Source organism: Prionailurus viverrinus, chromosome B2 (genome assembly GCF_022837055.1).
Source record: "Prionailurus viverrinus isolate Anna chromosome B2, UM_Priviv_1.0, whole genome shotgun sequence".
NCBI classification, from domain to species: domain Eukaryota; kingdom Metazoa; phylum Chordata; class Mammalia; order Carnivora; family Felidae; genus Prionailurus; species Prionailurus viverrinus.
Genome location: NC_062565.1, coordinates 54,585,559 through 54,657,647, shown reverse-complemented (window position 1 = coordinate 54,657,647; position 72,089 = coordinate 54,585,559). Strand labels below are relative to the sequence as shown.

The window sequence follows — 72,089 nt, the reverse complement described above, 5'->3', positions numbered from 1 at the left end:
GGTTTCCAAGCTGTATAGAGAAGGGTGAGAAGCCAAGCAGGGAGTAAAAGATGAATTAAATAGAGGGATCAAGGGGATCAAGCTCTCCTTGTGCTCAAATAGTCAGTGGAGTTGCAGAGAGATGCAAGAATTAAGAGTAGATGTTAGGGGTACAGAGAAAAAAAGTAAAATTCACATTGTATGTGGTAGAGAAGCTCAGAGTGATGATAAACTTCAGCTGTAACTCTCCAAGTGGGTAATGGAAATGAGATTTAAGAGTTGGGGAAGGGGCACCTGGGTGGTTCAGTCAGTTAAGAGTCCGACTCTTGATTTTGGGCCAGGTCATGATCTCACAGTTTGTGAGATCAAGCTCCAGTAGGGGCTCCAAGCTGACAGAGCAAAGCCTGCTTGGGATTCTTTCTCCCTCCCTCTCTGCCCCTCTCCTGCACACGCACAGTCTCGCGCTCTCTCACTCTCTCTCTCAAAATAAATAAACTTAAAAAAAGGAGTTGAGGGGAAAATTGGGGTGCCTGGGTGGCTCAGTTACTTAAGTGTCTGACTCTTAAGCTCAAGTCTTGATCTCAGGGTCATGAGTTCAAGTCCCGTATTGGGCTCTGCCCTGGGTATGGAGCCTACTTTAAAAAAAAAAAAAAAAAAAAGAGTTGAAGGGAAAATCTATGGACCTGAGGAGGTAAATACATTCTGAAAGCTAGGATGCTAAAAGGTCCCCTGGATGCTGAAACTCCTCAGAAAACCTCGGGAGCTGGAGTAGCAGGGAAGACAGTGAACTGGGCATCTATAACAGGAAAACTCGTTTTCCTCCTTCTGTGGGGAAAATCCAGTTCTTCCCTGTATGTTTCTTTCCTAGGAGTCTCCTTTACTTTTACCCAGAACACTTCACTTCTGGTCACTTCTGGTTACCAGATATGTGAAGGCTTTTCCCCATGCCAAGCGATTCTCTGGGATACAGTCTGGGTATCTTACAATTTAACTCAGTTCTGATACTATCTACCCAGATATAGTGTCAGATCCCACAGGTTAAGGCCTCAGTCTCACAAGACTGCCCCCCCTCCCCTGATGCAAAACACACATCAAATGCAAGTTGTAAATCCAAGTTATCACCTGGACTTCTGACCAGCTGGCTATACATTGGAGGTTCCAAAGACCCCCAACTTGGGTTTGATTCATTTGCTAGAGCAGCTTACATAACTCAGGGAAACATTTAGGTTTGTCAGTTTCTTAAAGGATATGATAAAGGATACAGATGAATAGTCAGATGAAGAGAAACATAGGGTGAAGTGTGGTAGCATTTCTGGTGCAGAAGCCTCTGTCCCCATGGAGTTGAGGTATGTCATCCTCCTGGTATTGATGGGTTCCCCACCTAGAAGCTCCCTGAACCCAAACACTACTGGAATGTTATGGATGCTTCCTCATGTATGCATGATCAATTATTTACTCTGTTTCCAACCCTTCTTCCCTCTCTGGAGAGTGTGGAGTAGGCCTGAAAATTCCAAGATTTTAATCTTGGATTGGTTGTTCTGGGGACCAGTGCCTATCTTGGAGCCATCCAGGAACTCACCCAGAGTCACCTCAATAGAACAAAAAATGTTCTCAGTGCTCTTATTCTTTAGGAATTTACAAGGGTTTTAGGAGACCTGTGCCAGGGATGGAGGTCAAAGACAAATATTAGAGCAAGAGGTGCTCCTTGTGTTCTTATCATTTAGGAAATCACAAGGGTTGTAGGAGCCCTGTGCCAGGAACCAGGGGCAGAGACCAATATATTTTTTTTTCCATTTTTTAAAAGTTTTTAAATTTATTTTGAAAGAAAGAGAGAGAGCAGGAGAGAGGCAGAGAGAGAGAGAGAGAGAGAGAGAGAGAGAGAGAGAAAGAAAGAAAATCCCAAGCAGGCTCCTTGCTGTCAGCACAGAGTCTGACTCGGGGCTCAATCTCACAAACCATGAGATCATGACCTGAGCCAAAATCAAGTGTCAGACACTTAACCGATTGAGACACCCAAGCACCCCTACTTTTTCTATTATTTCATAGTGCCATAAGATCTTCTGAGAGTGTGTGTATGGGGTGACTGGAATGTCAGTAGACAGCAACTACAAGTTGGAGAGTGCATGGCATAATGTCAAAGGTATCAAAGGAAGAGGAACATTTTCACCAGCATAAAGGAGTAATGATTTCCAATGGTGATTCTCAGAGTCTAGTTCCTAGATAAGTTACACCAGCTCCACCTAGGAACTTGTTAGAAATGCAAACTCTAGCCTCCACTCCAGATCTACTGAATCAGAAGCTGGCAGTGGGCTCAGAAATCTGTGTTTGTTTTTTTTTTTTAAATTTTTTTTTTTTTTTAACGTTTATTTATTTTTGAGACAGAGAGAGACAGAGCATGAACAGGGGAGGGTCAGAGAGAGAGGGAGACACAGAATCCGAAGCAGGCTCCAGGCTCCGAGCTGTCAGCACAGAGCCCGACGCGGGGCTCGAACTCACAGACCGTGAGATCATGACCTGAGCTGAAGTCGGCCGCACAACCGACTGAGCCACCCAGGTGCCCCAGAAATCTGTGTTTTAAGAAGCCCTCCAAGTGGTGCAGAGGCTTGCTAAGGTTTGACCACTGTCGGTTTAGAAGTGGCTACAAACAAAGCTGAACAACAGGTCAGCATCCACCCATTTACCATCACAGCCTTTTCTTTTTTTTTTTTTTTTAACATTATTTATTTTTGAGACAGAGAGAGAGAGAGAGAGCATGAAGAGGGGAGGGTCAGAGAAAGAGGGAGACACAGAATCCGAAACAGGCTCCAGGCTCTGAGCTGTCAGCACAGAGCCCGACGCGGGGCTCGAACTCACGGACTGTGAGATCATGACCTGAGCCGAAGTCGGGCGCCCAACTGACTGAGCCACCCAGGCGTCCCCACAGCCTTTTCTTTAGTCATCTGTGGGATTCAGATTTCAGCTAAAGCCATAAAATGGAGGGAGCATTATGAAGAAAAGCTGGGGCAATAGAGGGGTTTGTTTGCAATGGAAGAAGGGTTCCAGAGGCAGCCCTGAATGTTGACTCTCTTCCTTCCTATCCCAAGCCCTTGCATGGGCTCAGCCATCCTGACAGAAACTGGGGACAGGAGTACACAAGGGGGCAAGCTGAATTAATAACTGTAACAGCAATATTTTATAATAACCATAATTATACTATTAATAATTACATATAATTGGTAGCTATTAATCCCGTTTCATTCATAAAAACCAGCAACAAGATAAGTGTCATGGTCTCCCAGGGCTGAACGTGGAGAAAATGTTCACTCCCACACTTACAGTTTTCAGATGAAACAGACACGGCCACATGGACTAATGTTTTTCAGTTTATCCTTAAACTAACCAAATAGGTCCAGTAGCATATTAACAAGCCCACAGTACCTAAAAAGCACTTTAAGTTCACAGAGTTAGTATAAACTTATACTCATGGTCTCTTCCTTTGCTGTGATACATACCCCTCCCAAATCACCACTGAGATGGTTCTCCAAATGAAGCTAACCATACCACGTGTTGCTTCAGCCTTAATTACACAGGTTATGTCACACCTAATTACCATTTACTTCATTTGCATGTTGTTGTTGTTTTAGGAGATTGAGGAGGGGATCCTGAAATTTCAAAAACTGGGAACAGCACCTGCAGAGTTCAATTACAGTTGGACCTTCTCCTCCTGGCTAAACTTCAGCTTTGTTCTTGGCTCTCTGCACTGGAGTCACAGGAATGTAAACATTAGAGAACTTCATCCTCTTTATCTTGTCTGTTATTTCCAATGTCCCTCCTGAATTTACTGATCTAACATATTCTGTTTCTAATAACTACTAAAGTGAATACATTTCTTCCCTTCAATAAAACAGATCTCCTTTCTGATCAAAATAACTCAGAGTGAAGGGTGCCTGCATGGTTCAATCGGTTAAGTGTCTGACTCTGATTTTAACTCAGGTCATGATCTTGCAGTTCATGAGTTCCAGCCCCATGTTGGGCTCCATACTGTCAGTGCAGAACCTGTTGGGATTCTCTCTCTCTCTCTCTCTCTCTCTCTCTCTCTCTCTCTCTCCCTCTCTCTCTGCCCCTTCCCTGCTCTCTCTCTCTCACACAAACACAAAATTGAGAGGTAGGTATAGAGATTTCCAATATACTTCCTGTCTCTACATCTGCATAACCTCGCCCATTACCAATATCACTCACTAGAATGGTACATTTTTTACCAAGGGGGAAATTACATTGGTGTATCATAATTACTCAACATCTATAGTTTACTTTACACTTCACTCTTGGTGTTTTACATCCTGTGGATTGAGACACAAGTATAATGACCTATCATTATATCATACAGAGTTTTTACACTGTCCTAAAAATTTTCTGTGCTCTGCCTATTCATGTTTCCCTACTCCTACCCCTGGAAACAACTCATCTTTTTGTTTATTTTTTTTTAATTTTTTTTTCAACGTTTATTTATTTTTGGACAGAGAGAGACAGAGCATGAACGGGGGAGGGGCAGAGAGAGGGAGACACAGAATCGGAAACAGGCTCCAGGCTCTGAGCCATCAGCCCAGAGCCTGACGCGGGGCTCGAACTCACGGACCGCGAGATCGTGACCTGGCTGAAGTCAGACGCTCAACCGACTGCGCCACCCAGGCGCCCCTAACTCATCTTTTTATTGTCTCCATATTTTGCCTTTTTCGGAATTTCTTACAGTTGGAACTATACAGTATGTAGCCTTTTCACAGTGGCTTCTTGCACTTAGTAATATGCATTTAAGTTTTCTTCGCGTTTTTTTTCATGGCTTCATAGTTCATTTCTTCTTAGCACTAAACATTTCCCTTGTGTGGATGTACCATAGTTTATTTACCCATTCACATACTTAAGGACATCTTGGTTGCTTCCAAGTTTTGGCAATTATAAACAAAGCTTCTATAAACATCCATGTGCAGGTTTTTGTGCAGACGTAAGTCTTCAACTCCTCTGGGTAAATACCAAGGAACACAATTGCTGTATTATATGATAAGAGTATGTTTAGTTTTGCAAGACATTCACCAAAATGTGTTGGCTATACCATTTTGCATTCCCATCAGCAACGTATGAGATTTCCTGTTGCTCCCCACATCTTTGCCAGTATTTGGAGTTATCAGTGTTCTGGATTTTGGGCCTTGTCATACGTGTGTAGTGATATCTCATTGTTGTTTTAATTTGCATTTCCCTAATGACATATGATGTGGAGCATCTTTCCATATGCTTATTTGCCATCTGTACATCTTCTGTGGTGAGGGGTATATTAAAACCACTGACCCATGTTTTTAATTGGGTTGTTTGCTTTTTCACTGCTGAGTATTGAGTTCTTTGTATACTTTGGACAACAGTCTTGTGTCAGATGTGTCTTTTGCAAATATTTTCTCCAAGGCTGTGGCTTGTCTTCTAATTCTCTTGATATTGTCTTTCACAGAGGAGAAATTTTTAATTTTAATTCAACCCACTTTCTCAATTGTTTACTTCATGGTTTATGCCTTTGGTGTTGTATTTTTAAAAACATCATTATACCTAAAGTCAGCTTGGTATTCTCCTATGTTATCTTCTAGGAGTTTTATAATTTTGCATTTTATATTTTGTTTTATTTGTTTTTGTCATTAAGTGAGCTCTAAGTTAGGCATGGCTTGAACTCACGACCCTGAGATCAAGACCTGAGCTAAGATCACATGTTGGATGCTTAACCAAATGAGCCACCCAGGAGCTCTTGCATTTTACATTTAGACCTATTATTCATTTTGAGTTATTTTTTGTGAAGGGTGCAAGGCACGACATAGAATTTTAAGAGCTAAAGGTTAACACTATGCGAAAGTACAAGCAAGGTTAAAGGTCACTTGATTGGGTGGATCAAGTCATGTAGGAATTGAGCACGAGGGAATAATTATTAAATGTTTACTTTGAGAAAGAGCTAGAGAGACCATGCATGCATGCATGCATGCACATGCACCCAAGGGAGGAGCAGAGAGAGAAGGAGAGAGAATCCCAAGCAGGTTCCATGCTGTCAGCATGGAGCCCCACCTGGGGCTGGATCCCATGACCATGAGATCACAATCTGAGCTAAAATCAAAGTCAGACACTTAACCAACTGAACCACCCAGGCGTCCCAGAGAACTAAAGAATAATTATTAAGGACTGGAGTTAATTAAGGACGCCTTCTTGGAGGAAATTTGAAGGAAGTTCACAATTGAAATGTGAGGAGGGAAGTTGATGAGCTAGTTTAAATAACCTGAATTGCACAAGCTGCAGAAAACAGACAATGTTTACCGTGAAAAGAAAAGAATGAAGCTCATGAGAAAGAAGATGACTGGCTATTTTCTTCAAATATGTGAAGATCTGTCATATGAAGTAAAAATGGCTGCATGAATAATACCTGGTTGGATGGTATCTGCCCGGCTCATTTCCCCTTCTGTGTAAATGGTCCAATTCAAAAAATGACCACTGCAGCCACATTTTTTAAAATATTTGTTTACTTTTGAGAGAGAGAGAGAGACAGAGTGTGAGCAGGTGAGGGCCAGAGAGGAAGACACGGAATCTGAAGCAGGCTCCAAGCTCTAAGCTGGGGCTCGAACTCATGAACCACAAGATCATGACCTGACCAAAGTCACACGCTTAACTGAGCCACCCAGGTACCCCTGTACCCATGTTTAAAGTACTTCACCAGCCCCTCTTCATGGCTCAGTTGTTTGGACCCAAGAAAGCATCTCATCCAAGTTAGATATTCGAATTCTCCCTTTTGGAAATTTGGGATGGTTCCAGTGGAGGAGGTGAAAACCTAGGGGGTAACTGACCCACTAAATGGAAGTGACCTGAACTACTAAATGACTACATAGAGACACTCCCCTGCCAAACTGCATTACACTGTGAGCCTGCAAGAAACAAGCCTTTATTGTATTAGGCCACTAAAATTTAGGGGTTGTAATAGTGATTCATCCACCTTGACTAATAACAGCAATTTATACTACATCACCTCTAAATATCCCTTCAAACTCTTAGATGCCTTAATTAAAGTAAGATTTAAAAAAAAGTCTAAATAGATGATCTGCAAGATGGAGCAAAGGCAAAAGAAAATGGAAGCAAGAGATTAGTTATAAATCTAACACAGAAATTTAGAATCTAAATCATGTCACTTTTGGGGCGCCTGGGTGGCTCAGTCCGTTAAGCATCCAACCTAGGCTCAGGTCATGATCTCACAGTTCGTGAGTTCGAGCCCCGCGTCATGCTCTGGGCTGACAGCTCAGGGCCTGGAGCCCCCTTCGGATTCTGTGTCTCCCTCTGTCTGCCCCTCTGCTGCTTGCACTCTGTCTCTCACGTTGTCTCAAAAATAAATAAACATTTTAAATAAATAAATAAATAAATAAATAAATAAATAAATAAATAATGTCACCTTCATGAGAGGCTTTCCTTCACTACTCAATCTAAATTAATTAATAAATAAATGAATAATTAAAAAATAAATAAACAATAAATTATGTCCCTCTCACTATTATTGCCTTTCATACTCCCCTAAACTTTTTCTGTAATAGTATTTACTATAAATTACTATTTAATTTGTAATTATATATATCTGTAGGGGTTTATTTATTTAAAGTTAATCTGTCTCCCTGGATTGTAAGTGTCATGAAGAAAGTGACCATCTCTTTCAGTTCACTTTTTTATACCCAATGCCCAACACAGTAGATAGCCAAAAAAATATTTGCTGAGCTAATTAAGTAATTCTCAGATTTCTAATCTGAAACACTGAAGAAATGTTACACATTGTCTGAGTCAGTATTCACATATTGAAGAAACGGCAATATTTCTACAATCAAAAAATTAACGACTTAGGGAATATCAACTGTCTGCTGCAGTGTGCAGCACTCCAGAGTAGGTCAGTCAACAAATATGAGTTCCATTCCTCCAACTCTCAGGACATATGCCCCAAACCACCAGATGAACTGTCTGCAACAAAGGAACGTGCAACGAAGCAAGAAAGATGGACGTTTAGATACTGGTCTTCTGAATACCAGGAAGGCCAAGAACTAGTCCAGGCAGGATGTCATTACTTGAGGAGCATCAAGGCCATATTAGAGCAACAGTGCCCCTCGGCAGTAACCAATATTCCAAGGAAAGCCCCTGGACTAGGGGTGCCTGGGTGGTGCAGTTGGTTAAGCTTCCAACTCTTGATCTTGGCACAGGTCATGATCTCACAGTTCATGAGTTCGGGCCTCGCATCAGGCTCTGTGCCGATGGTACAGAGCCTGCTCAGGATTCTCTTTCCCTCTTCCTCTGTCCCTCCCCCACTTGTGCGCTCGCTCTCTCTCTCTCTCTCTCTCTCTCAAAATAAATAAATAAAACTTAAAAAAAAATTTATAAAGCCCCCAGGCCTATGTTCTCAAACTTAGTGTGCCAGGTCCTGTCTTGGCCCAATCTTTTCGTTCTAAGCCTTTGGCCAGCACATTAACCTGGGTAGTCCTTATCTCTCATTAGATAACCTATCTCCTGTCTTGGCAAACATGACCCTACTCTGTACTGGACACACTTGTACTATTCTTTTTTTTTCTTTTTTTTTTTTTTTTTTTAACGTTTATTTATTATTGAGAGAGAGAGAGAAAGACAGAGCATGAGCATGGGAAGGACAGAGAGAAGGGGAGACACAGAATCCGAAGCAGGCTCCAGGCTGGGAGCTGTCAGCACAGAGCCTGACGCGGGTCTTGAAGTCATAGACCACGAGATCATGACCCCAGCCCAAGTCAGACGCTGAACCAACTGAGACACCCAGGTGCCGCACACTTGTGCTATTCTTGCTCTCAATTAAGAGTAAGATATTCTTACTTCAATTTCTAAACAAGTTGTCCAACTAGAAAAGGACTTCTTTCTTCCACAAGTGACCCATTTTTTCGTAATCGAGAATTGCTCAGCAAATAATATGAGGAAAATATTCTCTTTGGAAAAGCAGAAGAGGAAAGGAAAAGGTAGTTTAGATTTTCCAAGAATATTTCTTATAAAATACTCCTATAAAATATTTCCTGAAACAGGCATGTCACACCCAAGCTCTAAGTGTTTTGGGAGGACAATTTTTTTTTTAATTTGTGGCATCATATTACAGCCTTTCATATTTACATTTCATAATTGTCCTTTGATAACTGTTCAAACGGAGTCTGTTTCCCCAGTATATTAACGGTGGCTTCAAAAAAGTAGGGGAGGGGGAGTGGAAGCCATCAGTTCTACAAAGAACAATGTGCTGAGCAAATTGACATAAATGGTATTAAGGGAATTCTGGTATTTTCTAAGTAATAACTTAAGGATATTGAACAGAAGTCACTAGCCCACTGCAAGGCATCTTGTGAAATACTGTCTTCTGTCTCAAATGGTTATGAAATGAAAGTTAAAGGAGTACAAGACTGAACCTCACATTGCAAGCCAAGGACAATTAGGTAAGTTAATAGGTGTGATTTATCTCTCTCTATGGATAGCAAAATGAATTTGAAAAGTGCTTTGTAACCCAAAGAGCTTGGCTCAAGTTCAAACTGCTCCTACCATCTGTTTCCAATGTTGATTTGCAGAGTCCTTGGGTACTACTCTTTCCTGACCAACTCTCTGAAGTTACAATGCAAAGTCCTGTGTAACTACACTAGGATACATTTGCTTATGCCATGTATGATACATGATTTGGATATGGCGCTTCACATGTATTATTTATATAGTCCAAGATTTTTAAGTACATTCCTTAATTCTCCACTTGGTCTCGTTCTGACCATTGGCACCTGTGATGGATCCAATTATTTTTTGGTTAAATTCAAAATCTCCAAGCATGACTTGAATTACATACTATGTTGACTTGTGTTATTACACCCAGTATCTTGATTTTTCTTTAATCTCCCTGTTCTATAAAAATTTCAGAAATAATCTCATGCTCACTCACTGGCTAGGGCTACAAATACATCCAGAGTAACAAGAGTTTATTTTAAAAAGCTAAAATAGATGTTTCCACTGCTAGGAAAAATCCTTTGAGTCATACAGAAATTAGTTCGCCAAAGGTTTGTAGGCTATGTCCAAACAAAGCCCCAAGATTATTTAAATCACAACTTAAAATCCACAACTTTGGATTTTAGTATCCAAAATGACATCCTAAGATATAATTTTGATAGTCCTGTGAAACACTTTCTCACATAGACCAATCACGTAGAGAACATTTTCATTTTATCTGCAGTAGCTAAAAATGTGAATTTATGCTATTTCAGCAGTTCTTGCTATTTCTCATTAGTTTCATTGATATTTATATGCTCAAAAAATACCAAAAATAATTTTGTTCTGAATAAGCTTCAATTCTAATATTGTCATTTATTTGATAATACTTTTCTACCTTCCTTCAAAGCCCACTCACTAATGGATAATTAAGCACTTTTCAAATTCCTAACAATATGTGTGGTATGAAACAGAGACTTAAAACTCATTATAATCTATCCAAGCCATAGACGTGATGGATACTCTTACACAATTCAATCAATGTCACCCTTGGATGTTAGGGCAGTGAAAGAAGGCTGGCCTGAAGGGGCTAGAGCTACTTTTCCAGCAAAATGGGAGAGATGATGAATACCCTAGGTCTAGGTGGTCAAGAAATCATGTCCAGAGATGTCAACCAGACAGGAAGCAGCACATGAGGATTATAAAGGCAGGTACAGAAACTAGCAGGTGAAGGAATCAACAGGAACGGTTACCTTGGTACACGTCTGCCGAGCATTCCTTGCACCGGTGAGTTGCCCCTCCCTGTGCCAGCCTAATGGTTCTGGCCAGGGCTTCCTCTGTTCTCACCATTCTCCACCCACCTGGGCACAGGTATGGATTTCTGAAACAGACTGAATAAATCATAGTGCTAGTGCATTAGGGTTAACTGTGCTCCTAGTTTCTGAGCTGGTATGACACCATCTTATCTTTAACTCCTACTTTTACCCCATTGCCAGAACAAAGTATTGATGGGTGAGTGGAGACTGGCAAGGGGGGAGCTGTAGGTAAGAGTTGGGCCAGAAAAGGACTGAGCCAGTTCCTTTTTCTTCACATCTGAGGAAACCTAGAAACTGGCAAATGTAGAATAGCACCATCTCCAGTATTGCAGCCATTTTCTATTGGCCTCCTGGAGACAGGAAATCAAGTGATTTCCTATAGTTTTTCGCTTGAAGATGTGAGAAGTTATAGGAACAAAAAGAGTTAATGCCTTTGAAACACAGACCAAGAAAACTTGTACTGAAATAAATTTCTAGGTCCAACATGGATCTACTCCTGCCCAGGGTGCCTAGTCAGTAAAAGAAAACTTAATTTTCATGTCTCTGTAAATGGTCCTCTTGACCAGAAACACAGTATATCCAGTCAGCCAGTCCCCAAACCAAAACCACTCTGGGGCCTTCTCACCCCCAACAAAGATGACTATTGGCTCCAACCAATCAGATATTTTTATTTGTCTCTCTCTAGTTCTCTATTCTTTATTCTATAAAAGCTTCTTGCTGTCTACCCCATTTGGCAATTCTCCAAATGGAGACTGTCCACCTCATGAAGTGTTAAGTAAAGTTGGTCTGTATCACATAATTTGTCTTCTTTAGGCATTTTTTTTTATCACTTGTAACACCCTTTCACTCATAAATGGTCTGTAGAACAGATAACACAGGTTTCTGTAACACAATTTAACATTTAAATGAGTTTACTGGCGGAGGGAGGGAATCTTAGAAGATAAAAGTTTATTTCTAAAGAAATTAAAAGTTTTTATAGTATTGGGGCGCCTGGGTGGCTCAGTCAGTTAAGCATCTGTCTTCGGCTCAGGCCATGATCTCACGGTTCACGAGTTCAAGCCCTGCGTCAGGATCTGTGCTGACAGCTCACAGCCTGGAGCCTGCTTCAGATTCTGTGTCTCCCTCTCTCTCTGCCTCTCCCCCACTCATTCCCTCCCTCTCTCTCTCTCAAAATAACGAACATTTTTTTAAGCTTTTAAATTTTTTACAGCATCGAGATACATGATATATAGATATGATACTGTAAGTGAGCAACCACTAAAATAATAGAACTCTTCTGACACAAAACCAGGACTAGATTTATTATGTTTTCAATGACTGGCATGGCACTAGAAATAATTGTCTAGTCTTTCTCAACAATTTGAAAATTATAATTATGGATGAAAAATTCAATCATCTATTCCACCACATTCTATAAAACAGGAATACTCGTGTCCTACCATTTATAACCTAGTACTTCAGGCACGCTGTCCTCTGCCTGTGCCCCCATTCCCTCCACCTCCACTCCAGGGCACTCAGGACTCAGGACCCCATAATTATTCTCTTGCTGAGCTACTCTTTGACCCTCTGAGCTCTGAGATCCCAGCAGTTGTGCTAAACCAAAACCTGGCATCAGTCAGTTCTCTGTGAGCTAGTCAATAACCTAGACCAAAATCTGCAAAACTGAAACCTCAGAGGGGGAAGAGAGTAAGACAAAGAAGGTGAAAAATGGAGCCTTGATGCAATTCTTTGAGCAACCTTGGTTATTTGGTTACCAGGCCCAAGGCAAAGTCAACCCTGTGAGTTTACTGGTACATACTTCCAAAGATGACAGATATAATTCATCTTTAAAGCCTAAGAGGTAGGCAAACTGGGGTTCATGCGTGTGTGACCTGGGTTCTGCTATCAGAAAGACAATGTCTTGAAATTATTAATAATTTAATCTTTACGCTTGTGCTTTGAATGTTTACTTATTTATTTGGGGAGAGAGAGAGGGAGGGGTATATATATAGAGAGAGATAATCACAGAGCCTACGTGGGCCTCAATCTCACGAACCACTAGATCATGACCTGAGCCAAAATCAAGGGTTGGAGGCTTAACTGACTGAGCCACGCAGGTGCCCCGCACTTGTACTTTGTCAATGAGGCGTGATGGGGTAATGGAGCATGCATGTGAGCAGAGCAGATACGGGCTGTAGGCAACAGTAAACTCGGGCCCATGAACATGGTCTGCGGCACAAAAGTCAAGCCAAGAGACCAGGTGTCCTGGGGATCTGGTGAGCACCTGCATGCCTCAGGGCTCCAAGGTGATTAGAGATGGGTGGTGGCAAAGGCAGTAGCAGAAGCAGCAGAGGACTGGCCGCACCAGGGAACGGTGCTGGCACCTGTGGTGGGAGGGCAGCAGCCAGTCCATCCCCTGAGCCAGTTCTTCCTGGGGAGTCTGCACAAGTATTAACTCTCCCACCTGAGCTCTGGAACAGGCGCTGCTGGTGCTCAGGTAGCAAATCCTGTCTGTAATTATTACAGAGTAAAAGCATATACACAGAATTTTTGGGTCCTGGACACAATTCCAATGTTGTGCGGGGTGGGAGGTAGTACTTGCCACATACCACCAAGCAATTTCTGGAGAGCAGCAGGCGCCTGAGAATTCAACCCAATTCTGACACTATGCATTTGGAGATGGCATCAGCCTCCATAGGTTCAGGGTATGATCTCACAAGATTGCCTCCCTGCACACACACATATACACTTCAGATGTCTAGAGTGAGCCCAGGTTGTTACCTGTATATCTGACCAATTTGCTATAAATCAGAGGTTCCCACAACGCCCACCTTGGATTTGATTAATTTGCTAGAGTGGCTCACAGAACCCAGAGAAACATTTTACTTACTAGGTCACTGGCTTATTAAAAAGGATATAAACCGAGGAACCGCCATATGGAAGAGATACATAGGATGACATACCAGGGCACAGAGTTTCCATGCCCTCTCCAGGCGTACCACTCTCCCAGCACCTTCATGTGTTCACCGACCTGGAAGCTCTTGGAACCCACCGTTTTGGTTTTTCACACAGGCATAGCAGATTAAATTATTCACCATTGTTGACTGATTGAACCGCCAGTCTCCTCCCCTGCCCAGAGGTCAGGAGGTGGAACTAAAAGTTCTAACTCTCTATTCACAGTTTGGTGTCCCCCGCAACTCAGCCCCCACCCTTTAGTGGGGTTTAAAATTCACCTCATTAATATAATAAGGAACAACTTTGTTACTCTCATCAGTTAGGAAATGCCAAAGGTTTTAGTAGCTCTGTGCCTGGAATGAGGAAGACCAAATTTGTTTCTTATTATAAATCACAGTATTATACACAGACATTGCAATAAGGCATCATAGGGAGTTACGGCAATTCTTTTGTTTAGAGTCTTTGTTTTTGAAAACCGTGCAATGTAGCAGAACAAATATCCACAGACTTAGAAATTAAGTTTCAAGATTGTCATATTCAATGGAAAAAAATGGAAAGAGATGCTCTCTCTTTCTCTGCCCTTCTCCCATACTCGAGCTCTCTCGCGCTCTCTCTCAAATTAAAAAAAAAAAAGTTTTTCCTTGTAATTAAAGATAAAGTGCAATCCTTATCAAAATAACACCAGTATTCTTCGCAGAGCTAGAACAAACAATCCTAAAACTGTAAAATTGTTTGATAGCCAAAGCAATCTTGAAAAAGAAAACCAAAGCTGGAGACATCACAATCCCAGACTTCAAGATGTATTACAAAGCTGTAATCATCAAGACAGTATGGTACTGGCACAACAACAGACACTCAGATCAATGGAACAGAAGAGAGAACCCAGAAATGGACCCACAAATGTATGGTCAACTAATCATTGATAAAGCAGGAAAGACTATCCAATGGAAGAAAGACAGTCTCTTCAGCAAATGGTGCTGGGAAAACTGGACAACAACATGCATAAAAATGAACCTGGACCATTTTCTTACACCATACACAAAAATAAACTCAAAATGGATGAACGACCTAAACGTAAGACAGGAAGCCATCAAAATCCTAGAGGAGAAAGCAGGCAAAAACCTCTTTGACCTCGTTCACAACAACTTCTTACTCAACACATCTCCAGAGGCAAGGGAAACAAAAGCAAAAATGAACTATTGGGACCTCATCAAGATAAAAATCTTCTGCACCTCAAGGGAAACAATCAGCAAAACTAAAAGGTAACAGACAGAATGAGAGAAGATATTTGCAAATGAAATATCAGTTAAAGGGTTAGTATCCAAAATCTATAAAGAACTTGTCAAACTCAACACCCAAAAAACAAATAATCCAGTGAAGAAATGGGCAAAAGATATGAATAGACACTTCTCCAAAGAAGACATCCAGATGGCCAAGGGACACATGAAAAAATGCTCAACATCGCTCATTATCAGGGAAATACAAATTAAAACCACAATGAGATACCACCTCACATTGGCCAGAATGGCAAACATTAACAACTCAGGCAACAACAGATGTTGGCAAGGATGCAGGGAAAGAGGATCTCTTTTGCACTGCTGGTGGGAATACAAACTGTTGCAGCCACTCTGGAGAACAGTATTGAGGTTCCCAAAAAAATTAAAAATAGAAATACCCCATGACCCAGCAATTACACTACTAGGTATTAATCCAAGGGATACAGGTGTGCTGTTTTGAAGGGGTATATACACCCCAATGTTTATAGCAGTGCTATCAACAATAGCCAAAGTATGGAAAGAGCCCAGATGTCCTTCGAAGGTTCAATGGATACAGAAGATGTGGTATGTATGTGTGTGTGTGTATATATATATATATATATATATATACACACACACACACATATATATGCATATATATATATTACTTGGCAATCAAAAAGAATGGAGTATTACTTGGCAATCAAAAAGAATAAATGGAGTATTACTTGGCAATCAAAAAGAATAAAATCTTGCCATTTGCAACTACATGGATGGAACTGGAGGTTATTATGCTAAGCGAAATTGGTCAGTCAGAGGAAGACAAATATCATATGACTTCACTCATATGAGGAATTTAAGATAAAAACAGATGAACATAAGAGAAGGGAAGCAAAAATAACTTAAAAACAAGGAGGGTGACAGGGGCGCCTGGGTGGTTCAGTTGGTTAAGCGTCTGACTTTGGCTCAGGTCATGATCTCACGGTTTGTGAGTTTGATCCCCGCATCAGGCTCTGTGCTGACAGCTCGGAGCCTGGAGCCTGTTTCAGATTCTGTGTCTCCTTCTCTCTCTGCCCCTCCCCAACTTGTGCTCTGTCTCTCTATGTCTCTCAAAAAATAAATAAATGTAAAAAAATTTTTCAAAAAAAAAACAAAACAAGGAGGGGGACAAAACATAAGAGACTCTTAAATATAGAGAACAGAGGGCTGCTGGAGGGGTTGTAGGGGGGGATGGGCTAAATGGGTAAGGGGCATTAAGGAATCTACTCCTGAAATCATTGTTGCACTATATGCTAACTTGGATGTAAATTTAAAAATTAATTAATTAATTTATTTTTTAAAAAGATAAAGCATTATAATGCATAAATGGGCCTACTGAATTACATACAAATTATATACAAATGATGAAGGCAGTGGCAGGCTGTTGTACACAAGTTACAGGAAATGTCAGAACAAACATTAAAATGCCAATGTATAAGTTTTCATGGAAAGTTAAATTCACACTCAGACATACACATATGGATTTTTATGAAGGGTTAAATCTTTCTAGAGCAGTTGTGCCATGAGAATCATCAAGTCTAGATGTACTAAAATTTACATTTCAAAATAATTGATCAGAAATTTATCCTAATGTAGGGGCACCTGGCTGGCTCAGGCAGAAGGCATGTGACACTTGATCACATGGTTGTGAGTTCAAGCCCCAAGTTGGGTGCAGAGATTACTTAAATAAAAATAAAACTTAAAAAGCATTTTTTTGAATGTTTCCCAAAGTAGTCACAGCCTATCAAATACTCTTAAGAGCTCAGGAACAGTTGTATCAGTCGATCCCAAAATTTTAAATTATAAAAATATGTGTGTGGGGTGCCTGGGCAGCTCGGTCCATTGAACATCTTGCCTTCAGCTCAGGTCATGACCCCAGGGTCAAGGCCCTGGGATCAAGCCCCGCAGCAGACTCCAATTATATCAAATGAAAATAAAGCTAAAAGTGTACATTTTGATCACATAATAAATAAATTTGCAGCAATATGAGCCAGAAAAGTCTTATGATCAATCAAGATATCACATTAATCAAGTATTACTATTTATTGCATTCACAAAATTATATCAGAAATATTATTTTAAAATTTGTAAGTTATGTTGTTACTCAGTTATCAATATTTTCCCAATTACCTTTCATAAATAATATAGGGATTTTTGGGGTGCCTGGGTGACTCAGTCAGTTGAGCATCCGACTTCAGCTCAAGTCATGATCTCACACTCCATGAGTTCGAGCCCCGCGTCAGGCTCTGTGCTGACAGCTCAGAGCCCAGAGCCTGTTTCAGATTCTGTGTCTCCTTCTCTCTCTGACCCTCTCCCATTCATGCTCTCTCTGTCTCAAAAATAAAATAAAACGTTAAAAAAATAATAATAACATAGGGATTTTTTAAAAGAAAAACCTTTAAATTTTAGTTCCTTTTTTAAAAATTGATTTATTTAAGTAATTTCTAGTACCTAATGTGGGCCTCAAACTCAGGACCCCTAGATCAAGAGTGGCATGCTATTCAGGCTGAGCCAGCCAGGGGCCTCTGTTTTAGTTCCTTTAATGGCACGTTTTTCCCGCTCTTTGAACAAGGGGCTCCACAGCTTTTTTTTTTAGTGTTTATTTATTTATTTTGAGAGAGAGTGCATGCACACAAGGGGAAGGGGCAGAGAGAGAGGAGACAGAGAATCCCAAGCAAGGTCTGTGCTGTCAGCACAGAGCCTGATGCAGGGCTCGATTCATGAACTGTGAGATCATGACCTGAACCAAAATCAAGAGTTGGATGTTTAACCAACTGAGCCATCCAGGTGCCCCTTTAATAACATTTTCTTTTCTCCAGCTTACTTTATTATAAGAATGCGGTATATAACACATACAGCATACAAAATATGTGTTAACTATTTGTTATTGGTAAGTCTTCTGGTCAACAGTAGGCTATTAGTAGTTAAGTTTTGGGGGAGTCAAAACGTGGATTTTTAACAGCATGGAGGCTTGGTGCCCCAACCTCCATGCTTTCAAGGGTCAACTATATTCTTGGAGAATCTACTATGTGCTGGACCCATTGCCATACTGGGATACAATGGTGAACCTCAAAAGACAAAGTGCTTCTCCTTAGGGCATTTACAGTCTAGTGGGTGAGAATAATAAAATAAAAGAATCACACAAATACATGTAAAATACAACCGCAAAAAATACTTAGAAGAAAGGAATATAATTGGGGAGATCAGGGAAGTCAGGAAAGGTTTTCTCAGGCAATTGAAGTATCTGTGTTTCCCCATTATATTAGCTAGATTCAAATGATATAGAAGGAACAGTAAGCCAAACGCTGTGTGTCTCATTCTGAACACTCAGTTTTAATATAGAATTTCACTGGGGCACCTGGGTGGCTCAATGGGTTGAGTATCTGACTCTTGATTTCAGTTCAGGTTGGGATGTCAAGGTTCATGGGTTCATGAGTGCGAGCCCCACATCAGGCTCTGTAAGTGCAGAGCCTGTCTGGGATTCTCTCCCTCCCTCTCTCTCTGCCCCTCCCCTACTCAGTCTCTCTCTCTCTCTCAAAATAAATAAATTTTTTAAACTTTAAAAAATAAGGTAAAATAGAATTTAACCTCTTCATCTGTGCTAATAGTCTTTTCTTTAAATATTTATTTATTTTGAGAGAAAGCTTGAGTCAAAATCAACAGTCGGACACTTAACTGTATGAGCCACCCAGGCATCCCTATCTGTGCTAATATTCTATTGACATCCCCTCTTAATCTTTATTTTAGGGGACCAGCACCATTCCTTTCTGCATCCTTTGTCCCTTGGTCCCCACGTGCACACAGCAGCCTATTCTACACTCAGGCTCTCCACAGCCACCACCATCACCTTCACACACCCACACCTTGTCCTCATTGTCTCCCCACTACAGCTTCCTTTCCCTCTTCTCAGGCAATTAATCAGGGTGAAATATTCAGTAGTGAATGACCATTACCATTTGCATTTCTTTCACCGTTTGCATTTTCAGAGTATATGTAATAATGACATCTGGAAAGTGTAAAAAGGTGAAACAATGAATTACAGACTGCAGAGGAGAGCTGACTGAACACTAGGAACCTTCTGAGAACTTATATTTTATAGGTGGCTGGCCTTGGTAGATGGTATTTGGTTGGTACCAAACTGGGAAACATGGTCTTTGGAACAAATAATACTATGTTGTTTGAGAATATCCACAAAATTCATAAAAGGTATTTAAAACAATTTGTAGAGGGCTGCCTGGCTGGCTCAGTTGGTAGAGTGTATAACTCTTGATCTCAGGGTCATGAATTCAAGTCCCACATTGGGTGTAAAGCCTACTTGATTAAAAAAAAAAGGGGGGGGGGATTTCTATAAAATTCCTCTTTTCCGTAAGAAATCATTCCTAAAAAAACACTCAAGGCAAACATCACTGTGAGATTGCCTGTAATCAGTTCAGATACAAATACAGATCAGGTTACATCATTGCTTAATTATAATGTAAGGAGCCTGGGCTTTTCAGGGCTCTAAATAAAGTCTGGGCAGCAATTTGGTTACACACACACACACACACACACACACACACACACAAACCAAAAACCAAGCACATGATATGTTACTAATCTTCCTCTGAGAGTTAGGAAAATACACACCCTAAGATGTCATACAGTAAGAACTTTACAATTGTTTATACCATATTAGGAAAAAAGCTTATGCTATGATTAACTAGCATGTTTTTCTTTTTGATTTGGTAACCATCATATTGGTTTAGGAAAACATGAAACAATTTAAGTCAGTTGTAAGTTACTTGATTTCCATGTTGTAGCTATACGACTATAATTCTTTTCAGTATTAAGTTGTGATTACAAGTAATCTAATTTATATCATAATAATTCCCTTAAGGAATATTTATTGGTAGACAAAAAAAAATCAAAACATTTCACTTTTTCTATCTGTTAACACAATATCATATTACATTTTATTGGCAGGGAATTTTTAACGCTTTATTAGAGGCTTTTACTATATTTTGACATGAAGGAAGTTAGAGGTACTTTCATTTAGAGGTACTAGAAGAAAGAAATCATTCTTTATTGAGCATTTATGATATGCCAACCAGTGTTTTGGACATTAACATGTCAGATCTCATTTAATTAGCTGAACATTGTACCAAACCAAGTAAAGAACCAATTACTGTTAATATCATTATTAATAATAGTGATAGTCTTGATCTGTCACTTAACAGTTTACAAAGAAATTTTAATATAATTTTATCTTTATCAGTTTACATATTCATAGTTTAAAAAATTAAATAGTTCCACAAAATTTATTATGGAAAACAGTAATCCAATAGCTTCGTATGCCTCTGGTTTTTGTTTCCAAAGGACGAATTTTCAATCCTTTTCTGTTTCTTTTAGTATTTATAGCCATATTTCTATACTTAGTTTTGTTACTTTAAACATGTCTTAATCTTCTATATCCATCAACTTTCTATTATGGAAGACGAGAAAATGATTCTCTTACATACTAACTGCCCCCACACTCACATCCACACATCCACACTTACGAATCTTCTCCTTCCTCCTAATACATAATTGTCTCATGTTTTGATTAGATCAAACAGTATTTACTTTGTTATGGCCATAAAATAATTTGCATTGTTGAGCTAAGTAGCACAATGTGATTATATTTCCTCTCTTGTACTTTTCCTTAGTGCTTGTTTTGCATTTGCTTAGCTTTCCATGTAACTTATATTAATTTACCACAAACTCTTTCCTAGAAATGTAAATCTTCTCTCAAAACATTTTTAAACCCTTATATATTCTTTCAATTTTATCCCCCCTGGAGATAGCCATTCTGGAGCCTCTCCCTTTTCTACCATCCAGGACTTGCTGCTCCCCTACCTCTCACAGCTGCTGGCCCCCGCTCTCCCCTACTCCTCACCTGTGGTGGACCTCCCATTTCCTGGATCAGGTGTATTTCTCCTTGTTAACTCTTTTGTTTTAATAACATATCTTGTCAAGTAACTTCCTGAAACATATATATAGAACATAAGTTTTTTTAAAACCTTTCACGTTTAAAAATGCTTTGATTATACCCTCATATTTGTTAGTTTGGGTAGGCGAAGAATTCTGGGTCAGGAATTATTCACTCTCAGAACTTTGAAACCCTGTTCCACTGTCATCAGCCTTTCTGTGTTTCTGCTGAGAAGTCTGATCCCTGGTCTCACTCCTGATCCTTTGTATGTGACTGTTTTTCTTTCTAGAAGCCTTTAACATCTCTGTCCCAAGAGTTTGGAAATTTCATAAGGATGTACTTGGATTTAGGTCTTTTCTCCTCCACTGTGCTGGGAACACGGTGGACCTTTTCAATCTATAGAATCAGGTCCTTCCATTCTGAAAATTTTTCTTGAGTTATTTCTTTGATTTTTTTTCACTTCTAGTCTCTTTCTATAGCCTTCCTGGAATTCTTGTTTTATAGATGTTGGATTGAACTTTGATCAGTCCTTTAATTTTTTTATCTGTTCTCTCCCATTTTATCTCTTTCCATTTTTATTCTACTTTATGGGAGATTTCCTCAGCTTTATCTTTCAATCCTTCCATTGAAATTTTAATTTTCCACAAAAAAAATTGCTTTTAATTTTCCACTATCATATTTTAAGTTTCCAATAATTTTTTTACTCTTACAATTTTCCTTTTAGTTATCTATTGTTTCATGGATATGTTATTTTTGTATTATGTCTCTGTAGATTTTAATGAGCTGTGGTGTTGGGATTTGTTTTAGCTTTTTTTCCTCCCTCTTAGTTTCTATTTTCTCTAAGCTTTAGCTTACCCTTGGATTTTGTCTCTGTCTTTGAGGTTGGAGGCTTTGCTCAAATGTATGGGGATCCTTGACAATTCATTCACATTTAAGAGTGGAACGTGCAAACCTGAATTGAAGCTGTGTGTGCATGGGCAGGGCTTTGTCAACTAGTGAGCTGGTTGAGGTGATTCCTGGGGAGATTCCCAATTATCAGTATCTTTAGGCCTTTTCTTAGATTTCCAAAGAAAGGCCTTTTCTTAGATGTCCAATGTTCTTTTAAAAAAATTTTTTTTAATGTTATTTTATTTTTTAAAGTTTTTTTTTAAATGTATTTTGAAAGAGAGAAAGCACAAGCAGGAGAGGGGCAGACAGGGGAGAGAGAATCCCAAGCAGGCTCTGCACTGTCAGCATGGAGCCCAACATGGGGCTTGAACCCACAAACCGTGAGATCATGACCTGAGCCAAAATCAAGAGTCAGATGCTTAGCTGCTCTGGAAAACAGTGTGGAGATTCCTCAAAAAAAATTAAAAATAGAACTACCCTATGACCCAGCAATAGCACTGCTAGGGATTCATCCAAGGGATACAGGAGTGCTGATGTATAGGGGCATATGTACCCCAATGTTTATAGCAGCACTCTCAACAATAGCCAAATTATGGAAAGAGCCTAAATTTCCATCAACTGATAAATGGATAAAGAAGAATTGGTATATATATACAGTGGAATACTACTTGGCAATGAGAAAGAAGGAAATCCTGCCATTTGCAGCAACATGGATGGAGCTGGAGGGTATTATGCTAAGTGAAATAAGTCAGCCAGAGAAAGACAGATATCATATATTTTCACTCATATGTAGAACTTGAGAAACTTAACAGAAGACTATGGGGGAAGGGAAGGGGAAAAAATAGTTACAGAGAGGGAGGGAGGCAAACCAGAAGAGACTCTCAAATACAGAGAACAAACTGAGGGTTGATGGGGGGTGGGAGAGAGGGGAAAGTGGGTGATAGGCATTGAGGAGGGCACTTGGGATGAGCACTTGGTGTTGTATGGAAGACAATTTGACAAAAAATTATATTAAAAAAAAAAAGAGTCAAATGCTTAACTGACTTGAGCCACCCAGGTGCCCCAAATGTCCAGTGTTCTATGTGGAGGCTCTAAGCCTGCTTGCTACTGATCTGGAGCTGAGTGGATTTAGAGTTTCTCCCTTCAACATGTGGACTTGCACTTACCACTCTTGTTTTCAGTGTGGTACTCTCCTCTCAGCTGGGCCCGGTACTCCCTCTGGTTCACTTTTATTCAGAAAGCAAACAAAATCTGCTATAGTGAGAGAGAGGCAACTGACAAGCTATACATGGTGGTAGAAAAGGCGAGTAGCAGGGAGAGAGCAAAGGAGATCTGGAGTATCTAACTGCTTCTTATAAAAGCTTTCAGGGGCTCCTGGGTGGCTCAGTCGGTTAAGCATCCAACTTTGGCTCAGCTCATGATCTCATGGTTTATGAGTTCAAGCCACATCTTGGGCTCTGTGCTGACAGCTTAGAACCTGGAGCCTATTTTGGATTCTGTATCTCCCTGTCTCTCTGCCCCTCCCCTATTCGTGCTCTGTCTCTCTCTTTCTCTCTCAAAAATAAATAAACATAAAAATGTTTTTAAAAAAAATCAATCAATCTTATTTTACCCTTCTTTTTCAGAGATTCCTGGTTTTTAACATTTAGGTTTTATTAGTACTGAGGTCAGGAGATACTTGCCATTGAAGAAAATCTTTTGTTATTCACCATTCCCGGAAGGAAGCATGCCAACCCACAAAGAGCCACAGGGGAAGCCCCAGGGTTGGTTCAATAACAGGGAGTGAGGGAGAAACAGGCTTTACTGCAATTTCCTGAGAGGACTGGGAAAGGCAGGGTAAGCAGGCCAAGGACTGGCTAGTTTAAATAATCTCAGCAGGCTCTGGGACACAGGGGTTGTCCTTAGGTGTTGACTCCCAACCTAGGATGATTAGGGCAGCAGAATATTAGCCCAGAATGGAAGAACCTCATAGGAGAGGTGGGGAGAGAAGCCCTGGGAGGTTCAGTCTCCCCACCATCAGAGGTCAAAACATCAGAATAAAAAGGTGTATTTAACACACTTAGTCCTGCCAATTTGAGCCTCTGGGAGGACTGTGGTGCAAGATGGCTCACTTCTGGGGCTCCTCCACCGCTGTTTATGGTTCTGCTTTCCTGGATATAATATGATTATGACAGGTAAGGACTTCTCCCCAATCCATCCACTCTCCAGCTTTCAAAATTGTATGCTGTTGCTCTCCCTTGTTGTCTTAGAATATGAGATATTTATAGCTTTTTAAACATCTTTAAGGTCATTTTAATGGGATTTGGAGAGGTGGCAAAGATGAATGCTCGTGTTCAGTCTACCATCTTTAACAGGTGGTGACAAATAAGTACAAATACTTTTTCCTCTTACTTTGAAAGAAGGGAATATTTAACCATTGTACTCCACCCTACCCTACTCCTGCTCCAAATAAGGCCATATAACCATTTTAAAATATTCGAAGGGCTACTATATAGAAGAAAGAGTAAACTTACCCTGAGCTCCTCCAGAATCCATAACTAAGAACAATAAGTAGAACTTTGAGAGAGAGAGTTGGTTAAGCATCTGACTCTTGATTTCAGCTCAAGTCATGATCTTACAGTTCTGAGTTTGAGTCTCACAACAGGTTCTGCACTGATGAACCTGCTTGGGATTCTGTCTCTCCTTCTCTCTCTGACTCTCCCCAGCTTGTTCTCTCTCTCTCTCTCTCTCTCTCTCTCTCTCTCTCAAAAGAAATAAACTTAATTATATACATGTACTACATCTTTATTCATTGATCAGTCAATGGACATTTGGGGTCTTTCCATACTTCGGCTATTGTTGATAGTGCTCCTATAAACATTTGGGTGCATGTGCCCTTTCGAAACAGCACTCCTATATCCTTTGAATAAATACCTAGTAATTCAATTGCTGAGTGGTAGGGTAGTTCTATTTTTAATTTTTTGAGGAAGCTCCATATTGTTTTCCAGAGCAGCTGCACCAGTTTGTATTCTTACCAATAGTGCAAAAGGGTTCCCCTTTCTCTGCATCTTCACCAACATCTGTTGTTGCCTCAGTTGTTCATTTTAGCCATTCTGACAGTGCAAGGTGGTATTTCATTGTGGTTTTGATTTGTATTTCCCTGATGATGAGTGACGTGGAGCATGTTTTCATATGTCTGTTAGCCATTTGGATGTCTTCTTTGGAAAAGGGTCTACTCATGTCTTTTGCCCATTCCTTCACTGGATTTTTTGGGGGGTGTTGAGTTTGATAAATTCTTTATAGATTTTGGATACTAACCCCTTATCTGATACTTCATTTGCAAATATCTTCTCCCATTCTGTCTGTTGCCTTTCAGTTTTGCTGATTGTTTCCCTTGTGGTGCAGAAGATTTTTATCTTGATGAGGTCCCAATAGTTCATTTTTGCTTTTGTTGCCCTTGCTTCTGGAGACATGTCAAGTAAGAAGTTCCCCTTGCCTAGGTCAAAGAGGTTGTTGTCTGTTTTCTCCTTTAGGATTTTGATGGCTTCCTGTCTTACATTTAGGTCTTTGATCCATTTTGAGTTTATTTTTGTGTATGTTGTAAGAAAGTGGTCCAGGTCAAAAAGAATGAAATCTTGTCATTTGCAACTATGTGGATGGAACTGGAAGGTACTATGCTAAGCGAAATAAGTCAGTCAGAGAAAGACAAATATCATATGACTTCACTCATATGAGGAATTTATGATACAAAACAGATGAACATAAAGGAAGGGGAGCAAAAATAATATAAAAACAGGGAGAGGGATAAACTAGAAGAGACTCTTAAACAGAGAACAAACTGAGGGTTACTGGAGGGGTTTTGGGTGGGGGGGTGGACTAAATGGGCAAAGGGCATTAAGGAGGACACTTAATGGAGATGAGCACTGGGTGTTATATGTAAGTGATGAATCACTAAATTCTATTCCTGAAATCATTATTACACTATATGTTAACTAAATTGAATGTAAATTTTAAAATGAATAAATAAATAAACTTAGAAGTTTTTAAAGAAAAAATATTAGAGGAGTCTAAAAATTTAATCTACTGCCTCATGAAATAAAGAGCTTTCCATCATGGAACATAGGTATTCACTCATGAACAGCTATCAAGTGCCCATTAAGACCAACATAATTTCTCACCGATCTCAAGTTGCTCATGGTCTAATGGAGGGATAGAAATGTCTCAGCCTAAAGATTCCTGATCCCTGAGGTCTCTCTGTTATCCTTACCATAGAATTTATATTTCTTTTGGAGCATTTACAATTCCTTGCTTAATTTCTGACTTCTTTTTAGTCTCTGAACTCCCTAAGAGCAAGAACTGTGTCTTTGTTGATCATTACTTTACCTCTTAGATTTAGTATGGTGCCTGATACATTGTAGGTGCTCTGAAGCAGACCAAAATTTAAATAGCAGATTAAGAAGTAGTATGGTATAAATATAATCATAGAGGGAAATCATAGAGGGGAATTCCAGAAGAAGTAGAATTAAGTGAAGACACTTAATTTAGCACGCGATGATAAGGGAGGACTTCCTGAGGGATGAAGGTACTGACATGAATTCTTAAAGAACATTCAGGAGTTAGGAAGGCAAGGAAGGAGAAGGGGAAAATTCTAGGAGAAGAAACAGACTGATCAACATCACAGAAATTTTAAATAACAGATGCAATCTGTGAACTACAATGTATTCACTATAGCAGATTAGAGTGAAGACTAGAGAGCAATATAAGAGCAAGGTCCTACTAAAGAATTTGACAATATGGCAATGAATATGATTCAAGGCTCTGAAGCAGAATATCTTACAATTTATTATTATTATTATTATTAATTATTTTTTTTTAAGTAGGCTTCATTCCCAGTGCAGAGCCCAACATGGGGCCTGACCTCACAACCCTGAGATGAAGACCTGAGCTGAGTCAAGAATTAGACCCTTAACCAACTGAGCCACCCAGGTGCCCCAAAGATTTTACAAATTAATTTTGCTTAAGATCATTCTGGCAGCAATGTGTAGGATGCATGAGAAGTAGCAAGTAGAAGCAAGACCAACTGGGAATGTGGAAGGTAGAACAAAACACTAAAACATGAACACAATTCAGCCAAGTTCTTTGCCACTTTATAACAGATTGCCTTTCCTCCAGTTTCCCTAACAGGCTCTTCATTTCTGTCTGAGACCTCACCAGAATGGTCTTCACCATTCATGTTCCTTCCAACATCCTGCTCCGAATTACTTCAGTATTCTCTAATAGGACTGAAGCTTCCTCCACAACTCTCCTCTTTCCTTTCTGAGCTCTCACAAGAATCACACTTAATAGTCCATTCACGGGCATATGGGGTTTTTCTAGCATGTACCTCAAAACTTTACCAGTCTCTGCCCATTACTTAGTTCCAAAGCTACTTCCACATTTTTAGGTATTTATTATAGCAGCACCCCACTTCTCAGTACCCATTTTCTGTCTTAGTTCCTTTGGGCTGCTTTAAGAAAACACCATAGGGGCGCCTGGGTGGCTCAGTTGGTTGGGCATCCAACTTCGGCTAAGGTCATGATCTCACAGTGTGTGAGTTCAAGCCCCGCATCAGGCTGTGTACTGACAGCTCAGAGCCTGGAGCCTGCTTCGGATTCTGTGTCTCATTCTCTCTCTGCCCCTCCCCTACTTGTGCTCTCTCTCTGTCTCTCAAAAATAAATAAACGTAAAAAAAAAAAAAAAAAAATTTTTTTTTTAAAGAAAAAGAAAAAAACATAGCATCCAGGGGCAGCTGGGTGGCTCAGCTGGTTGAGTGTCTGACTTTGGCTCAGGTCATGATCTCACGATTCATGAGTTCAAGCCCCACATTGGGTTCACTGCTGTCAGCACAGAGCCTGGTTCAGATCCTCTGTCCCCTTCTCTCTGTCCCTCCCTGCTCTCTCTCTCAAAAATAAAATTAATACACACACACACACACACACACACACACACACACACATATGTGTGTGTGTGTGTGTATATGTATATACAGCATCCATAGAATGAATGGCTTATAAACAACAGAAATTTAATTCTTACAGTTCTGGAGGCTGGGAAGTTCAAAACCAAGGCACCAGCAGATTTGGTGTCCAGTTAGAACCTACTTCCTGGTTCTTGGGTAGACATCTTTTGTAGTGTCTTCACATGGCAGAAAGGGCAAATGAGCCCCCTGGGGTCCCATTTATAAGAGCACTAATCTCATTCATGAAGGCCCTGCTCTCAAAGGCCTTACCTCCTGATACCATCACACTTGAGATGAGGATTTCAACATATGAATTTGAGGGTTGGGGGGAGGGGACATAATCAGTCATAGCACCTGGCATCTATAATTAAAGATAGAATCCAGCATATCTTTTGCCATGCTGTCTGTTCTGTTATTATTTATGGAATTATTCTTCACCACAAACCTACAGACTCCTTCAGCGTAATCCCCCTCTTAATTTACCATTAGCTGACACTGCTCATGGCTTCACATCCTACTGCATCATGATCTGGTTCAGGATGACAGTTTAACTCACTTCCTTACATGTGAACCACTGGCATTAACACAACTCACGTGTCAATAGATAGGCTCTGTATATTGTCACAGTTTAAACTTCGATATTTTTAAACATTTAGACACACAAAATATAGTTTTGATCAAAGAAAACATTTTCTTCCAAAGTTTAAGCATGATTGGTTTAAAAAAAAATTACTACTTAAAGTGTTTGGTATATGAGGCAGTCCACAACTATGTGATAAATGAGTGGACATTTGGGGTCAGGAAATAAAATAAAAGACCCAAGATGGCAAACTCAGGGTATGTTCTAAAAGCAGTAATGGTCAAAGTATCAGATACATAAAAGCAAAGTAAGAAGGTGAGCTGGAGTAAAACTTGGGGGAGTCCTGAATGCTAAGATTTTTGGATTTTAGAGAGAACCATTAAAATTTGGTTATAATCAGCTATCTGCTTAAGAAAGGTATTCTGGGGAGCAGCTGGGTGGCTCAGTCCGTTAAGCGTCCAACTCTTGATTTCGGCTCAGGTCATGATCTCCTAATTTGAGTTGTAAATTTGAGCCTCACATCAGACTCTGTGTGGGTAGCGTGGAGCCTGCTTGGGATTCTCTCTCTCCCTCTCTCTCTACCCCTCCCTCATTCATGCTCTCTCTCAAAATAAATAAATAAAACTTAAAAATTTTTTGAAAAAATATAAGAAAAAAAAAGAAAGATAATTCTGAAACTTCCCATTTTAGGGATGTTTTCAAAAATGGCCAGTATAATATAAATACAGGAACAATTCTGTTTCAGGGATGGAAAAAGAGATGGTATAGGCCAGAGCAATTTCTATAAGACAAAGTACAAACAAAACCAGAGGGGGTGGAGGTGGGGGCGAGGAGGAAATGAGCAACCTGCAAGTCAATAAATGAAAAAGGAAAAGCCTGCTTGCGTAATTAGTGATGATGTCCATGACTGAACCCACACCCCCATACTAGAGAGAGGGCAGTAGAGCTTCAGGCTGTCAGCAGGAGGCCCTGCCAGAACCGCAGCTCCTTAAGCCTGCCCTTGTGAAGTGGAGCACAGAGGGGCCTGTGAACCTCTAAAACGTGGATCAGTGCCTGTTGCCAGGGTGAGTGTGGGAAGGGGGGGCAGTGCCAAGGAACAAACCTTGAGAGGCAACGGATTAGCACATCAGTGAAAAAAAATTTTTAGAGAAATTGTTTGAGATAGCTTCTTCCTACTTCAAACAAGCTGTTTATACTGTAAATCTTGCAAAATCACTGAAGAAAATACAAACTTTTACCCCTTCTTTTAAAAATTTTTTAAAAATTTATTTTTGTGAGAGAGAGAGAGAGAGAGAGAGAGAGAGAGAAAACAAGTGGGGGAGGGGTACACAGAATCTGAAGCAGGCTCCAGGCTCTGAGCTGTCAGCACAGAGCCCGACGTGGGGCTCAAACCCATGAACCATGAGATCATGTCCTGAGCCGAAGTCGGACACCCAACCAACTGAGCCACCCAGGCACCCCAACTTTTACCCCTTCTTGAAACCAGAAGATTTGCCCAAGGACCCAGATAATCTCCAACACAATTTATTTGAAATCCTAATACTGGACCAATATAGATACTTTGTTAGGATGAACAACCAGAAAAGTTAACAAATTTCAAAGTTTACTGGCAAATACACACATACACATAGACTTGAGTAAATAAATGTTGTAAAATGAGTAAATAAATATGATGTTCCTGAAGACTCAACACGACGAAGATGACAATTCACCCCAAATTAATCTATAATATGTATACAACCCCAACCAGAATCCTAAAAGGTTTGTGTTAAGCATTTCATCAGAATTTCCTCTACATACTCTCTGAAGTCCAGCACTCCTTCCTCAGGAAAGGAATTATGAGCAAGCCCTACATGTCCTACTTTGATCTGGTTCCATATATACCACTTGGGAAAAACTCCTTGAAATTTGTGCCAGGTAGTTGGTATTTTCCATATCCTCATATTAATGCAAGTTGTTTTCATTACCAATTGTTATGTAACACACAACTCCAAAATTTAGTAACTTAAAGCAATAACCAATTTCTTTGCTTGTGATTTTGTAATTTGGGCAGGGCTCAAAGGGGCACTCATCTCTGCTCTGTATGGCACTAGTAAGGTTGGTTTGACTCAGGCTAGGGGATCCATTTCCAAGATGGCTCCAGGTTGGTGCTGGCAATCATATGTGAGCTCAGCTAGTACTACTAGGTGAAGCCCTTTATCCTTTTCCCCTTGACTCGAGTTTTCTCATAGCATGGCTACTGGGTTTCAGAGGAAGGAAGCAGAAGGCTTATTAATGCCTGGTTTCAGAGATCCCAGAATGTTTCTTCTCTGCATTCAACTAGGTAATGCAGTTACAAGCCCACATCAGATTCAAGAGGAGACATAAATTCTCCCTCCTGATGGAAGTAGCTGCAGGTATGTACAAGAAGGGGCAGAATTATCTGGGGGACATCTTTGGAGACTATCTACTACTCAGGTTGTTCCTCTATTTTATATTCCATTGGTCACTTGGTCAGTTTCCATAAAGGATATCCAAATGGCTAGTGCTTAAGCCACCACCTTTCTTAGAAGTAGTCCCAAATAATTATTAATCTAAATATAACTCATCATGAAGGTAGTATTTCCCAGAAAAGAAGCACATTATTTTTCTAATTTTTTATTGAGGTGTAATTTAGTGAAATATACAGGTCATAGTGTAGAATTCAATGTGTTTTGATACACGCATATAGCTGTGTATGCATACATACATACGCATGTGCATAGCTGTGTAACACATACCCATATCAAGATATCTCCCTCACCCAAAAATATTCTGTGCCTTTTTCTTGTCAATGCATGTTTCCAGAGGCAACCACTGTTATTTTTTTAATCTTAAATTTGCCTACTCTAGAACTTCATATAAATGAAATTATATGCACATACTCTTGTTTCAGACTTCATTCGGCATAGTTTTTGAGATTCATGTTGTTTTGTATATTAATAATTTGTTCTCTTTAATTATGAGTAGCATTTCATTTAATTAATATACTACAATTTGTACAACTTCATGTGTTGGTGGATATTTAGGTTGTTTCCAGTTTGGGGCTATTTTAAAACTGCCATGAACATTCATTTTCATATACCTAAAATTTTATTTCTCTTGGGTAAATACCTAGAAATGAAATTTCTGGGTCATACAGATGACATATCTTTAATTTTAGTAGAAACTGCCAAGGCTTCTGAAGTGATTGAGCCAGAACTCCAGTTTCTCCACATCTATGCAAATATTTTGTCAGTCATTAATTTCAGCTATTTTAGAGGTGTCTGATATAATCGTATTGTTGTATTAACTTGCATTTATCTGATGACTAATGATGTTGAGCGTTTTTCCATGTACTTAATGCCCATTCATATACTTTTCCTTGTAATGTGTCTGTTAAAGTATTTTGCTCATTTTTACTTTTATAAATGAATTGTAAGATTTTTTAAAAATATATTATGCTTTTTATTATTTTTTTAAATATTTATTTTTGAGAGGGAGAGAGAGGGCAGGGGAGGGGCAGAGAGAGAGGGAGACACAGAATCCGAAGCAGGCTCCAGGCTCTGAGCTGTCAGCACAGAGCCTGAAATGGGGCTCAAACCCATGAACCGTGAGATCATGACCTGAGCCGAAGTCAGACACTTAACCGACTGAGCCACCCAGGCTCCCCAAAAATACATTATGGATATAAATCCCTAATGACATGATCATTACGAATATACTTGTCTATTCATTTTCTTAACCAAGTCTTTTGATGAGAAATTTTTTGTTTTGTTTTTAAAGTTTACTTATTTTGAGAGAGACAGAAATAGAGAGAATCCCAAGTAGGCTCCAGACTGTCAGCATGGAGCCCAACATGGGGCTAGATCCTGAGAACCCTGAGATCATGACCTGAGTAGAAACCAAAGTCAGACACTCAACCGACTGAGCCACCCAGGTGCCCCTTGATGAGGAGAAATTTAAAATTTTTATTATGTACAACTTATCAATTTTCTTTTATAGTGTTTTCTGGGTTCAAAGAAATACTTGCTTACCCCAAGGTCATGAAGGTATTTCCTGTTCTCTTTTAAAAGCCTTAGTTTTTGCTTTTATTTACATTTAGGTTAATAGTACACTACAAATTACTTTTCAAGGGTAGTATGAGATAAGGCCTGAGATTCAAAATATTGTTATTCCAGCACATTTTCCCTTTCCCCATGGAATTATTGTGGAGTATTTTTAAAAAATCACTTGATAGGGGCACCTGGGTGGCTCAGTTGGTTGAGCATCTGACTTCAACTCAGGTCATGATCTCATGGTTTGTAGGTTCGAGCCCTATGTCAGGCTCTGCACTGACAAAAGCAGAGCCTGCTTCAGATTCTCTCTCCCTCCCTCTTTGCCCCTCCCCCACTCATGCTCACAAACTCTCTCTCAAGAATAACCAAACATAAAAAAAAAAATCATTTGATCATATTTGTGTGGGTGTATTTCTGGACTGTATTTGTATTTCAATGATCTATGTGTCTTGTTTACAGTACCCATCCATACCCAAGGTCTTAAAAATCATAGAGACTCAGTCCCTCAACTTTGTTCTTTTCCAAAACTGTTTTAGCTATTGTAGGTTCATCACATAGCTTTTACATAAGCTTGAAATTTTTAGTGAAAAGCCTACTGGGATTTTGACTGCACTGAATCTACAGATCAATTTAGAAAGAGCTGACAACAAAACAATATTGAGTATTCCAATCGTGTATATAATATATCCATTTATTTAAATCTCCTTTAATTTCTCTCAGCAATAAGTATCACACATTTAAATCTTAGGTGTTTGTTTATAATCTGCTGATTAGTGTAACTTATAAATCTGTGTAAAGCCATATGAGGAAATTTCAAGATTGGTATGACATGGTGTTTTTTCTTATACTCTAATAGGAGAGCAAACTATCCTCATTACAGTTTTAAAAATAGAAAAATTTGAATAACATTAAATGTACACATTTAATGACAGCACAAAGATAGAATATAAGAGATATAAAGGAATCACACATGCTACAATACAACAACCAAGGAGAAAGCAAATCTAGCCTTTGATTTCTCTTAAACAATTAAAAATAATAGAAATATGTTGAAGTGAATCTGTCACTTAATGTATGAAAAACTGAATTCTAAGAGATATAAGCAATTGGGAAAATAAAAATCTTTTTATGACAACTTCTGCATCCAAACTGGCATTCAGCATGGATAAAATATATTTTTTAAAGATTTTATTTTTAAGTAATCTCTACACAATGTGGGGCTCAAATTTATAACCCCAAGATCAAGAGTCACTGACTCTGCTCTACTGACTGAGTCAGGCAGGTGCCTCTATTTTTTTTATTTAGTATTTTCATTTATGAAGATTACTTAACTTCATTAAATGATTTCAGCATTTAATAATCAATATAACCAAGCTTAATCCTTCACCTATGATCTTCTACTTTAATTAAAAATGGCTGGTCAGAATTCCCTTTATATAAACCTTTTATAATGTACTTGAAAATGGTTAACTTATTTCTTTTTGCTTACTAAGTACATAATCCCAATTCAAAAGCTTTTCATCATGTTTTAATTCTTTAATTTTTTTAGACAAAACTATCAAATAAATATACACTAAAATATGATTAAATCAGTCTTTTAAGATACTTCCCTCCCCGTAATTTCAGATGAGAAATTAGACTTCTGATTGAAAAATAAAGTTATTCTTTATTATTTTAGTTTTCGTTTTAAAATAAATGCATCAAATAAATCAGTATGTTAGAACATTTATAATCTGAAAATGTTCTTAGCAGTAATTCCTCCATAAAATATAACTGCATATATAAAGCAGTATCAAATCCACATATATACATATATATATTAGATAGTAAAGTATAATAAGAAGATAGCACATCTTTTTATGTCTGGACTATATGAAAATTAATAGTTATAAAATGGGATAGAAAATGGCTTTGCTGCTAACTAGTATGCGACTGACAAACTTCTCTCACATCTTCGTTCTCCTTTTTCTCAAAAACAGGGAGGGAAAAATAATACCTCCATAGAGTTGCAAAAATTAAATTATTGTTTGCAAGGTACTTTGTATAGTTCCTACCTGATAGTAAGTACTAAATTAATGGCAGCTAATATCATCTTATGGCACTAATAACAACAGAAATACAGTTGATCCTTGAACAACACAGGGACTGGGGCACTGACCCCTGCACAGTGGAAAATACAAGTATAATGACTCCCCAAAAGTTAATAGCCTACAATTGACTGAAAGCCCTACGAATAAAATAGACTATTAACAAATATTTTGTATGTTGTATGTATTGTATATTGTATTCTTACAATAAGCAAGCCAGAGAAAAGAAAAGGTTATTAAGAAAACCGTAAGGAAGAAAAATACAGTGTTGTATTTTACAGTATTGTAAAAAATCATGTAAGTGGACCCACACAGCTCAAACTGGTGTTGTTCAAAGTTCAATGGTATATTGCCTCACATGAGCTATTCTGTATGCTATTTAATTCAGTAGACTGACTGAAAGAGAAAAGGAAACTTGAGGAACTCTGCAATATGGCAATTATCCCACAGCTATGTGTCTGTATACTAAAAACTAGCCATAATGTAAAAATGCACAAACAACATCCTGGAGTCTTACACAGTTTTTTCTTTAGCATCCATAGCTCATTAGAAATTAATGGTTATTTAAGAGAATTAAGGGTCTCAAGAAAAAAATTAATGTCAACTTTGAAGGCTTTAGAATTAAACTGAGGAAGTATTTAACATATCATTTGTGACTGATTTTCAGACGTACTTAGTTATTTAAAATGACCAATTATGGTTAGGTTTAAAATACACAAGTGCAAATAAAAATTCAAATGTGTAACAAAGATCTCTCTTCGGTTCTTATGAAAAGAAAAAAGGACAAAACTAAGTATGTAAAATTATATTACAAATATCAGGAAACTTCAACAATCATCAGAGATTATATAGAAAACTAGCAAACTCTTTCCCACACACATTTAATTAATCTGAAATAGAACACATGTGAACATATTACATACATGATTTTCTTTGGCTACTAAAGACCACAAAACAATTCGCCACAAAATATATTTTGTGCAAAATAAAGAGACCGTATTTTAAGAGAGAAAAAAAGGAAAGATGAATCATTAACAGGGTACCCATTGTTAGGCACTGAGTTTGTTTCCCCCAACACCTATCCCACTGCCAGCAATGGGTGTGGAGACAACTGGTGACATAAAAATTAACTTGTTATATTACTTTAAAATAGATAATGCCAGATTGTTTCAGTATTATGAAAAGGCAAACATTCACTCTTGACCACTTACTAAGGACTTGCCCCAGAAATTTCTATTATCTTCTTAATAGTAATCTGGACAGAGGGAGGAGGACGGTGCGGATGGAAAACTTTGAGACAGAGAGAGAGAGAGAGAGAGAGAGAGAGAGAGAGAGAGAAAACATACAAAAGAAATACATATAACATTATGCATATAGTACAAATAATGAAAAACGACTTTGACACATTTTCCAAAAAAAGTTATTTTTACATATCTTGAAATCCTGTAAAAACCAGGTAGATAGCAAGGGTTAAAAACAAAGTCACTGATGAATGATAATCACTTTTTAACAGAGTTCATGCAGTTATCTTAGTTGGAAAGCTCCTGTCCCAAGTCACAAAATTTATGCTGTCACATGATTACGTATGAAAATCGTTTCTTAAAAGAAATTATTTTGTATTTGGTGTTAACAGAGCTCTTGAGAAAGTGCTATACAAACCGAAGTTTATAGAAATTTTTAAGTGATAATCTTAAAATACCATACAAAATGTGTAAACGAAAAGATGCTTTAGAGTTGCAGGGCATTATAAAATCCATAATGCAGATTAAGACCAAAGATCATTTCTTCTGCATTTAAAAACATTATTAGCACAATCTTAAAAGTTCAAAGTTGCGTTTCAGTCAGCAGCGAAAGGTACTGGAAGTACCACCGCACTTCACAGGACCTAAGGGATAACTGCAGGTGCGCTGTGACCTGGCCAGCACAAGCTCACCGCACTTATGGATGGACGCAGGAGAGAGATTTTGCAACAGGTCTCACCTGGGAGATATTCTAGCATTAAAACATTTATACTCGACTTGTATCTACTCTGTCAGAGAGGGAAACTGCTTTTAAAAGACATTATAAACAATATAAATTCTGATAGTAAAGCACTGTAAAAATTAGGTATGATATATTTGGCACAAAGCACTTTTAAAATCTGAGCTCATTTTGCAAAATATATGTCTGGAATTTCTTATTTGAAAATAAAAACTTTTAACATACACACAATGTGTAAATGATTTTATGAATGAATTAGATTCTATGTTTCCTTAAATACTGAGCATACCGTCAGTATATTTCAGTACCAGATGTCTGCATGCATACCTCCACATTCTAAATTATACAGATATTGCACAAGTAACATTGCCAAAATACACCCCAATGCAGTCTGGCAAGATTTAGAGCTTACCTTTCAATATTATTTTTTTGTAAGTATTCAGATTCAGTACTACTTTCCAAAAAGCTATATGACCAACTTCAGAAAAAGAATGCTTGCTATCTTTCCTTGACCCATAATATTAAAATCTGTACCAACATATTTAGGCATTTCAGTTATGTTTTCCAGCGTTTCAAATTCAGCAAAACCTGTTTTTTGACACTTCTTATGGACCATTCCTTCAAAAACAGGAGAAGCTTCGTCTGATGCAAAAAAATTAAAACAAGTCCACAAGGCAGGAATTTTTCCACCAAAGATGTCACTCCATCTGAAAAGCACTGCAGAAGAGTATTTAAGTCTGTCAACTTTCAGAGAGCCATTAGGTGCAAAGTCTGCTAAAAAAAAAAACTTGTAACATACCACGACAGCTGGATGTGTTTCTTACGGAATTGCACAATACAATTCAACTTTTTTGCTCCCTAAAACATTTTAGGGTATGCTACAGCTGCTAAAAGGATTTCTGTTTTTCTTGGTCCTCTGTTTGTTGGGTCTAAGATTGATGACATCTCCACCATTAAGGGTACTTGAATTTTGACCTGAGTGACTTCCACCAGATGTATTAAAGACACCTGTATAAATTGAGAGAAAGCACAGAGAATGGCACTGATGCAGCTCAGGGTTACCAAATGTAAACTGTGCATCCAGTTTCTTAGTAAGTCCATAATATGTTCAGTATTTATAATTTTAAGCTTTTGTTTTCATTTCATTTATTATTTTTTTAAACTCTGATCTTTTTTTTTTAAGTAAACATGGGGCTTGAACTCACAATCCTGAGATCAAGAGTCACCTGCTCTACCAACTAAGCCATCCAATTCATTTTTAATAGCCAATATACATCATTCAAAGTTCAAAGGATACAAAAAAAGGATTACAATGAAGTCTCCCTTTCACATCTCCAGATTACCTTCCCTAATGCATGCATGTTTTATCACTTTTCCTATGTATCCTTCCAAAAATATTTTATGCATATGTAAGCAAAAATGCACATATATATACTTCTTTCCTTCCTTGACTACCAAAATAGTGATGAACTATATACACTGCTCTGCATTTTTTCACTAACAATCCATTTCTGAAATTTGGGACCAGTAAATATGATAATTTTAATAAATTCACTTATTATCTTTTACATTGTATAATTTCCTCAAGAATACCAGATCTGTAGGTGACAACAGTATTTGTGAGATTTTATGTTAATAAAAACACTGCATATATAAAAGCAGGTTGTAATGTAAAATTTTCCTATTTGGCTAAAACAACAACAAAATGGTCTATAGATAATTAAAGTGATGAGTAGATAAAAGGATGAAATAAAAGAAAATGTTTAACTATTAGAGTTTCCATTTTGAACTGTGCTGGTCTTAAAATGTAATCTCCAATTTCTAAACTACTTAGTGGGGGGCAGGGGGAGTTGGATAGAATACAGATATGAAGTCCTTAAGAGACTACACAGAAACTTAAGAAACAAGGGCGCCTGGGGTACCTAGATGGCTCAGTCAGCAGAGCATCCGACTTCAGGTCAGGTCATGATCTTGCAGTTCATGAGTTCGAGCCCCTCATCAGGCTTGCTGCTCTCAGTGCATAGCCTGCTTCAGATCTTCTGTCCCCTGCGCTCTCTGTCCCTCTACAACTTGTGATCTCTCTCTCAAAAATAAATAAAACATTTAAAACAAAACAAAACAGGGCACCTGGGTGGCTCAGTCGGTTAAGCATCCGACTTTGGCTCAGGTCATGATCTCACAGTTCGTGGGTTCAAGCCCCAGGTCAGGCTCTGTGCTGACAGCTCAGAGCCTGGAACCTATTTCAGATTCTGTGTCTCCCTCTCTCTCTGCCCCTTCCCTGTTCATGCTCTGTCTCTGTCTCAAGAATAAATAAACATTAAAAAAAATTTTAAACAAAACAAAACAAAACAGGGGCGCCTGGGTGACTCATTCAGTTAAGCGTCCAACTCTTGATTTGGGCTCAGGTCATGGTCTCGCAGTTTTTGAGATCAAGCCCCAAGTTGGGCTCTGTGCTGAGAGCCCCTCCCCTGCTCACACTCACATGCATGTGCACTCTCTCAAATTAAATAAACATTAAAAAAAAAAAAGGCCTTAGAAACAGAAAATTTGGTTCTCAACTTCTTGGAAGCCAAAGCAACAAGCAAGAAGACATGGTTAGTCAGTTATTGTTACAGAGCAGACAATACACTTGTTCTTCAGGAAATGCTAAACTTTGCAGGCATTTAGCATTAAAAATAAAATCAGTAAAGTGTATGGAGACAGTACAAGTACAGAACACGTGTTAAGAGTTTCTTTATTTATAGAACAGACCATTTTAAAAAGTCTTTATCTCTGTTCTCCTAAAATATAAAATGAATTTAGAAAATTCAATAGTTAAAAAAAAATCTTTTAACTCAATATACCTTTTAATATGAGACCTGATACTAAGTTTAAAAATTGCACCTGAGGGGTGCACCTGAGTGGCTCAGCTGGTTAAGTGTCTGACTTCGGCTCAGGTCATGATCTGGCAGTTTGTGAGTTCGAGCCCCGCATTGGGCTCTGTGCTGACAGCTTGGAGCCTGGAGCCTGCTTCAGATTCTGTCTCCTTCTCTCTCTGCCCCTCCCCCACTTGCAGTCTGTATCTCTCTCTCTCAAAAATAAACATTAAAAAAATTTTTTTTTAATTGCTTACCTAATACTTCCTAATCACATTTTTTTAAGAAAGGAATATATTGTATTAAAAAATAGTAAATATGGGGCACCTGGGTGGCTCAATCAGTTAGGAGTCTGACTGGGGCTGTGCTCATGTCATGATCTCTCAGCTCATGAATTCAAACCCAGTATCCAGCTCTGTGCTGACAGCTCAGAGACCCTGGAGCCTACTTTGGATTCTGTCTTCCCCTCTCTCTGCCCCTCCCCCACTCATGCTCTGTCTCTCTCTCTCTCAAAAATAAACACTAAAAAAATTTTTTTTAATTAAAAAAATAGTAAATATGATAATAATGAATGAAAATAAATTTACCAGGTAAACATGGGACTAAAACTTTCTGAGTACTTACCAATTTTGTTACTACTTGAATGCATTAATTCTGGATCCTCAGCTATTTGCTGTTTGAGTTTCTGAAGATATTTTTCAGCCAAATATTTAAATACTAAAATAAAAACAAAAACAATAATCTTACCAGGTCAATATAATTTCTGCATGTAAAATCTATTATTTTATATCACTCACTATAATACTTTATACTACATTTACTTTATTTTTGAAATATTTATATTCTTTTATTAATCCTTACTAAACACATTTAAAATTAAAGTATACAATCTAGGGGGAGGCACAGGTGGCTCAGTTGGTTAAGTGACCAACTCTTGCTTTACTTATTTTGAGAGAGAAAGGGGGATAGAAAACGAGTGAGGGAGGGGCATTGAGAGAGGGAGAGAGAGAGAATCCCAAACAGGCTCCACGCTGTCAGCACAGAGCCCAATGCAGGGCCCAAATTCACCAACTGCAAGATCATGACCCAAGTCGAAATCAAGGATCAGACGCTTAACCCACTCAGCCACCCGGGTGCCCCAAGCGTCCAACTCTTGATTTCAGCTCAGTTCATGATTTCATGGTCATGAGATGAATGAAGCCTCATGTTGGGATTCTCTCTCTCCTCTCTCTTTGCCCCTCCCCTGCTTGCAGGTACGCTATCTCTCTCTCAAAATAAATAAATAAACATTAAAAAAAGTATACAATCTAGTTCAAAAATTTCAACTTTTAAAAATTATTTGAACAATACCTAAGAAAATGGTAATACTAATATATATATGGCATTTTATTGGTAAAGAAATGAAATACTTGTAGTCATTAGTTTTGGTACTCGAATAGGGATCAGCTTCAGCAGCACTACACTAACTCAGTCTTGAAAAGATGTCCCCTTTCTTTAGATGAAAAAAACAATAATCAACGATGCAACAATCAAATTGCAATCTAATAAAGTAAGTAGCAATTCTGGAATGAGAAAAATAACAGTCATCTTTCTCTAATCTCACTTTCTTAAACTGGGAAATAGTATTAAACAAATTAAGGTCAGAGGTGCCTGGCTGGCTCTGTCGGTAGAGCACAAGACTCTTGATCTTAGAGTCATGAGTTCGAGCCCCACATTGGGTGTAGAGGTTACTTAAAAAACAAAACATCACATCAAATTAAGGCCATTACAACTACCTAATGGAATATGCACTATTGTGGAGTTCTCAATTCAATAACTTTAAGAGGTATGCATGAAAAACGCATACATGTATACATACATATACACAGTTACATATTTATTTTTTTAATTTTTTTAGAGTTTATTTATTTTGAGAGAGACAGAGACAGCATGAGCAGGGGAGAGAGAGGGAGAGAGAGGGAGAGAGAGGGAGAGAGAGGGAGAGAGAGGGAGGGAGAGAGAGGGAGAGAGAGGGAGGGAGAGGGAGGGAGACAGAGAGAGAGGGAGGGAGAGGGAGAGAGAGGGAGGGAGAGGGAGAGGGAGAGAGAGGGGGGGAGAGAGAGAGAGAGAGAGAGAGAGAGAGAGAGAGAGAGAGAGAGAGAATCTCAAGCAGCCTCCACACTGTTGGTGCAGAGCTCAGCACGGGGCTGAAACTCATGAAACTGAGGATCATGACCTGAGCTGAAACGGAAAGCCTGATGCTTAACCGACTGAGCCACCCAGACTCAGTTATATTTGTAACTGAACCACCCAGTTATATTTTTAAAGGTAAAAAACAAAACAAAACCCAATGGAGTTTTGCTATAGAGAGCAACAACTATTCAAAGACATCAGTAAAGGGGCACCTGGGTGGCTTAGTCAGTTAAGCATTCAATTCTTGGTTTCAATGTCACGGTTTCATGAGCTCAAGTCCCACATTAAGCTCCACACTAACAGTGCAGTGTCTGCTTGGGATTCTCTGTCTCTGTCGCTCTCTGCCCCTCCCCCACTTGCACTGTCTCTGTCCCTCTCAAAATAAACAAACTTTAAAGAATTAATAATAAAAAAGAAAGACATTAGTAAATAAGGATTCTAAGAAGCATCATCATGCCTTTAAATTTTACTTAATGATAGGGGCGCCTGGGTGGCTCAGTCGGTTAAGCATCCGACTCCGACTCAGGTCATGATCTCACAGTCCATGAGTTCTAAGCCTTGCATCCAGCTCTGTGCTGACAGCTCAGAGCCTGGAGCCTGCTTCGGATTCTGTGTCTCCCTTTCTGTAACCCTCCCCCGTTCATGCTCTGTCTCAAAAATAAGTAAACATTAAAAAAAATTTTTTTTTTAATTTTACTTAATGATAGGTGATAAGAAAATTCTGTTCGCATTAAATATGATTTCCAAACAATACAACCAAAAAACCATAAGCAGAATAAAACAAACTTCCTGCTATTAATTTTTTTTAAAAAGGCAGTTTACCTTCAGTCACATTTAGATCTTCTTTCACTGATGTTCTGTAGAATCTTAGCTTTAACTTTTTTGCCAGTGCCTCAGCTTCCTCACTATATATAAATTAAAAGAAAAAAAGTGCTTACAAAGGTACTTTCTGATAGCTTGTTTTAAAAAATCATATTTATTTACTGAATACAGCTTGAGGTGGGGGGGGGGGGGGGGGTGAGACCTTCCAGACCAGTTCAAAGCTATGTTCTCAGTACCTGAGCAGAATTTTTAGTTTTCAGTACTCTTGTAGAATAAATACCATTATGCTGTCACTTCTATAGTCCCAAACTCTAGGCTTAAAATAGCTAAATATCACTTTTTTAATATAATACTTAATTTTCTCCCTTGTCTTTAAAAACATTTGAATTTAACTGCACCCTGATAATCTTACACTGCACTCCCTTCTTCACTCTTGCTCACTATGAAACCACTTTGCTGACAAAGCCAAAGTTACTGTATTAACAACTGTGTCTACAAGAGGGGACTCCTAACTGTAGTTTTATTATGACTCCTGATCTTAGTTTTATTAAGACTGTAGTAGCTCTACTCTAAAATGGTTCTCAAGGATTCCACCCCATGCCTCACCCTCCTCCTGGTCTTCACATCCTTGTATAGTTTCCTCCCCCACTGGAATCGAGGTTGGTCTGTGTCTGTGTGATCAATAACACACAGAAGTGACAGCAGGTGACTTCTGAGACTAGGTCATAAGAGACATGATGGCTTCTGCTTTGCTCTGTCTTGAATCATGGGATTGGGGGAAGCCAGTTGTTATGTTGTGACAACACTCAAGCAGCCCTGGGGAGGTCCACATGGCAAAGAGCTAAGGCCTCCTGATAACGGTCAAGTGATGAGCCAACATGGAAGTAGGTCCTCCAATCCCCAGTCAAGCCTTTAGATGACTACAGTCCTCAGCAACATCTTGACTGTAACCTCATGAAAAACCTGAACCAAAACCACCTAGTTAAGCCACTCCCAAATTCCTGACCCAAAGAAACTGTGAAATAACAAATTTTTGTTGTTTTAAGCCGTAAGTTTTGGATTAATTTGTTACACAGCAACAGATAACTAATATAAGAACATACAAAAAAATAAGGTAAAAACCAAGCAAATATTTTCAAAGCTAGCAAAAAGTTAACAACATGATGTACAAATACTTATAGAATTATCTAGATGCTCTGTTCACAAATTTGAGCCTACTTCTGAATATACAAAACAACACGAATCTGAACTACTTACCCATTTAAAACTCATCCACACAGGATAGCTCCATGCTTTAGATATTAAAATATACAGGGATGTTTTTCTTAACATTCTTATCATATCTAGATTTGACTTAACATCAAGCGCTGGATTTGTGGTATAAGACATAAGACTAGAATTCTAAAAGGGCCTTCAAAATTTATTCCTTTAATTTGTCCTACTTATGACTTAGCGCAAACCCAAACTGATCACGCAGAATAGTGCACAGAAAATTTTAAGTATAAGGGTCTCTATAAAACCTCTCCTAAATTTTTTAAATGTATGTATAAATTAGAACAGGTTTTAACTGTATAGAATTACCACCTCCCCCTCAAAAGTGGACACCTTACTTCTTTATACAAGAGTCATCCAAGAGATCAATCTTGTTTTGCACAAGCACAGTTGGTATATCTCCAACTTCAGCTACGACTTTCTCTCTCCAACTGGAAATTGCTTCAAAAGATTCCCTGTCTGTGGTAGAAAATACAAGCACACAAGCCTGGGCTCCTGTAAGGTCACAAAATAAAAATGTTATTTACATTAATGAAACAATCCTATATTTAAACAATTTTTTTAATTGAAGTATAATGAAGATACAATGTTATATTAGCTTTAGGTGTATCAAGACAATTTTATGTAAATAAATATTGAGCTCATCTTTGTAGCATTCCACTTATTTTTAACATTTAAACTCTATTTTCCAATTCAAAGAACCAGTGGTTCTCAAAATTATGTACAAGTCTCAAAACTATATTCTTGTTAACTGGAATTTAAATAAAAACTTGGAAGAAAAAAAATTCTCTAGAGAGAATGGTAAACTAAGTATGAATGATAGGCTGTTGCCAAGTTCTTCCTGTTAATATCTATCATTTGCTTAATTTCTTTTAGCACATATTTAAGAAAAATCTATGAGGAAAAAGTCATAATTTTCTCATTGTATTAACTTTTTAAAAAATATGTATTATTTTATTTCAGTAGAATACCAGTGATGTTAAGGAACACGATTTAAAGACCAGCGCCAAGGGGCACCTGGGTGTGGTTCAGTCGGTTAAGCATCCGACTCCGGCTCAGGTCATGATCTCACGGTTCATGGGTTCAAGCCCAGCAAAAGGTTCTGTGTTGACAGCTCAGAGCCTGGAGCCTGCTTCAGATTCTGTGTCTCTCCCTCGCTCTGTCCCTCCCCTGCTCATGCTCTGTCTCTCAAAAATAAGTAAACGTTAAAAAATTTTTTTGAAACAAATAAATACAAAATAAAAACCAGTGCCAAAGTTAAAATATATATATACATATATTTTATATATACATGTTGTATATATATATACACATATGTTATATATATATTATATATAACGTATATATAAATTATATGTATATATATATTTAACTTTGGCACTGGTTTATGTATATATATAAAACATGTATATATAAATTATATGTGTGTGTGTGTATATATATATATAAATATATAACATGTATATATAAAATAGAGAAAAAGGTTTAATTTCATTTTTTATCCTGTTTAATTGTATAATTCCCATTCTCACTGACAATATTTTAACTTCCAATTATCACATTAGGTTGATAATATCTAAGATTGAAAACAAGCAGCAACTTTCTAAAAGAAGCCCTTTTATTTTTAAGTAGGCTCTATACCCAATTAGGGGCTTGAACTCACAACCCTGAGATCAAGAGTCATATACTCTACTGACTGAGCCAGCCAGGCACCCCTGAAAGAAGCTCTTTCATAAATGATTAGATGTTGAATTAATCAGGCAGCATGGTGACAAAAGCAGATACATAAGTAACAAAAGAAAATCATCTTTGGGTTAAAAGGATTTCCTGGAATCGAGGCACGTTTTCTTACTGTTACTCTTTCCTTCCAGATTCCTCAGGTATAAGAATTTCCTAAGATTCAAAGCATACACACCTGGGCTACCAAGACACTCTGAAGGGAAAAAAGGGTTTACAAATCACCAAAGCAAAGCAAAAGAGGATGAAAGAGAAAACCACAGTTCACTACTACTGTAAAAGCAGAGGCTTCACGTGGGAAAATCTCCCCTACTCTAAAACAGGTTTTAAATCAAAGAATAAATTAATTACAAAAACTGTATAAATTACTACAAAATTGGGGCAGGGGCAGGGTACAACACAGACAGAGGTACCCTAATACCTTCCAGGAATTTAAGGAGAAATAAAACTGATAAGATCACACTAGATACTGGTAAATAAATTTATATTTCCTCGAACTTTAATATTTAAACTATAAATAAAACATTTAATTATACTTCGACTAAGAAACTATTCTCTTTTTTTTTCAAGACTTATTTATTTAAAAAAAAAATTTTTTTTAACGTTTATTTATTTTTGAGACAGAGAGAGATAGAGCATGAATGGGGGAGGGTCAGAGAGAGAGGGAGCCACAGAATCTGAATCAGGCTCCAGACTCTGAGCTGTCCGCACAGAGCCCGACGCGGGGCTCGAACCCACAAACTGTGAGATCGTGACCTGAGCTGAAGTCGACGCTTAGCCAACTGAGCCACCCAGGTGCCCCAAGACTTATTTTATTTTTTAACTTATCTCTACACCCAACATGACGCTCAAACTCACAATCCTGAAATCAAGAGTCTCATGCTTTGGCCTGCTTCAGATTGTGTGTCTCCCTCTCTCTCTTCCTCTCTCCCACTCACACTCTGTCTCTCTCTCAAAAATAAACTTAAAAAAAAAAAGTCTCATGCTCTGGGTGCCTGGGTGACTCGGTCAGTTGAGCATCCAACTCTTGATTTCAACTAAGGTCATGATTCTGGGATGGTGGGATTAAGCCCTGCATTGGGCTCCATGCTGAGTGTGGAGCCTGATTGAGATTCTCTCTCTCCCCCTCTGCCCCTGCCCCGCTCGTGCCTCTCTCAAAAACTACTAATTAAACTAAAAGAAAAAAATAAGAGTCTCATGCTCTACTGACTGAGCCAGACAGACACCCCAAGAACTGCTGTTTATTATAAAACTCTACTTAGCTTTAAACCTAGAATTTTATATCCAGTCGATTGTTATTTGAATGAGGGCACAAAAGGGCATTTCCAGGGATACAGAGTCTCACTTTAAAAACAAAACAAAGGGGCATGTGAGTGGCTCAGTAAGTTAAGCATCTGACTCTTGGTTTCGGCTCAGGTCATGATCTCATGGTTTTTGATTTTGAGCCCCATGTTGGGCGCTTGCACTGATAGCTCAGAGCCTGCTTGCAATTCTCTCTCCCTCTCTCTCTCTCAAAATAAATAAATAAAACTTAAAAATGTTTAAATAAAATAAAATAAAAAGATGGTCCAGTTTCAAAAAAAAAAACAAAAACAAAAAAATCTTAGAAGTATATTTTAATAATAATGTAAAAAAAAAAAACAAACACAACAAACTAAGCAGATGGTGCCAGAGATATGGGCAGTAAGAATAATTAAGAAAAGAAAAATGTTGTTTAAAAAAATCAATGATTGGGGAAACTGAGTGGCTTGGTTTGTTGAGTGTCAGACTCTTGATTTTGGCTCAGATCATTGATCCCAAGGGTCATGGGATAGAGCCCTGCATCAGGCTCTGCGCTGAGTGAGGAGCCTGCTTAAGATTCTCTCTCTCCCAGGGCACCTGAGTGGCTCAGTCATGACTCTGGCTCAGGTCATGATCTCTTGGTTCATGAGTTAAAGCTCTGTGCTGAGCTTTCAGCACAGCGCCTGAAGCCTGCTTCAGATTCTGTTTCTCCCTCCCTCTCTGCCCCTCCCCTGCTCGTGCTCTGTCTCCCTCTCAAAAATAAACATTAAAAAAAAATTCTCTCTCCCCCTCTGCCCTGCTCGCAAGCTCTCTAAAAATTAAAAAAAATCAGTGATCAACAGATAAAAGAAAAGTATGTCCAAAACAACCCAAAATTATTTAGTGGGCAACTTGGTGAAGAGACAACAGAGGAACATGGAAAAGTGCTAAAGTGCCAGTCTAAAGAGGAGGAACATGTAATATGAATATGTTAAAGCAATCAATGGAGTTTCACTGCAGCTGTGGACAGGTCCTGCCTGTTGTATCCACCTTGAAGCACACTGCAGGTGTGCTGCAGGTGGTACTCGGCTTTTCTGCCTCATGGCTTTTTCCTACACTTCAGAAAGACCCTTGGGTTATCCTATTTTAAAGGAACAGATACCTCTGGGGAGAAACTTGAATGCATGGGAGGTAGGATAAAACCTCAGCCTCACTATGGTGGGACCATCTTGACGCATGTCTACATGGTTCCTCACAGGGATTGGTCCCCAATTGCCTACAGTAATAATTAGCTCATTAATGCACCTGCATAGGTTTTTTTCCCTTCCTTCCCCAGTCTCTCACTTCTTCCTGGGATCACCTACCAGAAAAACCAGCCCCAGCAAGTTGTGCCAAGAACTACTTGGCGCATGATTGTGGGGGTGGCATTCAAATTAAGACAGAATCTTAAGTTAAAGGCAATCACCATAAGAATAAAAAGGATTGGGGCTCTGCGCTGACAGCAGGGAGCCTGCATGGGATCCTCTGTCTCCCTCTCTCTCTACCCCTTCCCCACTCTCTCTCTCCCACACAATAAATAAATAAACTTTAAAAATTTTTTAAATGAAGAATAAAAAGGGAAAGTATAACTATTAAACCTCAGGACAAAAGAAGATGTATCCAAAAATACACACACACAAAACCCAAACAAACAAAAAATACAAAGCCTGAACCAAGATGACAGAAATAAGTCATGACAAGAGCAGTTACAATCTCAGATGGCTCCTCTGAAGCAGGATGGTTCAACTGACAGGAAGCCTTAGACTGGACGCTGCCACCACCTTAGCTTACTTAACCTAAATCAATTACCAAAAGGAAAAACCAAAAGCACAAGACAGACAACCTGGATTACTTCTGGAGATTCAATAATTCTGACAAATGATAGACAACTACTTATTTTAATTTCCCCTAACTGAACATTATCATCCATACATACAGATAAATACTCTGTGAAATTATGATGCATTATGGTTCTTTTCTGCTTAGGAAACCAGCACACCTCCTCACCATAAAAGCCCTTTACACTATATACTTTAAAAAGTTAAAGACCCTTTATAGAAAATTTTTACGTAAGTACCAATAAAACAGATGATAAATATCAGATTCCAAGTATGTGTGGAAAGATCATTCTTTGCAGAATTTACAAAGGAAATGATCATAAATCCATTATACAACTTTGGAACTCCCTCAAACACTTCAAGAAATTTTTTTTTAAGAATTGAGACAAAGGGGAAACGATTTTTTCAGAGAAAATGCTATCCACTCCAACCCTTCTCTCTCGTAAGTAGCATGATACATGTTCCCAGCAACTGGAGGACACTCTGGATTGATGGTGCTGCGATTCAAGGCTGGAAATGAGAGCAAAAGGGCAAGACCAACAGACAAAAAGAGAGCCACACTTGGGAGTAACTGCGCTCCTGCCAATGGCAAGACAAAGAATGCACACAAATTTCATATGGATAGAGGTGAACCACATCTAAGAGACAAGCTAGCATATGGGGTCATCTTTAACTCATGTCCAACAGGACCACTTATCAGGTGATGGGAACTTTGCATAAAGGAAGGTGAAGGTGGGGGGCACCTAGGTGGCTCAGTCAGTTAAGTGCCTGACTTCAGCTCAGGTCATGATCTCACAGTTCCTGAGTTTGAGCCCTACATCGGGCTCTGTGCTGACAGCCCAGAGCCTGGAACTTGCCTCGGATTCTGTGTCTTCCTCTCTCTCTCTGCCCCTTCCCTGCTCACACTCTGTCTCTCTCTGTCTCTCAACAATAAATAAATAAGGAAGGTGGAGGTGGAATGTAAGTCCCACAAAGGGGAGCAAGGGAGCAAAGCAACTGCAAGAATCAAGTACAAGTGCTCAGAAGAAATATCCCTGAAACTGGGAACCTTGGAAGAATCCAGAACAGTCACCTAGAGAAAGAATCATCTTTGAACATCTGCCACCAACTCAGTCGGTTGAGCTTTAGACTCCTGATTTTGGCGCAGGACATGATCTCATAGTTGTGAGATGGAGCTTAGCACTGGGCGTGGTGCCTGCTTCAGATTCTCTCTCCCTCTACCCCTCCCCCTACCACATGTGCGTGTACTTTCTCTCTCTCTCTCTCTCTCTCTCTCTCTCACACACACACACACACACACACACACACACAAAAGAAGAAGAAGAAGAAAATAATGTTAAAAAAAGTTAATAATGTTTTAATTTCTTTGTTGCAGTCATCTGGACATATCTTACACCCCTGATATTTAAAGGCAGCTACTGTTTTCTATCCATATATTTTTAAAAGATCTGTATTTTCCCACTATTCAATCTTACTTCAATACCACCTACCCTAAGAATCACATGGTTAGAAGTTACTCTGTCATCATAGTTAAGAGTAAGCCACCCACAAAAGATTCACTTGTAATAATTAACAAACTACTCCACTTATCCACACATCAGAAACATAGAGATATGAATAAAGTTGTGGTGTCAATTATAAGAACACCATTAGCAAATATTTATTTCTCTTATTTTTCTTAACTGTTTATTTATTTTTGAGAAAGAGAGAGCGAGCACGAGCAGGGGAGGGGCAGAGAGACAGGGAGACACAGAATCCCAAGCAGGTTCCAGGCTCCAAGCTGTCAGCACAGGGCCCAACAGGAACCACTAGATAATGACCTGAGCCGAAGTCTGACACTCCAGCCACTGAGTAACCCAGGTGCCCTAAAGCTCACAGATTACATAATGAACCAATCTATTACAGATTCCATGCTCATACAATTTCAAAACAAATCTAAAGGATTTGCATGGTCTAATTCAGTTGTTCCTTAATTTTTGCATTTATAATTGAAATTCATAAATAGCTTCTTGTCTAGAGCTATTTCATTTTCAACAATTTATATTCACGTAGGTTTGTGAAAAAAGGTACTTTAAAAAAGTTTCCTTCTATTTATGGACATAATCTCAGATAATAGGTCTCAAGTCTGTAACCTCATTTTCTATATATTGTTAGTCAGGAACATTTCTTAGAACCAAATCATAGTAAAAACTATGATGAAAATCTGTATTATACTGTATATAACTTTCTTTACAAGGAATGATTTCTACTGCCTAGGGTGGACTTTTTAAGACTTTAAGAGGAATCATTTGGGATCCCAAATGGTCTTAATATGATCTGTGCTCTGTTCTTTACAAGGTTATTTTTCAACATGTCTCACTATACAATCAACACAGCATTCTAAGAACATAATTAATCCTTTAAGCAAAGGTTTGTGATATCATAGGTCTTTCAAATGAATTATAATAACATTTTTCCTCTTTAAATATAAACTTTTAAAATTTTTATATATTTTGGATGATACATTTCTAGAACATATATTCAGTAAGTCTTAATTTTATGAGGCATGGTGTTACTATCACTAAATCACTATCTTATTTAATGCATTCTTCCCAGCCTTTATCTTCTCTTCCTAGTCTTTGCTTCTATTTAATTACATCATTATTTGAATCTATGTTAGTGGCAAAAATTGGCATCCAATTCCCCTCCCTCCCCAAGAACACCTCTCCCTCACTGTATAGTATACACATGGTTTAGGCAGGCTGAACCTACACTCTGCTCTGAGGGAGTAGGCCCTAAATGCACCAAGCCAATTAGGGTAATCACATTCCTCTGACTACTTACTGTGATCTGGTCAAGGGTGATCTAATCAGATAAAAGCTCAGGACTTATAATCCATTGTTGTGGGAAGTGATCCTTTCTCCCAAGGATGTGAACAAAGAATGTGGCTTCCATTGTTGATGGTAGCAATCTTGCAACCAAGAGGAAAATCAGCATGAGAAGGAACCCCACAAAGGGAGAGAGGCGAGCCGGGAGAATCAAAGAGGTTACAGTAAGAACAAACCATAACTAAAAGCTATGATACTTCCACTTTTCTTTGTAGTTTAAGTCAGTTTGAAATTGCTTTTCTGTTGTCAGCAACCAAAAGCATTCTGATGAAACCCCAAAGAAAAGCATAGAAGAATATTCAGTATGCCATTTCTCAAATTCACATATAATTGCCACTGGGATGGGATGTTTATTCTTACAACTTAGAAAAAGAAGCTGAAACTTAAGACCTGTCTCAGTATCCCACTCTCTTTGCCATTTAACATGGTTGACTAAAAATTTACATTTTAAGAAAAGCTTTTAACAGACGTCTATTTATATGCTTAAGATCACTTTAAGTTAAAATGTTAAATGTAGGAAAATCAAAGCTGTTTAAAGCCTTTTAGCTCATATGAAACCAAGTGGAAAAAAATTTAAACATCACCCACAGTAAATTAAGATGTAAATACTAATAATTATGGGTTCTCTTTTTAGTTTCTGGCAAAGTGTTTTTTTGTAGAGGTAGTAAAGAGAAACTGATTTGTGGACACCTAAAAAGCACTAAACAAGAATTACATGAGAAGCCAGAAGAGTCCAATTTTGAAATTTAAAAGATAATAATGTTGAACACAGTCTGAAGGGAAAAACTGAAGAAAGCATTAATTCCTCAACTACAGTGGATATAAAAATATTTTTAGCTACCTGGTCTTTGTTTTTAAAACCAGGGACCCGGGGCGCCTGGGTGGCGCAGTCGGTTAAGCGTCCGACTTCAGCCAGGTCGCAATCTCGCGGTCCGTGAGTTCGAGCCCCGCGTCGGGCTCTGGGCTGATGGCTCAGAGCCTGGAGCCTGTTTCTGATTCTGTGTCTCCCTCTCTCTCTGCCCCTCCCCCGTTCATGCTCTGTCTCTCTCTGTCCCAAGGATAAATAACGTTGAAAAGAAAAAAAAAATTTTTTTTAAATAAAACCAGGGACCCAAGTGATCTACTTAACTCTATAGTTCCCACATTTTCTCCTTTTTATTTATATGCAAATCAAATCATTTTTGACATTTGATCATTTTTGCCTTTTTTCAAGTTAAACTTTATTTTGGGTCAGTTATAAACTAACACAGTTTTGCTTTATAAATTAGAGATACATATGGTAAATACATTCTCCACAATTATCCATAACGGTTAAAAAGTAATACTGCCATATAAAATTGTCAAAAGCTTAAAATGAGAGAACCCAACCTATCTTTTTTCCTCACAAAAGAACATATATTTCATGCCAAGAACTTAGAGAAAAAAGCTAAATGAAAACAATGAAAATCTCATATACTCCTACTAGTTTACACCTAGGCTGTTTGTTTTGTTTTTTTCCCGTGTGAATGGGGTGAGGGGATGTGGTGGTAATAACCTAAGAAAATACAAATAATCTTACTCAAGAATTAACTTTACTGGGGCCCCTGGGTGGCTCAGTCGGTTGAGCTTCCAACTCTCAATTTCAGCTCATGTCATGATCCCATGTGATCCAGCCCCATGTCAGGCTCTGCACTAAGTGTGAAGCCTGCTTAAGATTCTCTCTCCCTCTCCCAGTGCCCCTCTCCACTGTGAACACACTTTCTCTCTCTCTTAAATAAAATAAAATAAAATAAAATAAAATAAAATAAAATAAAATAAAATAAAATAAAATAAAATAAAATAAGACAACTTAAAAATGCCAAAAAAAAAAAAGAATTGGGGCATCTCAGTGGCTCAGTTGCTTAAGCACCTGACTCTTGGTTTTGGCTCAGGATGTGATCTCACAGTTCATGGAATCGAGTCCCATGTTGGGCTCTGTGCTGAGAGCGTGAAGCCTGCTTGGGATTTTCTCTCTCTCCCATGCTCTCTGCCCCACCCCCACCTCAAAAATAAACATTAAAAAAAAAAAAGAATTAACTTTATTTTTTAGGACCTTTAGCATCAGTGCTTATGAAATTAATAATTTGATAAAAATCCCATCTAATCTAAGAGCTTTGGGTACTAAGGACACAATTCCTGCCTCATACCATGTTATAGGTGCTCAAGATCCAAACTGGCATGCATCGGAGAGCAACAGTCCAAACTACTGCAGGTGGGAAGCTTTTAAGGACACAGTAAATAGAGTGAGAAGTAGTGGTGACATTATTACAATAACACCTGGTGTACCTCTCTTAATTTCTCAAGGAACCAAAATGTCTTCTGAGAGTAGGCAGTAGAAGTCAAGTTTCCCTGGTACCAAGTTGGAAAGGCAACTTCTTTGGTAGTTTAGATGTTTAGCACAATTGTGTTTTCATTATACCTCAGCTGCCATTATTATTATAAATCCCACATTTTCAAAAGTGGGAAAAAACAAGATGTATATTCAAAAGTGCCAAGAGACTATAAGACTACATGGTATTATATCAAACCTCCAGTTATTTTGTTCTCATTGCAATTACCACTGGCAATGAGTTGGAGAAACACTGTAAAAAGGTTGTCATAAATTTCAAAAGGACAAAATTTTATAGGAAACTTTAAGTTCCATTTAGAAATTTCAGTTTTTGGGGCGCCTGGGTGGCTTGGTCGGTTAAGCGTCCGACTTCGGCTCAGGTCATGATCTCACGGTCCATGAGTTCGAGCCCCGCGTCGGGCTCTGTGCTGACCACTCAGAGCCTGGAGCCTGTTTCAGATTCTGTGTCTCCCTCTCTCTCTGCTCCATCCCCACTCATGCTTTGTCTCTGTCTCAAAAATAAATAAATGTTAAAAAAAAAATTAAAAACAACAAAAAAAAGAAATTTCAGTTTTTCCCCTACAACCCAGCAATTGCACTAGTAGATATTTATCCAAAGGATACAGGTGTGCTGTTTCAAAGGGGCACATGCACTCCAGTATTTACAGCAGCACTATCAACAATGGGCCAAGTATGGAAAGAGCCCAAATGTCCATCAATAGATGAATGGATAAAGAAGATGTGAAATACTCCGTTGTATATAACGGAGTATTACTCAGCAATCAGAAAGAATGAAATCTTGCCATCTGCAACAACTAAAGTGTATTATGCTAAGCGGTATTAGAGAAAGACAAATATCATGACTTCATTCATATGTGGAATTCAAGATACAAAACAGATGAACATAAGAAAAGGGAAGCAAAAGTAATATAAAAACAGGGAGGGGGACAAAACATAAGAGACTCTGAAAGAGAACACTATGAGGGTTGCTGGAGTGGTTGTGGGTGGGGGGATGGGCTAAATGGGCAAGGGGCATTAAGGAGGACATTTGTTGGGATGAGCACTGGGTGTTATACACAGGGGATGAATCACTGGATCCTATTCTTGAAATCATTATTACACCGTATGCTAACTAACTTGAGTGTAAATTTATAAATGAATGAATGAATGAAATTTCAGCTTTTCTTGAGGAATTTAACCCCACATTTTATTCTTAAATCCTATAGTTGTAGTTCTTTCCTTTCACATGTATCTTACACCTTTCTGAACTCAGAGCACTGAGACGGCTTTATCCACGCAATTTCATGAGTCATAACAAAATATCATCTTATTTGCAGGGATTTTGCTTTCTTTCATGCTAGTTCCCACTCTAACCATATAGTCATCTCCATATGGTCAGAAATAGGCATTTATGGGGCACCTGGGTGGCTTAGTCGGTAAAGTGTCTGACTTCGGCTCAGGTCATGATCTGGCAGTTCATGGGTTCCAGCCCTGCCTTGGGCTTGCTGCTCTCAGGTTACAGCCTAGAGCCTGCTTCAGATCCTCTGTCTCCCTCTCTCTGCCCCTCCTGTGCTCACAGAAGCTCTGTCTGTCTCTCTCTCAAAACTAAACATTAAAAAAAAAAAAAAAGGCATTTAACAGTTTCTAACTGATTAGAACTGGGAATGCCTATGTGAGTCATATAATTCCAAGGCAGAGACAAATGATGTATAGTACAAAGTATTGTTTACCACTCAACAAGATCATTAGGAGAATAGTGACCTAAGAGATTTTTTAAAATGCTTTGAAATTAAGTATTCTTAAAAAGAAACCCTTCTATGTGGAATAAAAAAAAAATGAAGTTCTTTGTTTACCCAAAAGAACACGCCCCCTGCAAAATACCCCACAATTTACCTCGATAGTAGGCCTTTGTTATTGCATCAAATTCCTCTTGACCTGCTGTATCCCATAACATTAGTCTGACATCTTCATCATTAACTCTGAAAACAAGAGATGAATTTATGACATATGTAAAAGAAAATGTCTTCAGCAACATAACTTTGTACCTATTTTTATTTTTCAAAGATTTGAAGGTTTTAAAACTACATTATTGGTGTTCACTCTGAAAAAATCTGAGTGCTTTTAAATATTGATACTATTACCAATAGTGAAACTAAAGGGGGAAAGACAGCTATAACTTTATACATGATTTGAGCTTACCTGTCCTGTTTTCTCCTTTAACACCAGTCACAGACAGTGGTGGCTCTCAGACACTGGCACTGGCAAGGGGATTCCCTTAGGTTAATACTTGCTCTCCTCTTGCTATAAAATTCTAATGGGTTCTGGTGTACAAGTGATACATAAGAATAAGGAAGGAAAGAAATGAAAGAAGCAAAAGACAGAAGTGAAATTAAGAAAGAAAGAAAGAAAGAAAGAAAGAAAGAAAGAAAGAAAGAAAGAAAGAAAGAAAAGAGTGACAAAGGAAGGAAGAAGCAAGAGGAAGGAAGGAGCAAAAGCAAGCAGTTTACCTGCTTGGTTGCCCTTCAACTTATAAATTTACTTGCCATACACTCCATTGTCTTATTCCTGTTCTATAAAGTCACTGCAAATGCTGCACTACCAAATACTGAAACACTGCTCCCAGGGAAATACAGAGTTAGGTTCTTGTAAGCCCTGGTTACATTCTCCCCAACCAATAAATATATAACCTTGGTTTTTTGTGATTCTGTTTAAAGATAGCTTATTTAATGCATATTGTTTATTCATTAACGTTGAAGTCAAAGCCAACAGCACTGTAACTTACGCATACCTAATGCGGTAGGTATGAATGACGCATACCTAACATATATATTTTCTCTATAAGGCACATCATAGCGTTCTTGTACTTAGGGAAACTAGATGGCACTATGCTTGGGGCCATGTTAAACAGCAACATCTTCAACAAAAAGCACAAAAATGTGAGACAAAAACACACACACAAAAAAACACTTGTTTATAATATGAGAGATAAAAAAGGAAGTCACCTTGTTTAGTCTAACCTGAGAACGTGCATGTAAGGTACCAAATATTTGCTGCTCTGTGCATATCAATGAATGACCACCAAAGCAATGAGCATATTGATTCTGGGATTACAAATAAATTTTAGCAAGTAGATGAATTTGCAAATATGGAATTACAAATAACAAGAATCAACAGTATACTTAAAATATAAATATGGACTCTACAAATAACAAGGATCAACTATATACTTAAAATGTTAATTTGGTTCAGATAACAAGTACAAAAATAAATACTATGAAGACTTAAAATGAATCCTTTTAAAATATCTGAGAAAGGAAGTAAACACAGAAGTATCTTTAAAAGAGGGAAATAGGGGCACCTGGGTAGCTCAGTTGTTAAACATCTGACTTTGGCTCAGGTCATGATCTCAGTTCATGAGGCCAAGTCCCACACAGGGTGAGCTTGAGCCCCGCTTCAGGTGAGCTCGCTTCTCCCTCTCTCCCCTTAGCTCACTTGCACCCTCTCTCTTAAATAAATAAATAAATAAATAAATAAATAAATAAATAAATAAATAAATAAGGATAATAAAATGCAAATTAGAAACTGAACAATCTTTAAAACAATGAGCACAATTATCTTTAATGCTAATGTCTACGCTAGTCAGATTTGTTTAATGTTACTTATTTCTGGGACTCCTGGGTAACTCAGTCAGTTAAGCGTCTGACTCTTGATTTTGGCTTAGGTCATTATCTCACGGTTCATGGCTTCGAGCCCGCAATGGGTTCTCTGCTGTCAGTGCACAGCCCGCTTTAGATCCTCTGTCTCCCTCTCTCTCTGCCCCTCCCCAACTTGCTCTCTCTCAAAAATAAATACTTAAAAAATACTTATATATATATGGGCGCCTGGGTGGCTCAGTCAGTTGAGCGTCTGACATCGGCCCAGGTCATGATCTCGCGGTTCGTGGGTTTGAGCCCCGAGTCGGGCTCTGTGCTGACAGCTCAGAGCCTGGAGCCTGCTTTGGATTCTGTGTCTCCCTCTCTCTCTGCCCCTCCCCTGCTCACACCTCACACTCTGTCTCTGTCTCTCAAACATAAACATTTTTAAAAATTAAAAAAATATATATATATATACATATACACATGCATGCTTGGGGTATGGGGGAATGGGCATAATGAATGAAGGGCAGTGGGAGATATAGGCTCCTAGTTATGGAATGAGTAAGTCATGGGAATAAAAGGTACAGCATAGAAAATGTAGTCAATAATACTGTAATTGCATTGTATGGTAACAGATGTAGCTACACTTGTGGTGAACATAGCTTAACCTATAGAGAGTTGAATCATTTTGTTGTATACTTAAAACTAATGTGACATTATGTGTCGACTATACTCAAAATAAAAAAAATTAAAATAAAATTTCCTTAAAAGTTCTGAGGACTAGGGGCGCCTGGGTGGCGCAGTCGGTTAAGCGTCCGACTTCAGCCAGGTCACGATCTTGCACTCCGTGAGTTCGAGCCCCGCGTCGGGCTCTGGGCTGATGGCTCAGAGCCTGGAGCCTGTTTCTGATTCTGTGTCTCCCTCTCTCTCTGCCCCTCCCCCGTTCATGCTCTGTCTCTCTCTGTCCCAAAAATAAATAAACGTTGAAAAAAAAAAAAATTAAAAAAAAAAAAAAAAAAAAAAAAAAAGTTCTGAGGACTAATGACAAAAAGTGTCACTCTTGACGTGTTTTAGAATCCAAATGGATCTACTAAAGTAAGATTTCCTTTTCATAGGAGTATTTAATCTTGCCAAATCTGCTCTTATTTCTTTAAAACAAATGATCAATTCTCGAACTTCTAGATAGTCTTAGGATCCCATAATATAAGAGTTGAAAACTATACTGAGAGACAGGTAATTTCCCTTCCACATAAAGCAAGCATGCCTCATTTTATTGCACTTCGCTTTACTGGGCTTCACAGATACTGTATTTTTTACAAATGGCAGGTTTTTGGCAACCCTGCATTTAGCAATCATATTAGCACCATTTTTCCAACAGCATCTGCTCACTTTGAGTCCCTGTGCCACATTTTGATAATTCTTAGAATATTCCAAATTTTTTCATTATTATCATATTTTTTATGGTGATCTGTGCATAGTGATCTTTAATGTTACTACTATAATCGTTTTGGCTGCAACAAATCACTTCCATATAAGATAGCACACTAAATGGAACAATGTTGTGTGTGTTCTCACTGTTCTACCATCAGTCATTCCCCCATCTCACTCCTTGGGCCTGCCTACTCCGAGACACAGCCATACTGAAATTAGGCCAATTAATAACCTTACAAGGGCTTCTAAGTGTTCAAGTGAAAGGAAGACCCACACATCTCTGACTTTAAATCAAAAGCTAGGTGGCTCAGTCGGTTAAATGTCCAACTTTGGTTTGGGTCATGATCTTGCGGTTCGTGGGTTCGAGCCCCGTGTCAGGCTCTGTGCTGACAGCTTAGAGCCTGGAGCCTGCTTTGAATTCTGTGTCTCCCTCTCTCTCTACCCCTCCCCCACTCGCACACACACGTGCACGCGAGCTCTCTCTCTCTAAAAAATAAACATTAAAAAAATTTTAAAAAGCTAGAAATGATTAAGCAGTGAGGAAAGCATATTGAAAGCTGAGACAGGCTGAAAGCTAGGCCTCTTGTGCCAGTAAGCCAAGCTATGAATGAAAGGAAAAATTCTTGAAGGAAATGAAAGTGCTGTCTCAGTGGTGCCCGGCTGGCTCAGTCAGTAGAGCATACAACTTGATCTCAAGCCCCACATTGGGTGTAGAGATTACTTACATATTTAGTTACTTACTATCAAATAAATAAATAAATAAATAAATAAATAAATAAATAAGCAAGCAAGCAAGCTACTCCAGTGAACACATAGAACGTAAAAAGCGAAACAGCTGTACTATTCATATGGAGAAAGCTTTTGTGATCCGGACAGAAGATATAACCGGCCACAACATTCCCTCAAACAAAAGCCCGATAATCCAGAGCAAGGCCCTAACTCTCTTCAGTTCTATGAAGGTAGAGAGGTGAGGAAGCTGCAGAAGAAAAGCCTGAATTTAGCAGAGACTGGCTCATGAGGTTTAAGGAAAGATGCTGCTTCTATGACATCAAAGCGCAAGGTGAAGCAGCACGTACTGATGCAGAAGCTGCAGCAAGTTACCCAGAAGATCTAGCTGAGATAATTAATGAAGGTGGCTACACTAACCCACCAATTTTCAATGTAGATGAAACAGCCTTCTATTGGAAGGAGATTCTATGGAGGACGTTCATAACTAGAGGAAAGTCAGTACCTGGCTTCAAAGCTTCAAAGGACAAGTTAACTCCCTTGTTAGGGGCTAATGCAGCTGGTGACTTTAAGTTGAAGCCAATACTTATTTACTATTCTGAAAATTCTATGGCCCTTCAGAATTATACTAAATCTACCCTGCCTGTGCTCTATAAATGGAACCACAAGGCCTGGATGACAGCACATCTGTTTACATCATGGTTTACTAAATATTTTAAGCCCACTGTTGAGACCTACTGCTCAGGAAAAAAATTCCTTCAAAGTATGACTGCTCATTGACAATGGACCTGGTCACCCAAGAGGTCTGATGGAGATGTACAATGAGAGAATGTTGTTGTCATGACTGCTAACACAACATCCATTCTGCAGGCCATTTGACTTTCAAGTCTTAGTATTTAAGAAATATATTGTGTAAGGCTATGGCTGCTACACATAGCAATTCCTCTGATAGATCTGGGCAAAGTAAATTGAAACTTTATAGAAAGGATTCACCACTGTAGATGCCAATAAGAACATCTGTGATTCACTGGAAGAGGTCAAATATCAAGATCAACAGGACTTTGGAAGAAGTTGATTCCAACCCTCACGGATGACTCTGAAAGGTTCAATGGAGGAAGGTTCATGGAGGAAGTATCTGCAGACGTGGTGGAAATAGCAGGACATGGAGCCTGAAGATGTGATTGAATTGCTGCAATCTCATGATAAAACATGAGCAGATGAGGAGTTGCTTATTATAAATGAGCAAAGAAAGTGGTTTCTTGGCATGGAATCTAGTCCTGGTGAAGATGCTGTGCAGACTGTTGAAATGACAAGAAAGGATTTAGAATATTAAATAAACTTAGCCGATAAGGTAGCAGCAGGGTTTGAGAGAATTTTTTTAAAGTTTTTAATTTTAATTCCACTATAGTATAACATATAGCGTTATATCAGTTTCAGGTGTACAATATAGTGATTCAATAGGGTTTGAGAGAATTGACTCCAATTTTGAATGAAGTTCTACTGTGGGTAAAATGCCATCAAACAGCATCACATGCTACAGGGAAATCATTCCTGAAAGATAGAGTAAATCAGTGAAGCAAACTTCACTGTTGTCTTATATTAAGAAACTACCACAGCCACCCCAACATTCAACCACCACCCTGATCAGTCAGCAGCCATCAACATCAAGACAAGACCTTCACCAGCAAAAAGATTAAGACTCAGTGAAAGATCAGAGGATGGTTAGCATTTTTTAGCAATACAGTATTTTTTTAATTTTTAATATTTAATTTTTTTAACATTTATTCATTTTTGAGAGTGAGAGAGACAGAGCAGGAGTGGGGGAGGGGCAGAGAGAGTGGGAGACACAGAATCAGAAGCAGGCTCCAGGCTCTGACCTGTCAGCACAGAGCCCGACGCGGGACTTGAACTCACACACCGCGAGATCATGACCTGAGCCGAAGTCAGATGCCCAACCGACTGAGCCACCCAGGTGCCTGAGCAATACAGTATTTTTAAATTAAGGTATGTACATTTTTTTAGACATAATGCTGTTGCATACTTAATAGACTACAGTATAATGTAAACATAACTTTTATATGCACTGTGCAACCAAAAAATTCATTTGACTTGCTTTATTGTGGTAGTCTGGAACAGAACCTGCAAAATCTCCAAGTTGTGCCTATAAGGGACAGAAATCTCATTACAGTCAAGCATCAGTTTGACTTTAAGAAGTACGCAAGGTGCCATCAATAAATATAACATCAGATACAAGACAGAAAGTGTGGAGGGGAGTATGAAAAAAGGGGGGAAATGAGGAAGGGAAAACAGATGAAAGGTGAAAAAAGGCAGAAGAATAAAGATATACACAGGAATATGTTAACTAACTGGAATCTAAATAAAAGCTTGAAACATTAAAAAGAAAAAAAAAAGATACACACAGTAATGAGTATTTGAAAACCACCACAGAGTGTCTCATTAGCCACAGTCACTAGACTCCTAACCTTGGACTATACTGTAATTAGTATTATTCCAGTGAAAGTCCTAGATATAGTTCACAAATCAAAACTTCATAAATCAAAACTCAGGGGATAAAATGGCCATGTACATACTGGATTTGTCGCTCCAAAAAATCAACTCCAATGGTTTTCTTGTAGTCTTTTGTAAAAATGCCTTTGCAATATCGCTGAATCATACTTGACTTTCCAACTGCTCCATTCCCTACAACCACCATCTTGATAGCCACTTCCATATCTTCCTCCAACATTTTTGCAGTTGAAAAGGTTTCTGAACCAACTTTAATTCCAGGTGATCAGATCTTCTCAAATCTGTGGTTTAAAATGAAATTATTTTTCATAACATAAAAATTGTACAAAATAAGCTGTAATTGTTTTATGGAGAAATAATTATATTGCACTGCAAGAATTTGTTTCCATGATGGAGGCCCCCTTACCATCCTGTTTAGATCATGTAAATTATTTGAAAGGAGGAACAATAATATCATTTTTGAATCCTGATCAGTAGCAAAATGTATGATATCTAGGTATTAATAAAGGCCTAGATTACATAGTTCTACCTTTCACGGAGACTAAGATTAAGATGGTGAGTGTTAGAGTTGAGGTCTGATTTAAAGTTGCTCTTAGTGAAGTTACTGCTTGACCTCTTTAAACTTCAGTTTACTAAGGATATTTATCTCACAAGACTGTTGATCAATGGCACATATAAAGCACTAAGCATGATGAAAATCGAGCACTCAAAAAATGGTAGTTTCATACAACATAATAAATCCTCCATAGTCACCACCATATGGGTAACAAATAAAATATCTAAGAAAACTGCTTTTTCAACCTCACAAGTAATAATTACTATCCCTAGAAAAGCACCCCTAAGAAAGATTTTGTATAATATACAACTGTGTGTCAGCACTGAACTCTTACAGTGCTTCACTGTTCAGGTTATAATGAGTCCTTTATAAATAATCTTATACCACACATTCTTTCTTTAGTTTCAGACTAGTTACAGTTACTCATATAATGAAAGTAATACAATGTGTACTGTCTGCATTTTAGATTGAAAAGAACAGAAAGTCAATTTCTTCTATTTCTTAAAATTACTAGTTAAATTCCTATTATACAATATTATATTCCAACTACCTTAACTGAAAATCCATCTATACAACCATTACATAAAACAAGTCTGAAACATGAAGAACATTTCCCCCATCCCCCACCACGGAGTCTCAGTAATTGTCCCTACTGCTTCACAAATTTGCACAATCATAAGAATCATCTAGGAGGATTTGTTCAAGTACAGGTTCTAGGTCTCCACCTCAAACATAATTAAATGATGTAAAAAAAAAAAAAAAGTATAAGAATGAAAAGAAGACTATGGTAGGAGCAAAAATACAGGTAAATACAAGACTTCTCTTGAATGTTCTAAATTATGTTGGACTCAAACACAATTGTGTGGTTTTCAGTATGTACAGAGAAAATATTTACGATAACTATAAATGGGAGAAGATAAAGGAATGTAAAGGAAGGTAAAGTTTCTATGCTTCACTTAAACTGGTAAAATGTTGACTCCAAAAGACTGTGATAAGTTATATATATAAGTGTATATATATGTGTGTATATATATAAGTGCATATATATGTATATTACATGTATACATATATACATATGTGTGTATACATATATTTATACATACACATATGTACGTACATAGTGTATGTGTGTGTGTGTATATATATATATAGATATATAGATATATATCTATATATATATAGTGTAATATCCAGAGCAACCACTGAAGAAGTTACAAAGAGATATACTTAAAACAAAATTAAAGTCTAATAACAATAAAACAATCAGAATCTGACATTTATAGAACTGTCCACACAACAGAATATACTTCTTTTTAAGTATCTATTAAATCTATCTACTAAATATATACCAAGATAAAACAAATTCCAGGTGATTTAAAAAAAAAAAAAAAACCTCAACAAACTTAAAATAATGGGACCACAATGCAGTCGAACTAGAAATAATTAACAGAAAACAGAAAGATAACAGGAAAATCTCCAAACATTTGCAAACTAAAAACAATGTGTGAGCCAAAGACTGAAGCTGAAGATAATTTTTTTTTTAAGAGAGAGTGAGCATGAGTGGGAAGAGGGGCAGGGAGGGAGGGAGAGAGAATATCTTAAGCAGGTTCCATGTTCAGTGTGGAGCCTGACATGGGGCTCGATCCCATGACCCTGGGATCATGACCTGAGTTGAAATCGAGAGTCTGGATGCTCAACCGACTTGAGCCACCCAGGTGCACAAGAAAAAAAATTTGTTTTAATTTTTAAATTTTTAAATAATTTTTAAATTTTTAAATAATTTTTAAATTTTTAAATAATTAATTGAATGAAAAGGAAAATACAACATGTGAAAATCTGTGAGACATAGCTAATGTAGTGCTGAAAGAGAAAATTTATAGCACTAAATGCTTACCTTAGAAAAGAAGAAAAGTCTCAATCATTTAAACTCCCACCTCAAGAAACTAGAAAAAGAGCAAAATAAACCCAAAGCAAATGATGGAAATAATAAAGAACAGAAATCAATGAAATTGGAAACAGAAAAACAGGGAAAATTAAACAAAAAACTGTTTCTTTAAAGATCAGTATAACTGACAGAAAAAAAAAAGAGAATACACAATTTACCAATATTAGGAATAAAATCAAGAATGTCACTATGGACTCTGTGGACTCCAAAGGATAATACAACAGACAACTCTACACACATAAATTTGACAACATAGATGAAATGGACCAATTCCTTAAACAGGATTAACTACCACAACTCTCTCAATATGAAATAGATAATTTGAATAGCCCTATAACTATAAAGGAAATTGAATTTGTAACTTAAAAACTCAAAGAAAAATCTCCAGGCTCAGGTGATTTCACGGGAGAATTCTACCAAGCTTTTCAAGAATTGACACCAACGATACACAATCTCTTCCAAAATACTGAAAAGAGGGGAACACTTCCCAACTTATTTTATAAAGCCAGCATTACCTTGATACCAACACCACACAAAGACAGTACAAAAAAGAAAACTGGACAAATATCCCCTCATGAACACAGACACACCAAAGTCCTCAACAAAATATTAGCAAGTCAAATCCAGGAATATATAAAAAGAATCACCAGGACCAAGTGGGCTTTGTTCTGGGAATGCAAGGGTGGTTCAATACCTAAAACCAATCAGTGTAATCAACCATATTAACAAAGCAAAGAAAAACCTCATCACCATATCAACCGATACATATATCACACGAAATATATAATAAAACTCAACATCCATTTGTCAGAAAAACAGCAAACTGGAAACACAAGAGGACTCCTTCAACCTGATTAATGGTGTCTATTAAAAAACTATCCAGCTATGCAGCCGCTCTGGGAAACAGTGTGGAGGTTCCTAAAAAATTAAAAATAGACCTACCCTATGACCCAGCAGTAGCACTGCTAGGAATTTACCCAAGGGATACAGCAGTACTGATGCATAGGGGCACTTGTACCCCAATGTTTATAGCAGCACTCTCAACAATAGCCAAATCATGGAAAGAGACTAAATGTCCATCAACTGATGAATGGATAAAGAAATTGTGGTTTATATACACAATGGAGTACTATGTGGCAATAAGAAAGAATGAAATACGGCCCTTTGTAGCAACGTGGATGGAACTGGAGAGTGTGATGCTAAGTGAAATAAGCCATACAGAGAAGGACAGAGACCATGTGGTTTCACTCTTATGTGGCTCCTGAGAAACTTAACAGAAACCCATGGGGGAGGGGAAGGAAAAAAAAAAAGAGGTTTGGGAGAGAGCCAAAGCATAAGAGACTGTTAAAAACTGAGAACAAACTGAGGGTTGATGGGGGGTGGGAGGGAGGGGAGGGTGGGTGATAGGTATTGAGGAGGGCACCTTTTGGGATGAGCACTGGGTGTTGTATGGAAACCAATTTGACAATAAATTTCATATACAAAAAAAAAACAGCTAATATTATATACTTAACTCTAAAAACCTGTTGTTTTTTTATTTTAAGTAAACTCTAACCCGCAACATGGGGCTCAAACTCATGACTCTGCAATCAAGAGTCACAAGCTCTACTGACTAAGCCACACACCTGAAAGTGTGACTGTTTTAACCCTTAGACTAAGAACAGGGAAAGGATCTCTACTCTCACCACTCAAAGTTCTACATTATACACAAAGTTCTAGCCAGAGAAACAGGTGACAAAAAAACAAATAAAACACAGATTAGGGAAAAAATGAATAAAAGTGACCCTACTCACAAATTACATGACTGTCTTTATAGAAACTTAAAGGAATTAAAAAAAAAAAAATCCTGGAACTAATAAATCAGGTTAGCAAAGGCACAAGATACAAAAACAACAAACAACACTGAATTGTATTTCTATACCCTAACAATGTACAATTTGAAAGCAGGAAACAATATTTTTTTAAGTTTTATTTATTTAAGTAATCTCTATACCCAACATGGGGCTTGAACTCACTACCCTGAGATTAGGAGTCACATGCTCTTCCAACTGAGCCAGCCAGGCACCCTGAAACCAAAAATTTTTACGTGACATTCACAAGAGTTTCAAAAAAAATTAAATACTTTGGTATAAATCTAACAAAACACGTACAGGATCTATATGCTGAAAACTATAAAACACTAATGAAATAAACACCTAAATAAATGAGAAGATATGCCATATTCACAGAGTGGAAGATTCAACAAAGTAAAAATAGCACTTCTCCCCAAATTGACCTATGGTTTAATGCAATTCCAAAGTACCAGCAGGATTTTTTTTCTGTATTTGAGACAAGCTGATTCTACATTTATTTTTATTTTTTTTATTTTGAGAGAGAAAGTACAAGCAGGGGAGGCAGACAAAGAGGGAGAGAGAGGATCCCAAGCAAGTTCCACACTGACGGTGCAGAGCCTGATTCAAGGCTCAAACTCACAAAGCATGAAATCATGACCTGAACTGAGAGCAAGAGTTGGTCCCTTAACAGACTGAGCTACCCAGGTATTCCAAGACAAGCTGATCCTAAACATTATATGGAAAGGCAAATAAACTAGAATAGGTAACACAATTTTGAAAAAGAATAAAATTGGAGGAAATCATACTAGCCAATTAGAAGACACCAAAGAGCTATACTAATTAAGACAGCATGATACTGGCAAAGACAAAGATACATAAATCAATGGAACAGAGAGCCCAAAAATAGACCCACACAAATTCAGTCAATTGATTTTCAACAAAGGTGCAAAAACAATTCAATGGAAAAAAGACAATGTCTTCAGCAAATGGTGATGGAACAATTGGACATTCATATGTAAAAAAGCAAACATCTGCCTAAACCTCAAAATGGATCAAAGATGTAAAAGTAAAACTATAGGTGCTCTCTCAAAAATAATAAATAAACATTAAAATAATAATAATTTTTTTAAAAAAGGGACTCCTGGGTGGCTCAGTAGGTTAAGCATCCAACTTCAGCTCAGGTCATGATCTCCTGGTTTATGAGTTCAAGCCCCACATCAGGCTCTCTACTGTCAGCTCAGAGCCTGTTTCAGATCCTCTGTCTCCCTTTCTCTCTGCCCTTCCCCCACTCATGCTCTCTCTCCTTCTCTCTCTCAAAAATAACAAACATTTTTAAAAAATAAAATAAAAACAAAAATACAGGGGCACCTGCATGACTTAGTCAGTTGAGCATCAGACTCCTGATTTCAGCTTGGGTCATGATCTCACAGTTTGTGAGTTCCAGCCCTGAATCAGGCTAGCTGCTGTTAGTGCAGAGCCAAGCCTGCTTCAGATCTTCTGTCACCCTCTCTCCCTACCACTCCCCCTGCACTCTCACTCTCTATCTCAAAAATAAATAAAACGTTTTAAAAAATAAAATAAAACTATAAGGATGCCTGTCTGGCTCAGTTTGGTAGAACCTGTGACTCTTGATCTTGGCGTTGTGATTTTGAGCCCCATGTTCGGTGTAGAGATTACTTAAAAATAAAATCTGAAATAAAATAAAAATAAAACCATATTTTTTGGAAGAATTATTTTAGAAGGTGTAAATCTTGACCTGGTGTTAGGTAGAGTTCTTAAAAGGAAAAATTAATAAATGAGACTTCATAAAAACGAAAAACATTTGCCCTGGAAATGATGCTGTCAAAAGAACAAAAAGACATGCTACAAACTACAAGAAAGTATTTGCAAAGCACATATCTACCAAATAACTTGTTTCCAGAACATATAAAGAACCCTCAAAGCTCAACATAAGAGAAAAAACTCGGGGCGCCTGGGTGGCTCAGTCGGTTGGGCGTCCGACTTCAGCTCAGGTCATGATCTCGCGGTCCGTGAGTTCAAGCCCCGGGTCGGGCTCTGGGCTGATGGCTCAGAGCCTGGAGCCTGTTTCAGATTCTGTGTCTCCCTCTCTCTCTGCCCCTCCCCCGTTCATGCTGTGTTTCTCTCTGTCTCAAAAATAAATAAACATTAAAAAAAAAAATTAAAAAAAAAAAGAAAAAGAAAAAAAACTCAACATAAGAAAGCAAACAACCCATTTGAAAAATGGGCAATACCCTTGGCCAGATACTCATCAAAGATTATACATGCTAAATAAGCACATGAAAAGATATTCAACATCGTTAACCATTAGTTAAAGACACATCGACATCATGTGTTACCACACGTCTATTAGCATGGCTAATTTACATTTAAAATTTTAATTTACTTTTACATTTTACATTTACATTTAAAATTACTGAAAATACCAAGTGCTTAGGAGGATGTAGAACAACTGGTACTCTCACACATTGCTGGTAAGAATGCAAAATGATACAACCACTCTGGAAATCAGCATGACAGTTTCTTATAAAGTTAAACATATTTTATATGACCCTGCAACCCACTCTTAGCAATACCCTAAAATGAAAACTTATATTCACACAAAAACCTGTACATGAATGTTTATAAGCAGCTCCATTTATAATCACGAAAAACTGGAAACACTCCAAATGTCCTTCAGTGGGTGGATGTATAAACAACTGTGGCACATCTACCTAATGCAACACTACTTAGCAATAAAAAAAGAAAATTATTGATACATACAACAATTTGGAGGAATCTCAAAGACATTAAGCTGAGTGAAAAGAAGTCAGCATTAAAGGTTACATATTGTATGATTCCACTTATATGACATCTGGAAAGGACTGGTGATTGCCAGGGGTTAGGGGTAAGGGAAAAGATATAAAAGGACAGCATGAGTTTGGCAGAGGTGGGGCGGTGGTAAGAACTGTTCTATAATTCAGATTGTAGTGGTGTTTGCATTAATCTAAAATTCATAGAACCACAAATCCCCTAAAAAGTCACTTTTACCATTTAATTTTATGTTTGTTTATTTATTTATTGTGAGAGAGACAGAAAGAGAGAGAGAGAGCGCGAGTGAGCACGAACACACAGGTCGGGGAGGGAGAGAGAGGAGAGAACCCCAAGCAGGCTCCAAGCACAGCACAGAACCCAATGTCATGCTGGATCCCATGACCTTAGGATCATGACCTGAGTGGAAACGAAGAGTCAGAGGCTCAAGCAACTGACTCACCCAGGTGCCCTTTATCACATAATTTTAAAAACAAAATTTAAAGGGACACCTGGGTGGCTCAGTCAGTTAAGTCTTCAACCTTGGTTTGGCTCAGGTCATGATCTCAGGGTTGGTGGAATCCAGCCCCTGCATCAGGCTCTGAGCTGACATCACGGAGCCTGCTTGGGATTATCTCTCCCTCTCTTCTCTTTGCCTCTCCCCAGCTCATTCTCTCTCCCTCTCTCTCTCTCTCACTCTCTCTCTCTCTCTCTCTCTCAAAATAAATAATAAGTTTTTTTTTAATTTAAAGAAAGAAAGTGCAATCAGATTTTAACGCAGGCAGTCTGACTCTTGTGATTATCAGCTACTACTACTGTCTCGACTTAAGGCACTATATCAAAACAATTAAGTTCTTAGAAAATAAGCATAAATCTGGGTATGATAATTAAAAAGCTTACAGTAATGCTTTACATAAATACTCTTTTCCCCCAATTTAATTTTAAAGATTTACCCAACCAATGCAATCTAATAAACTAGAAAAGAAAAATATGAGCTAAGTCACTGATTAAAAGGGTTGTCTTTTTAATCTCAGCCAGTACTTAAGTACAGTACGATTATGTTTATAACAACACTGAAAAAACTTGTTAGGTTCAGTGAAATTACCCAGAAGACGTTAGGAGTTATATAAAACCTAAAGAAGTACCCGGCCCTTTTCAGACTCTGCTGACACTCCTGATAGTGAAGTTAATACTCTCACACACCCTCACGTTCTTACGTCTGGGAGCTGCTGAAGGCTCCTCGGTTCTCCGAGTTAAGAAATTCTGCGGCAGCCAGTGTCAATGAAATAGTGCAGTCTGGCTCATTCATATTCTAGCAGTCACTGAGTGAGAAACTAGGGAAGGGTGGGGCCGCGGGTAAGGAGGGGGCCCCTCCGCAAGGAGGAGGGGGGCCTAAAAGCCGGGGTAGAGCCTGGGACCTTCCTACCCATCACACCTCACCCGGCACTTAACGCCCCCTGCCGCTGTGTCTCCCGGCCGGGGTCGCCCCTTCCCCACCTGGGGACTGGGGAAAGACGAGAAGCTGAGTGCTCAGCCAGGCTGGAGGCCAGCGCCTCTCCCCCGCGCCGTCTCGCTCCTTCCCGCCCTAAGGGCAATTCCAAGGACCCACACCCTGGGAGCCCCGGCCGCGGGGCGGGGAGAACGGGTGCCGGGCAGGAGCTGCCGCCCACCTCCTCCAGCTGGAACTTGGGCACGGCGCTCCGAGGCGGGGGAGAGGGCGCTCAGGGGCCGGGGGATGGGAGCACGGGCCTGGAGGCCCCTGTCCCCGACACCCCTCTCCAGTCCCCGGAGTACGGCACATCCCGGGACCCCGGGGAGAAGCGGGTCCTTCCCCAGCAGAGCCGGGGGAGTCCTGAACCGCTGGAGAGGGCGAGTGAGAGCCGTGCGGCTGCCCGGAGTGCAGGCTGCTACTCACCGTCCCCGCTGGCCACGGACCCGCCGCCCGGCGCGACCGGCTCCTCCTGGTCGCGGCGCAACCGCTGCCGCCGCCGCCACCTCCTCCTCCTCCTCCTCCCAGCGCGCCAGCTCCCCCCGGCGGGGCCGCCCGGCTGGCTCGCGCCCTCTTTCACTCTCTTAAAAATGACTATGATTTTTTTAACGAACTTTATTGCCAGCCAGGGCTCAGAACGAGCGGCTCAGCACGAGCGACTCAGCAGCAACTCCGGCAAGGATGGTGGGGCGCGGGAGACTCGACTCCCCTCATCTGTGGACGCGCCGCTCTGCGGAGCATGCGCTGGGCTGGTTCTGCGCATGCTCCGCGCGGACCGGTGCCCCCCGCCCTGCTCCACCCGCGTTCTGGCTGGTTCTCGGGGAGGGCGGCTCTCCTGCGTTCCCGGCGGCTCTTCAGCGTTCCCGGTGCGTCTGGGGGAACCCGCTGTGCAGTGAGGACCGCAGCGGCGGGCGGGAGCTCCTAGATCGTGGACCCTAGTATAGCACTGACCGAGGAAGGTCCGCATAGGTTTCGCCTACTAAGTGATCAGACTTCCAGAGTACTCAAAGGACTTGCCCTGCCTTGGACACACACCTTTTTTTCTCCACCGGATGACATCCAAGTGGTAGAGTGAGCAAAAAATGTTGAGCAAAACTGAAAACGCACTCACAGTCCACCCGTTGCAGCTGGAGAAAGTAGAAGTCGGAGATGGTTAACAGTTGAGAGAACCAAACCAACAATTGAAAGTTCCCCCTGAAAGCAATCTAAACTGCTTCAGTTGTTTTTATATTTCAAAATACAATAGAATAGAGGGAATAAAGGAAAATACCAACTGTTGGCAAAATACTCCAAGGATGTAGAGTAACCGAATGCATCTACCCTGCTTCTGGAAAGTAAACTAGAACAACTCCTTTAAATAACAATTGGGCACTGTTTCCTAAAGAAGCTTACCCTA

General features: G+C 38.8%; 1 protein-coding gene and 1 non-coding gene across 4 annotated transcripts; both read right to left on the bottom strand.

Annotated features, from left to right (window-relative positions):
• Positions 1-35,346: 35,346 nt before the first annotated feature.
• On the bottom strand, positions 35,347-71,406 carry RAB23 (RAB23, member RAS oncogene family). 3 transcript variants are annotated; one of them, XM_047860720.1, is made up of 7 exons: positions 71,120-71,406; positions 62,129-62,344; positions 55,639-55,724; positions 43,996-44,152; positions 42,386-42,468; positions 40,016-40,108; positions 35,347-37,253 (listed from the first exon to the last, which is right to left on the bottom strand). In XM_047860720.1, exons 2-7 carry the CDS (start codon positions 62,281-62,283, stop codon positions 37,003-37,005), a joined length of 825 nt encoding a protein of 274 aa, XP_047716676.1. In that variant the 5' UTR covers positions 62,284-62,344; positions 71,120-71,406; the 3' UTR covers positions 35,347-37,002. The 3 variants fall into 3 exon arrangements, with proteins under 3 accessions (XP_047716676.1, XP_047716678.1, XP_047716677.1); XM_047860721.1 differs by having other exon boundaries at positions 37,111-37,544; XM_047860722.1 differs by lacking the exon at positions 62,129-62,344.
• TRNAR-CCU (transfer RNA arginine (anticodon CCU)) lies at positions 66,555-66,627 on the bottom strand. The gene has a single exon. It is a non-coding gene; the product is annotated as a tRNA-Arg (tRNA).
• Positions 71,407-72,089: the final 683 nt, after the last annotated feature.

Bases quoted from the DNA above. Each gene is read 5' to 3' on its own strand.
- RAB23 (XM_047860720.1), bottom strand. From the start codon at position 62,283: ATGTTGGAGGAAGATATGGAAGTGGCTATCAAGATGGTGGTTGTAGGG. The intron at 42,469-43,995 runs GTAAGGTGTCCA...ATTTATATATAG, and splicing joins GATGACTCTTGTATAAAGAA to TGAGGAAGCTGAGGCACTGG. The intron at 40,109-42,385 runs GTAAACTGCCTT...TTTTTATTTTAG, and splicing joins AGATCTAAATGTGACTGAAG to TATTTAAATATTTGGCTGAA.